The 72,089-nt window shown below is 42.8% G+C and overlaps 2 protein-coding genes across 2 annotated transcripts; one reads left to right on the forward strand and one right to left on the reverse strand.

Annotated features, from left to right (window-relative positions):
- Nucleotides 1-4,766: 4,766 nt before the first annotated feature.
- LOC106568197 (scavenger receptor class F member 2-like) lies at nucleotides 4,767-14,917 on the reverse strand. The gene is made up of 11 exons (XM_014138324.3): nucleotides 14,610-14,917; nucleotides 14,139-14,188; nucleotides 13,895-13,996; nucleotides 12,809-13,328; nucleotides 12,164-12,382; nucleotides 11,566-11,694; nucleotides 11,366-11,469; nucleotides 11,066-11,180; nucleotides 10,821-10,924; nucleotides 10,389-10,535; nucleotides 4,767-7,632 (listed from the first exon to the last, which is right to left on the reverse strand). The coding sequence occupies exons 1-11, from the start codon at nucleotides 14,714-14,716 to the stop codon at nucleotides 6,548-6,550; spliced, it is 2,682 nt and encodes an 893-aa protein (XP_013993799.2). The 5' UTR covers nucleotides 14,717-14,917; the 3' UTR covers nucleotides 4,767-6,547.
- Nucleotides 14,918-15,502: 585 nt separating this feature from the next.
- On the forward strand, nucleotides 15,503-32,719 carry LOC106568196 (proline dehydrogenase 1, mitochondrial-like). The gene is made up of 14 exons (XM_014138323.3): nucleotides 15,503-15,966; nucleotides 16,397-16,605; nucleotides 18,929-18,963; nucleotides 21,297-21,446; nucleotides 21,733-21,797; nucleotides 21,929-22,045; nucleotides 22,614-22,693; nucleotides 22,813-22,894; nucleotides 23,153-23,245; nucleotides 25,418-25,564; nucleotides 30,500-30,675; nucleotides 30,934-31,032; nucleotides 31,428-31,516; nucleotides 31,933-32,719. Exons 1-14 carry the CDS (start codon nucleotides 15,622-15,624, stop codon nucleotides 32,121-32,123), a joined length of 1,878 nt encoding a protein of 625 aa, XP_013993798.1. The 5' UTR covers nucleotides 15,503-15,621; the 3' UTR covers nucleotides 32,124-32,719.
- Nucleotides 32,720-72,089: the final 39,370 nt, after the last annotated feature.

Below are 72,089 nucleotides of genomic sequence, written 5' to 3' on the forward strand. Positions count from 1 at the left end.
TCATAATTTTGCTCCGCCGGGCTGAGCTTCTTAGAGAAGAAGGCACAGGGGCGGAGCTTAGGTGGCGTACCCGAGCGCTGATAGAGCACAGCTCCTATCCCAGCCTCAGACGCGTCCACCTCCACTATGAATTGCAAAGACGGATCCGGATGAGCCAACACAGGAACCGAGGTAAACAGAGCCTTCAGTTTCCTAAAAGCCCTGTCCGCCCCAGTCGACCACTGCAAGCGCACCGGACCCCCCTTCAGCAGTGAGGTAATGGGAGCAGCTACCTGACCAAAACCCCGGATAAACCTCCGGTAGTAATTGGCAAACCCTAAGAATCGCTGCAACTCCTTTACCGTGGTGGGAGTCAGCCAATTACGCACGGATGCAATGCGGTCACTCTCCATCTCCACTCCTGACGTGGATTGGCGATACCCTAAGAAGGAGACGGACTGTTGAAATAACAGGCATTTCTCAGCCTTGACATACAGGTCATGCTCCAACAGGCGACCAAGCACTCTGCGCACCAGGGACACATGCTCGGCGCATGTAGAGGAGTAGATCAGAATGTCATCGATATACACCACTACACCCTGCCCGTGCAGGTCCCTGAAAATCTCATCTACAAAAGACTGGAAGACTGATGGAGCATTCTTCAACCCGTATGGCATGACGAGGTACTCATAATGCCCTGAGGTGGTACTAAATGCTGTCTTCCACTCGTCTCCTCTCGGATACGCACCAGGTTGTACGCACTCCTGAGATCCAGTTTAGTGAAGAAGTGTGCCCCGGTCTGTGGCGATCAGAGGTAGCGGGTAACTGTACCCCACCGTAATTTTATTGAGACCTCGATAATCAATGCACGGGCGCAGACCTCCATCCTTCTTCACAAAAAAAACTTGAGGAGACGGGTGAAAAGGAGGGCTGAATGTACCCCTGACGCAGGGATTCAGAGACATATGTCTCCATAGCCACCGTCTCCGCTTGGGATAGGGGATACACGTGACTCCTGGGAAGTGCAGCGTCTACCATGAGATTTATCGCACAATCCCCCTGTCGATGGGGTGGTAATTGAGTCGCCTTCTTTTTACAGCCAAATCGACATATTCGGGGGGAATGCGCACGGTGGAGACCTGGTCTGGACTTTCCACCGTAGTAGCACCAACGGAAACCCCTACACACCTACCTGAACACTCTCGCGACCACCCCGTGAGAGCCCTCTGTGGCCAAGAAAATGTGGGGTTATGACAAATTAACCAAGGTAGACCCAGCACCACGGGATACGCAGGAGTGTCCATAATTTAAAGACATATTGTTTTCTTGTGACCCCCCTGCATCACCATACTCAAAGGAGCTGTGGCCTTCCTGATTAACCCTGACCCTAATGGTCGACTATCTAAGGTGTGAACGGGGAAAGGCACATCCACGGGTACAATGGGGATCCCTAAACTATGAGCAAATGCTTGATCAATGAAATTCCCAGCCGCGCCTGAATCTACTAGCGCCTTATGCTGGGAACGCGGGAAAAAAATAATAATAATCAGGAAAAGTAACAGACAAACATAAGTGCAACAGAGGGCTCTGTATGAGAATGGTGCCTACTCACCTGGGGTGGCGCCAGAGCGCCCTGCCTGTTACCTCGATTCCCAGAGGAACCTACCCGGCACCGACCAGTGTGACCTCTGCGGCCACAGATGGTGCGCGAGCGGGAACCCCCTCCGGTCTCCCTGTGCACCCCCTCTCCCAGTTCCCTAGGTATAGGAGAGGGAGTGCGGGAGGATGGAACCACCAGACCTCGATCTGGACGTCCGCGAGCAGCCAGCAGGTTGTCCATCCGGATGGACAGATCCACCAGCTGGTCGAAGGTGAGGGTGGTGTCTCTGCAGGCCAGCTCCCGACGGACGTCCTCACGCAGACTACAACGGTAATGGTCGATCAGGGCCCTGTGATTCCATCCCGCACCGGCTGCCAGGGTCCTAAACTCCAGGGCAAAATCCTGGACGCTCCTCGTCAACTGCCTCAGATGGTAGAGGCGCTCACCCACCGCTCTGCCCTCGGGTGGATGGTCAAAGACTGCCTGAAAACGGCAGGTGAACTCCTCATAATGGTCCAACGCCGCATCATCTCCTCCACACACAGCGCTGGCCCACTCCAGGGCTTTCCCGGTGAGGCACGAGACGAGGGCGAAACTCTTCTCACGGTCAGATGGAACTGGGTGGACCGTGGCCAGGAAAAGGTCTAATTGTAGTAGGAAACCCCAGCAGGTGGCAGCACTTCCGTCGTACCCCTGAGGCATGGATAGACGGATGCCACCGAGTTCAGGTTGAGAAGGGGCGCTCAGGATAGACCCCGGTTGCGCTGGTGGAGGCGCTGGAAAATCTCTGTCTCTCCCAGCGGTCCATATTCTGGACAACGCGATCCATAGCGGCGCATAGATGGTGAAGCTTCTCCTCATTCTCCTGGATGCGCTCCTCCACCTCCATGTCCGGGGTACCCTCTCCTGCTGACTTCATATTTTGGCCTGAGATTCTGTCATTGTCGTGTGTGTAGGTGGCAAGGAAGTCAGGCACAGGAGAAACCAATTTGGTATAACTGGAGTAGTTTAATAAATAATAAACTAACATGAACTCCAAAAACCAATGTACATGAAATAACATGGGTAAAAAAAAAACTTAGCTCACCAATACAAAAAATACACAAAAATCAATAACTAGCAAAACAATCTCAGACAAGGAGATGAGGGAAAACAGAGGGTTAAATACACAACATGTAATGAATGGGATTGGAAACAGGTGTGTAGGAAAACAAGACAAAACCAATGGAACATGAAAAATGGATCAGTGATGGCTAGAAGACCGGTGACGTCGATCGCCGAGCACCACCCGAACAAGGAGGGGCATCGACTTCGGAAGAAGTTGTGACAACACTACTGTTCAAAAGTTTGGGGTCACTTAGAAATGTTCTTGTTTTCCATGAAAATATACATGAAATGAGTTGCAAAATGAATAGGAAATATAGTCAAGATGTTGACAAGGTTATAGATAATTTAAATAATAATGATTGTGTCCTTCAAACTTTGCTTTCGTCAAAGAATCCTCCATTTGCAGCAATTACAGCCTTGCAGACCTTTGGCATTCTAGTTGTCAATTTATTGAGGTAATCTGAAGAGATTTCACCCCATGCTTTCTGAAGCAGCTCCCACAAATTGGAGGCTGTGGGCTCGTCGCCACGTCGCGCCCCCGCCAGGGTTGGTCCGGTGACTGTGCTGGGCATTCCATTATAGACAGAATACCAGCTGACTGCTTCTTCCCTAAATAGTTATTGCATAGTTTGGAGCTGTGCTTTGGGTCATTGTCCTGTTGTAGGAGGAAATTGGCTACAATTAAGCGCCGTCCACAGGGTATGGCAAGGCATTGCAAAATGGAGTGATTGGCTTCCTTCTTCAAGATCCCTTTTACCCTGTACAAATCTCCCACTTTACCACTACCAAATCACCCCCAGACCATCACATTGCCTCCACCATGGTTGACAGATGGCGTCAAGCACTCTTCTAGCATCTTTTAATTTTTTCTGTGTCTTTTCGAATGTTCTTCTTTGTGATCCGAACACCTCAAACTTAGATTTGTCTGTCCATAACACTTTTTTTCCAATCTTCCTCTGTCCAGTGTCTGTGTTCTTTTGCCCATCTTAATCTTTTCTTTTTATTAGCTGGTTTGAGATATGGCTTTTTCTTTGCAACTCTGCCTAGAAGGCCAGCACCCGGAGTCGCCTCTTCACTGTTGACGTTAAGACTGGTGTTTTGCGGGTACTATTTAATGAAGCTGCCAGTTGAGGACTTGTGAGGCGTCTGTTTCTCAATCTAGACACTCTAATGTACTTGTCCTCTTTCTTGCTCAGTTCTGTACCGGGGCCTCCCACTCCTCTTTCTATTCTGGTTAGAGACAGTTTGCGCTGTTCTGTGAAGGGAGTAGTACACAGCGTTGTATGAGATCTTCAGTTTCTTGGCAATTTCTCGCATGGAATAGCCTTCATTTCTCAGAACAAGAATAGATTGACGAGTTTCAGAAGAAAGTTCTTTGTTTCTGGCCATTTTGAGCCTGTAATTGAACCCACAAATGCTGATGCTCCAGATACTCAACTACTATAAAGAAGGCCAGTTTTATTGCTTCTTTAATAAGCACACAGTTTTCAGCTGTGCTAACATAATTGCAAAAGGGTTTTCTAATGATCAATTAGCCTTTTAAAATAATAAACTTGGATTAGCTAACACAACGTGCCATTGGAACACAGGAGCGATGGTTGCTGATAATTAGCCTCTGCATGCCTATGTAGATATTCCATTAAAAAATCAGCCTTTTCCAGCTCCAATAGTCATTTAGAACATTAACAATGTCTACACTGTATTTCTGATCAATTTGATGTTATTTTAATGGACAATTCTTTTTGCTTTTATTTTAAAAAGAAGGACATTTCTAAGTGACCACAAACTTTTGAACGGTAGTGTATTTTGATTTGTTTAACACCTTTTTGGTGTGTTATTGTTGTGTGTTATTTCATAGTTTTGATGTCTTCACTATTATTCTACAATGTAGAAAATAGTAAAGATTAGAAAAACCCTTGAATGAGTAGGTGTGTACAAACTTTTGACTGGTACTGTATGTAGTGTGTGTGTGTGTGTGTGTGTGTGTGTGTGTGTGTGTGTAAAAATAGATATAATTTAATTGGATTATATCTACAGCTGTTTCTAAATGATAAAGTTTTTTCATAAATTTACCTCAAAATTGTTTTGATGGAATTACTTTTTATCAAGATTAGTAGCAGCCAGAGGAACTGTTTAAAAAGAATGGAATCAAGAGGGAATAAGCATGATTTCCAGGATCCTACAATCAGGATTTTTTGAAAACCTGGGAATTTGGGGAAAGTTACCAAATTTTTGAAACCCTAGTTACATCATAAAACTCTGATCCTGTCTGTTCATTCTGGGTCGTTGTATGGCTGTGTTTGTTTCCAATCATGAAATTTCATGATGTCTGCATTTTCCATTCCTGTTTCAGCAAACAGTAAATGAAAAGAACATGTTGTAGCTTACACAGAAGGTCCACAATGTCCCATTCATATCACAGTGAGTATAGACTAGACACTTATAAACAGGTAATCATGCCCATAGAAAAGTCCTGCCAATTGCTTGCGGTGTGATATACAGTCCTTTTGGAGCCATGGCCCATATCCAAAGAATATTCATTTATGCTAAATTTCAGAAAAATACAATTATCAATGAATGATCCTATACCGTCTTGGCATTCAAAATACATTAAGACAACAATTTCAACCATATTTAGGTAACAACTTATGTTTGTTACTGTGGTCTAGTTTTCCAATTAGGCCATTCTGACATTTAGGTGTTTTTTCACTCTAGGTTTTCTGCTTTGCTTAACTCCAGCGATGTAATGGCTACCAGATGTTAATGCTTTCATATGGTGTCTCTATGGTAGCCACTGTCTCCCAATAGTATTCTGGGACATGGTTGAGTTGGCAGTTGCTTCTCAATGCTTGGCATTACGTTATAGACCAAGCTCCAGGGAGATGTTTAAACAGGCAGTCAAAACATAATTCTAGTCCTCATCCCACCACTAGGCCCCATACCTTTTCCACAGTAAAACTTCTAGAATTAAATAATGATGCAATAGCGCCTATGCATGCAGCCATGTCTTCATGTCTTGAAAGCATCAATGTGTTCAATATGATCTACCTTTCACAATAAGGCAGCTGGTCATCTGCCAATCTTACTGTGTGACTTATGTTAAATAACTTATTTTCAGGACCTTGTTGCTCTTAAATGGGTCTTTGCTTTGTCTGAGAGTCCTGAGAGCAAATGAGAGATGTTCCTGTCTAAGCAGGTCACAGCATGGATTCAGGATGACCGGCACCAACAGTCTGTAATCAATTAAACACCATATGATCTTCTGTAGCCTTTACAGCTGCATCAAAGTCTACCATTCCCCCCAGAAACTGCACACACAACTGCAGCACATGTGTCAGACAGCCCCAGGGTCCTCAACACAGACCCCAAACTGTTCTACCATCAACACAACACACCTCTTGTTTGTCTGAGGCCCTGATGTGGCTTCACAGTTCTGGGCAGTGGGATCGGCTTTCCAACTTAAAACATTTAGGAGATACAAAATCCAGGTTTTTGGGGTGTTTGGCTTATTCAATATGAACAAATTAGAAAATGTTGGGTACAATAATGACGATTGATCAAGGTAAATAAGTATTCAGACCTCGTAGCACTCACTGTTATACAATACATTGATTTGAGAATAGCTATGGTGAAGGAAAATAAAAAGTTAAAATATAAAGAATACTGCACTATATCATAACATTTCTCAAGATGAAAAACACCCACAGAAGGGAAAATATTCCATCGACATTCGATTTGGTGCTAAACAAAATGAAACAAATGTGTCCCAAAATATATTTCAGACATCTCAACATGTGTGTTGTTTTCTCAGAATTTAAAATCATCAACACTGACCACACTTACTTGCAGCCTGAGGTGGCGTCACTGCAACCTTGGAGTAATAGTCTTTGTTTTTGCGTCTATATTTCCTTCCTTGTTTTTTTTTCGAGGAGGCTTTGTCATTGGGGCCTTCTTTACTGTGGAGTCTCCCTTCTCTGAACTGCTTTCAGAGTGGGTAGAGTCCTGTTTCTCTGGGATTTTGGCTTCTTTAGATGGCGTATCTGGCAGAGGCTTCTGTGAACTAGCGGATGTGGGAAGCAGAGCCTTTGCTCCAGGCTGGGTGCCCGTGGTCTTTTGGGGCGAGGTGGGCTTCTTTCTATGGGCCTGGAGGTGAGACAGGCTCTCCTCACAGCAGCCGGTCTCACTCCTGTTCAGGCTCTGAGTCTTCTCCTTCAGCTGAGCAGCTAAGAGAGAGGCTGCCTCCGAGTGTATGTTCAGTTGGTTAACTTCCCTGTTTAGGGATAAACTGGGGCTGTTCTCTGCGGACTCTCTGGGGATTTCAGGCTTCCGGTCAGCATGGAAGTTGCCCATTTTCCTGAGGACACTCTGCACTGCCCCGTTGATGTGCTCTATCTGCAACATACCTGATCTGTTTTTAGTTGGCTTCTTCTCCCCTTGGAAGCCAGCCCCATCTGTACATGCAGACTCTGCGGCATCGGGAGCTTGCTGCTTGCTGGCTTTCTTCCTGGAACTCATTTTCTCCTCAGCCACAGTCTTTTCCTGACTTATATTATTCTGTTTCGGCCCAGGAGATGCATGGACCCAGGATAGCTTTGGCTTTGTGGAGGGGTCTGGTGGTCGAGGTTTAACCCTCTCAGCAGCTATAGGCTTTCCATTATCTTTGACGGTGTTTGACCCTACACTGTTCTCCTTGCTGGACTGCTGGGGTGGCTGCGGAGCATGGGCCCGGAGGCGGATGCTGCTGGCTGACTCTGTGCCACTGCAGGAGCCCTCATTCTCTGAGGACCTGTGGAGTGGCAGCTCACTGGTGTTAACTGAGACCTGCATAGTCATGTCCATGTTCTCCGGCAATGTGTCTACCTCAGAGATATCATCATAATCAGCCAGTACTCTAGTCTCTGTTGTGTTGATTCTGTTCCCTTTATTTTTGTTCTGTTCTCCAGGTTCTAGAGAGGGAAGAGAGAGAGTTAAAACGACAATCATGTTATTTTCAAATAAATAAACGATAAGCAGAATCAGACTCCCCTTTCAAACCTGAGATGTTGAGGAAATAAATAGTAATGCTCTGGTAAGTGCTGTATTTCCTGTTGATGTTTTAATTGGATGACATGGTAGCAGATTAGTAAGTGTATTTGGGGTAGATCAGCTTTAATAGTGCTGATAGATTGTGGCTTCCATCAATGTAATTGTCTGTATCATTTCCAATCCCCCTTATATATATATTTTGAAATACATATACACACACATACATACATATATACACATATATACACACAGTACCAGTCAAATGTTTGGACACACCTACTCATTGAAGAGTTTTTCTTTATTTGAACTATTTTCTAATATTGTAGAATAATAGTGAAGACATCTCAACTATGAAATAACACATATGGAATCATGTATGAACCCCCAAAAAAGTGTTAAACAAATCAAAATATATTTTATATTTGAGATTCTTCAAAGTAGCCACACCTTGCCTTGATGACAGCTTTGTACACGCTTGGCATTCTCTCAACCAGCTTCATGAGGAATGCTTTTCCAAAGTCTTGAAGGAGTTCCCACATATGCTGAGCACTTGTTGGCTGCTTTTCCTTCACTCTGCGGACCAACTCATCCCAAACCATTGGGTTGAGGTCGGGTGATTGTGGAGGCCAGGTCATCTGATCCAGCACCGTCACTCTCCTTCTTGGTCAAATAGCACTTACACAGCCTGGAGGTGTGTTTTGAGTCACTGTCCTGTTGAAAAACAAATGATAGTCCCACTAAGTGCAAACCAGATGGGATGGTGTCCCACCGCCATGCTGGTGCCTTGAATTCTAAATAAATGTCAAACAGTGTCACCAGCAAAGCACCCCTACACCTCCTCCTCCATGCTTCACGGTGGGAACCCCACATGCAGAGATCATACGTTCACCTACTCTGTGTCTCACAAAGACACGGCGGATGGAACCAAAATGTATTTTGCTCATGTTTCTTGTCCCAAGCAAGTCTCTTCTTCTTATTGGTGTCCTTTAGCAGTGGTTTCTTCGCAGCAATTCAACCATGAATGTCACGCCCTGACCATAGAAAGCCCTCGGGTTCTCTATGGTCTAATAGGTCAGAGCGTGACTAGGGGGGTTTCTAGATAGTATATTTCTATGTTGGTGTATGTGTATGGTTCCCAATTGGAGGCAGCTGATAATCGTTGCCTCTAATTGGGGATTACACTTAGTGTGTTCCTTTTCCCACCTGCGATGTGGGATATTGTATGTGTGCGCCACGTATTTCACATCGTTATATCTTTGTTGTCTTCAGAGGTTTCACTATTATTAAAATGTGGAACTCTACTCACGCTGCGCCTTGGTCCAATTATTTATATGACGATCGTGACAGAATATCCCACCATTACAGGACCAAGCAACGTGCCCAGGAGGTGAAGGAGAGTTGGACATGGGAAGAGATACTGGGTGGATGCGAGACCCTTCCTTGGCGGGAGTCGCCGAGGAGTAAAGGAGGACAGCAACGACGCCGGGGTCCGCGGCCACAAATAGCCCAAGGGCAACCCCAAGTTTTTTTTTTTTGGGGGGGGGGGGGCACAAGGGGCGGTCGGCCGAGCCGAGGAGAGAGCCAGAGACCGTCTGGGAGTCGAAGTAGTTTGAGGAGGGATATCGGAGAGAGATGTTGGCTAGGAGTATGCTGCAGCGCAGGCGTTTTGAGGAGCGTGTCATCAGTCCGGTGCAAACTGTGCCGGCTCCACACACCACGTCTACAGTGTGCCTCCCCAGCCCGGTACGTCCTGTGCCGGCTCCCCGCTCTCGCCCTGAGAGCGTGTCATCAGTCCAGTGCAACCTGTGCCGGCTCCACGCACCAGACTTCCAGTGCGCCTTCCCAGCCCGGTAAGTCCTGTGCCGGCTCCCTGCACTCGTCCACCAGTGCGTGTGTACAGTCCGGAGTCTCCAGTGACGGTCTACAGCCCGGAACCTCCAGTGACGGTTCACAGTCCAGAGCTTCCAGTGACGGTCCACAGTCCGGAGCCTCCAGTGACGGTCCACTGCCCGGAGCCTCCAGTGAAGGTCCACGGCTCGGAGCTTCCTGTGCCAGTGCCATGGCCAGAGCCTTCCACTGTGCCGGTGTCCAGTCCCGCTCCATGGCCGGAGCCTTCCTCTGCGCCGGTGCTCAGTCCAGGCACGGCGTCCAGTCCCGCTCCATGGCCGGAGCCTTCCTCTGCGCCGGTGCTCAGTCCAGGCACGGCGTCCAGTCCCGCTCCATGGCCGGAGCCTTCCTCTGCGCCGGTGCTCAGTCCAGGCACGGCGTCCAGTCCCGCTCCATGGCCTGAGCCTTCCTCTGCGCCGGTGCCCAGTCCATGGCCGGATCCACGGTCTGAGCGGGTGCTACGTCCCGCACCAGAGCCGCCACCGATGCTAGTTGCCCACCCTTTTTTGGTTACTACATGATTCCTACATGATTCTATTTTGTAGTAAAAGTAGTAGTACTACTTGCACAAACTCATTTGCTAGTAGAAAATAGTAAAAATAAAGAAAAACCCTTAAATGAGTAGGTGTGTCCAAACTTTTGACTGGTACTGTATATATTATTATTTTCTCCTAACCCTACCACCACTCCCCTAATTGGAGTAAACTAATGGACAACAACAGAGGGGGTTTTAATGCAGCATGCAGTATCATCCAAGAGTGACAGGGAAGATTTAGTTTGTGACACTGACCGTCAGGGACAGCATAGACATGTCCATCCCCTGTGGTCTCTACGGAAGAGGAGGCTCGGGACGACCCGCAGGTGGTGGGTTGCTCTACAGCGGAGGGGGGCTCGATGAAACTACAGTTGAAAGTATTCTCAGGGTCATGGTGGGACACTGTGGAGAACAGAAACAGAGCTTCTAACCTTTAGAACCTACATTCACTAAAGATTTGAACTTATCTGTTGACAATGATAAGACACTGAGTTCACTGTCACAGCCATTCAGAGAGAAAGCAAAGCAAAATACCAAGGATAAAGGATGCTACTTTTAATATATTGGAATTTGGCTGGTTTATCATCAGTCGTGAGAACCCGGTGAAAACACACATTAACATGGATGTTAAACATTGAACAACAAGTATGACAGAAATGCAAATGAGTTTGTGCAAGTAGTACGTACCATCAACTTTGGGTAGCTTCTGCCGTCTCAGTGGGATGCAAGGAAGCTTAGAGCTGATTCGTGTAAACCCTCCACAGAGTCTTCTTTTGGATTTTTTCTCAGGGCTAAAAGCAAACACCAGACAAACAAAACAAGCAGTAAAGTCTGAGTTTAAATCCAACCAATCTGACAATATCTCATGATGTACTGTTCCCAATACAAACAACAATGAATCTGTGTTTTCATTTTCCATCCACTTGACTTACTCGTTCTGTTTGTTCTGTCTACAGATACAGCAGCAACACAACAAGGAGAGGAGCAGGAGGAGGAGACAGGTGACCAGCACCCCTGCTGCCATCACACCCATCCTCTGGTTAGGCTCTGTTCAAAGAGCAGAGGTCACTAATCTGTCACCATTGCCACAGAATAAACATATTTTCAAAAATAAATATTGTCCCTAAGTGTTTTTATGGCGGATACATACGTTACCAATAAGCTTTCTGGAAAAAGCATAGATGTATATTACTCATCACATAAGATACGTATGTTTTAGGAAAGGTTCTTACGTAGGTTACATGCTCCAGTCACTGTGTTGCAGTTGTTGTCATGGCAGGAACAGATCTGGGCACAGTTAACCCCATACTGACCCTCTGAACAGCTCACATTACAGCTGCATAGGGAAGAAAGGCAAACGACATGGCTGAAAACTTTGTTGGGCAATATGCTCTTTGCATTATTTTTGCATGTTGAAATGTTTTGCACTCACTAGGCACCAGAGAAGCCAGGGTCACAGAGACACTCTCCTGTAGCGAAGTGACACATCCCATTGAAGCAGCTGTTGCAGTTACTGACACAGTTCTCTCCATAGGTTCCATTCAGGCACTTGAGCTCACATCTGTAAAGACAAAAATGGTTGAAAAAACTCAGAGGTGATATAATTCCCTTCTCATAATTTCTCTACAATCATCTACATTTGATTATTCAAATCAAATCAAATGTTATTGGTCACATACACATGGTTAGTAGATGTTATTGCGAGTGTAGCGAAATGCTTGTGCTTCTAGTTCCGACAGTGCAGTAATATCTAACAACTAATCTAACAATTACACAACAACTACCTAATACACACAAATCTAAGTAAATGGATTGAATAACAATACATACATATAAATATATGGATGAGCAATGACAGAGTGGCACACTTGTAGGCAAAGTGCAATAGATGGTATAAAAATACAGTATATACATATGAGATGAGTAATGCAACGAATGTAAACATTATTAATGTGGCATTATTAAAGTGACTAGTGATCTATTTATTAAAGATGTTGAATGTGACAGGAAGCTCATAATCATATTCCTACCGATCACCCATCCAACCAGGGTTGCAGTGGGGACAATAGCCGTCGATGCGGTTGCAGAAGTGTCCATCTTTGCAGGGTGAGCACACGTCCTCGCAGTTTTCACCAAAGAACCCAGGAGCACACATCTGGTCACACCTGGTGCCATTCCAACCACGTTCACATGCAACGCAACGTCCCTCTGCCACCTTGCAGGGCTGTTGGCCTTTACAGTGACCACACCTGGAAGAACAGTAAGACCAAGTCCTCAGTAACATTATAACACAACATGAATAGCATGGACCAACTTAATTCGTAACAGTCATACTCATGCTAAACTAGTGTTTCCAAATGGTTGGTTCCCTTATAGCATCTGCCACAGGCTTTCAGCCAAGGCTAGTTCCTTTGTTGCTAGAAACTGGATTGCGGCTATAGGTATTGGTTTTGGTTGCCAACAGCTTTAGGTGGCCAAAAAACTGTAGGTGGGTCACAGCTCAAAACAGTTTGTCAATCACATTCAATTTGACAGCTTCACCACATGTCTACCACAATAGGCACAGTACAGCAGACTGAACGAGAAAAGAGAAAAGACATGTTTGTCGTATCCAGCTAATTAACCTCTGTGGTTCCAACTAAGTTATCTTTGTCCAACACAGCTGTGTCACAAACCTGTTTCTGCAATTCTGTCCGTAGAACCCAGCTGGACACGGCTCCCTGCAAAACTTCCCTCTAAATCCTGGCCTGCAGGTGCACGATCCATCCGCCTGGTTACAGCGTCCATGGATACACTGGCACATGCGCTCGCAATGAGTACCCCACAAACGCTGTCGACACTTGCAGCGCCCGGTGAGCTGGTCACACGGAGAACCGTTGCAGGCACACTGAGCAGCACAGTTCCTCTCATACCAGCCGGGGTTGCAGTGGCACTGGCCCGTTCCCACATCACACACAGAGTTGATGCTGCAGTGACAGTTGTTGGAGCACTGGGAGCCCCAGAAGCCTGCGTAGCACGTACAAGCGCCTGTCTCCTGGTTGCATTGGCCCTTCTGGCAATCGCAGGCTCTCTCACAGTTTGGCCCCCAGCGATTAGGGTTACAGGTGCAGGCCCCAGTGACATCCTCGCAACTCCCGTTGGGATGGCAGTCACACTTACCCCTACAGTCAGGTCCCCAGAACTGGGACGGACATTCTACAGGGAGGATGAAAGGCAAATATGTGTCAATAATGAGATCATTTGTGTACTAAGTTCTCTCTGGACGTAGGCTATGTAGTTCTGAGTAGTAGGCTACCTGGACTGGCTGTATGTGAAAATGACTAGTGTTAACACATTAACACTACCTTTCACAGGAATTGATGCTTTAAATAAATGTCAAAATTACATTTAAAAGGGGCAATCTGCAGTTGCTACATCCATTTTTGGACTTACAAATTAATGACATGTACCCATTGATTCTTGAAGAATATAACTTATTAATGCCTCAGGAGCTTAGTTCAGCTGTTGTACCCCATCAGAACCCAAAATATAAGCTTGTTTTACTTCAATGTTTGTAAACAGAGTAAATGTAAACAAACATTATATAGCCTCAAAACCAGGTTAAAATGTTACTTTTTGGATTGTCAGTCCATGTATCCATAGCTCTGTCTATGAATTGGAGTGTTCACATTTCTCCAGCCCCATCCCTAAGCTTTTTGTTATTGTTTCAACTACTGATTACCGCTTTAATGATAGCTGTGAGGTAGTAACAGGATACTTACTCGTGTCACAAGTGGCTCCAAAATAACCAGAACGACAGCGGCATTCGTTGGGTCGCACACAAACTTCATTCTCTTTGCAGGTGAAGTTACTCTCACAAATTGCTGAAAGAAAACCATTGGGCGAGTTAGTTCACATTAAATGGTTATGCTTTTAGAAATGAAAGAGGAAATGGTTGTGAAGTCTACTCCCAATGATCTGATTCAGGTTTGTTAATTCCTATAAAAGAGGCGTTCAACTACTCACGTATTAAGCACTCATCTCCTTGCTGTGCGAAGCCACTACAGCATTGGAGCCTGTCGGATATGGGAGGGAGAAACAAGTTATCTGTATTTGATTCATATAACCTAACGTCATTTAACTATTTCTATCCAAACTAATATTATGATCACATTGCAATCATGACAGATAGTCTAATAAATCTAAATATTAAACATGATCCTAATCACGTTGAGATGCAAATCGGACACAGCATTCAAAGTGCAGGGAATTACTGGCACAAAGAAAAAATGAGGCATTTGACCAAATAAGCAGTGATCTGAGGAAGGTTACAGTATCTGTGTGTAGAAAGGGCTTGAGTATTCAGAAAATCTCAAACTATATCTAAAAAAAATGTGAAGCATGTTTATCTACCGTCACTGACTTGAATCAGGCCGCTGTAATAGTTTTGTCCATCAATGTCAAGCCTAAAACTTATTTAACATAATAATCACTTACCCAGCTTCGCATACATTTCTACCTCTGGGATTTAGTTCTTGGCTGTAAATTCCCCAAAATATGAAATTTAGAAGCACAATTACAAAGACATTTCTCGTTGTTTCCATGTCGTGACGAACACCATCCCTCCAATGGCTTTCCCGTGGAAATATGTCTGACTTTCTTCCAAAAAGCACTGAAACGTTTTTTCTATGTTGTCCAAAAAGTTACCCATCCAGAGGGTGGCGGTATGCTCTAGTAAATGAAGTAGCCTACCGGTAGGCTGTTAGCCCAAAGTCTGTGCTTCAATGACAATTTGCAAATTCGGTATGAAGAAGTAATGGGAAAAAGTTGTAAACCTCTCTGGGACCTCCCCAATGCAACTACATCACCAACTCCCCACCCTCCAGTAAAACAGACTACCATATGAAAACCTGGGAAGTTACAGAGTAGATTCAGTACTTAGTCAATGGCTCTCTCTGTTGTTGAAAATAGGAAGTAGCACATTCTCACAGTACACATACACTATGTCTATGGTCGGATTCATGACAACTAGTTCCGCATTTCTTTCCGCCTTGTCGGCATATGTATTGACTTGGGTGAAATGTTATCTCAAACAAAAACCTTTATGACAGAATGGTTGCACAAATCTGGCTCCCAGGCAGTATTGAATTGTAGGATAAATAAACCCATTGATTGCTGTACTTTCTTTCAGGCAGGCGATACCATTAAGTCAAACACACTAGCACACCTTGCCAACAATTGTTTACACAACAACGGTGGGAACTGGGGAGGGGGCAAGGGGAAACGGGTTTTACTGAAGTGGGCTTTCCTCACGACGCGGGGTTCCTGCCAGATGCGTCAGAGTAGGCGTGCCTACTAAAATACGTAACTTGGGTTATAAACGCTGTGCAGCAACTAATTCTGGCTTTCAGTCTAGCCAGGAACGAGAAGTGGTGGATCCACGCGCCCTTAAACGCAATAAAACTAGTTTTAACTAATTTAAAAATTAAAGTAAATAACATTTAAAAAAATGTTCAATAAAGTAGTACCAGCTCTAGTCAAGTCAAGTTCCGACAAGATCAAGAGAATATGCTTGTCTCAGGGGAGATTTCGCTCCACGGTCGCATCCACGCAAGGTGATGAGGTTGAAGGAGGGAAAGAGAAGCAAGTTGATGAGTGCACTGTGGTGAAAGCTGTTCAAGCGGACATCATCATCCAATCAAAAAATACCACCGATGCTCAAACACAGAAGATCGAAATCGACTTTGACAATACTCATGAAGCTTACAAAAGCAAAGATAACATTGAGCTGCTTAGAAGTCTGTTGGTCTTCAAGCTTTGCACATTCGACTTCCTCGTTGACAAGAACAAGATGGTAGGGACATTATTTTGATGAGATTGTTTTTGCTACATTCCTTTGATTCGTTTTTACAGGTGTGGTTAGTAGGCTAACTGTCATATATCAGATAACGTAATGGACATTTCTGACTATCAAAAGGGCTATTATTCAACATACTTGCAGAAGAACAGCTTACATTAATTTCACAGCCTAACATTTCCAGGTGCACAAGTAGTTTAGGCCTATTATCATTAGCCTGGCTGACTGTCTGCACAGCCGCTGTGACTGAGGCAGGTGTTAACAAAACTATCTTATCATACCATTTGTATTGAATCTTGTGACTGAAATGAAAGTCGAAGGTGGTGGTTTTCGTAGATCAGCTCCTGGGTAGAACAAATTATAAGGAACACTACTCTAACTGGCGAGTTTTGGGTCTAACTCAGTTGTTTATTTGCTCTGTCCATAGTTGATGGACCTTAGCAAGAAGGTATTTGGCCAGTGGTTGTTTGAGAGGCTGATGAAGATGACGTTCTATGGACAGTTTGTGGCCGGGGAGGACCACAACTCAATCAAGCCTCTGATCCATAAGAACCAGGCCTTTGGCGTGGGGTCAGTCCTGGATTACAGTGTGGAGGAGGACCTGACCCAGGAGGAGGCAGAGAAGAAGGAGATGGAGTAAGTCGTCTCTGCCATCCTAGTCTGCTGTAGTAGTCTGTATCTCATTAGTCACAACCCCAGCTACAGTAACTCTAATAGAGGATATAGCACTCTTTCAGTATCCACACACTACAAATACAAGCTTTCACATTTTATAGATTCATAACTTATTATGAATCATTGATTATTTGTAGCAATGTGATATAGCGTGAGATGCCTATACTTTTACCTCAGTAGTCACAATGTAAACATTTTCTGCAATTGACCTATGGCAAAAGGCTACAGTCAAAATAATACTAGGTGATCCAATACTATTGGGGAACAAGTCATATGGTCAGTTCCATATGTTGCACTTTTCTCAGATTGTAGGCTCTGCTCTCCCTGTTATGTCTGTATCTCCCCTATCAAACACACTCTCTCCCTCTAAAACACACAGGCCTACTTATGTTTCATATTCATAAAAACCTGTGTTTACAACTTCTCAGCATAAAACATGCCCATCCCATTTTTCATGGTCTCAAATGGATTGTAAACAATGCATCACTTTCAGCATCTGACATTTCCCAGCACTACCTGGCCACAATTGGTTAGTTTAGACATACCCCTCGAGGCTCTCTCCTGATTTGATAGCTGAAGAAGCATGTTTATTCCAGTCCCTTTGAGAATGCAGTCACATGCGGTGGATTGTGACAAGCCAGCCCTGTTGTTACTTGATGCACCCTTTCAAAAGAGGCCCAGGGCGTGTTATGTTTTCATGTGTTTTGAGAAACAGCCTTCCCTTGTTTGGTTAGGGATTTTCTTATAGCCTGACTATGCACACATTCAAGCTGAACTAATAGGCTGAATAATGAAGAGGGTGGGGTGGTAGATGGGAATGATAGTGAAAAGGTTAGTGACACCATTAAAGACCAACTTGCTAACAGTCTGACCCTACCTCATTTCTGTGGAACTCTCCACACCAGGAGATGAGACTAATTAGGACTTTTGGAGCCAGCCTACATTGGTGGAGTAACACACAACATCCTCTTCTCTCTTGTTAATAATTGGATGTACCAGAGAGGAAGAGGACTCATTGTGAATTAATCATTGTGAGAGTGTACCAGAGTTGAAATCAACCTTTTATTTTTTAATCAAGGTTGGCAAAGTACATGCTTTAAATGAGTTTCTGAATTCTATTACTTTCATACTTCTAGACTCAACTAACTGATGTTAAAACTTTCTTGCAAATTGTGCAGTTAGCCTGTGCAAATATGTTCCCCTTGATAACATTAAGCCATGGCAATCACTGAAACAACCAACAGCACGGAAAGATGCCAGCAGCATACCACCCTGTATCTCACTGCTAGCTTGCCTCTGAAGTTAAGCAGGGTTCATCATGGTCAGTCCCTGGATGGGAGACCAAATGCTGCTTGAGGTGGTGTTGTAGGGCCAGCAGAAGGCACTCTTTTCGCTGGTCTAAAAAAATATGCCATTTCCCCAGGGCTGTGATTTGGGACATTGCCCGGTGTAAGGTTCTGTCTTAAACAGGTGCCCTGGCTCTCTGTGGTCACTGAAGATCCCATTGCGCTTGTCGTGAGTGTATGGGGTGTTAGCCCCGGTGTCCTTCCCAATCTGGCCCTCCAACCATCATGGCCAGCTAATCATCCCCAGCTTTTAATTGGCTCATTCATCCCCCCTCCTCTCCAATGTAACTATTTCCCTGGTTGTTGCTGTGAATGAGAATGTGTTCTCAGTCAACGTAACTGGTAAAATAAGGGTAATAAAAAAAAAATACAGAAATGCGCTAATGAGAGATCAATTTCCTTCATGTTATTCAAGCTTCTGTATTAGGTTCGGTTCTGGAATGGATCTTTCTGGATTAACCTAGGCTACTGTATGTGGGATGCACTGAGGTTTTGAAACAGTCAACAGTCTCAGTGATCAGAAGTCCACGACGGCACAAGAGATCAACTAGCAGGACATCTGCACTTCTACATAATGTTAACACCCTCCCCCCAATCCCGCTGTCGTGCGTACTATATATATATATATATATATATATATATATATATATATATATATATATAGTACAGTCAACATACTGGCACACACTCTGTGGTTGTGAAACGCTGAGCTGGAACTGATTTTAACAGCTTCTGGGGGGGCTGCTGCCACAAATTGTGATAATCTTTAGTGCATGACCTTGATTTATGAAATGATGAGTCATAATCCAGTTCATTACTGGGACCCCATCTACTTACTTCAACATTATTTCCAATGTCTTATTTGGTACTAAACACCTGAACACTTGATATAAGTATCTCTCAATTGTTATGTTATTTCGATGTTTCCTCTCTTTCAGTGCCTGTGTGTCTGAAGCTGAGAAAGAAAGTCCAGGTGTGTATTTGTTGACTGAAACGGATTAACAATTCAAAATGAGTTTTCAGTTTGATTTACAATTAATTTATTTGGTTATGATTGTGAGTTTTGTTGTAATTGATTGGTTATTTATGCACTTCATAATTTATTGCAGTGCCAGCTACAGAATTCTTTGTAACGCAGGAGCATGACCACAGTAATGTTACATCAGTAATGAAACATTTATGTAAAGTATCAGGCCATCTGGTTGGTGGAGGTGGGGGGCGGAACCCCTTTCATACGGGGCACATAACCGTGCGTGTGGAAGCAGTGGGGGCGCATTGCCAAAATATCTGTCGGTTCAGCAATGTTCCTGAATGCTAACTTTCTGGGTCTATGCCAGCGGTCATTTAAGGGTTAATATAGAGCTCTTACATGATGTTTGTTACGTGAGACTGCATGGTTGAGGGAGCAGGTTCGATCTGGATTTAGTCTGGAGGGGTTAATGAGGGCAAGTATGTAGGGTTGGTTGGTATCCAGATTTTCATACTCATACTGTTTTTGTACCATACTGGGGTATACAGTATTACTTAATGTGCTCACCAGGGGTGCGTGCGTGTGCGTGCGTGTGCCTGCGCCAGTCAAAGGTTTGGAAACACCTACTCATTCCAGGGCTTTTCTTTATTTGTACTGTTTTCTACATTGTAGAATAATAGTGAGGACAACAAAACTATGAAATAACACACATGGAATCATGTACTAACCAAAAAAGTGTTAAACAAATGAAAATATATTTTATATTTGAGGTTCTTCAAAGTAGCCACTCTTTGCCTTGATGACAGCTTTGCACACTCTTGGCATTCTCTCAACCAGCTTCATAAGGTAGTCACCTGGAATGCATTTCAATTAACAGGTGAGCCTTGTTAAAAGTTAATTTGTGGAATTTCTTTCCTTAATGCATTTGAGCCAATCAATTGTGTTGTGACAAGGTAGGGGTAGTATACAGAATATAGCCCTATTTGGTAAAATACCAAATCCATATTATGCAAGAACAGCTCAAATAAGCAAAGAGAAACGACAGTCCATCATTACTTTAAGACATGAAGGTCAGTCAATCTGGAAAATTTCAAGAACTTTGAAAGTTTCTTCAAGTACAGTCGCAAAAACCATCAAGCGTTAGGATGAAACTGCCGCTTATGAGGACCGCCACAGGAAAGGAAGACCCAGAGTTACCTCTGCTGCAGAGGATAAGTTCATTAGAGTTAACTGCACCTCAGATTGCAGCCCAAATAAATGCTTCACAGAGTTCAAGTAACAGACACATCTCAACATCAACTGTTCAGAGGAGACTGCGTGAATCAGGCCTTCATGGTCGAGTTGCTGCAAAGAAACCACTACTAAAGGACACCAATATGAAGAAGAGACTTGCTTGGGACAAGAAACATGAGCAATGGACATTAGGCTGGTGGAAATCTGTCCTTTGGTCTGATTAGTCCGAATTTTAGATTTTTGGTTCCAAACGCTGTGTCTTTGTGAGACACAGTGGGTGAACGGATGATCTCCGCATATGTGGTTCCCACCGTGAAGGATGGAGGTGTGATGGTGCTTCGCTGGTGTCACTGTCTGTGGTTTATTTAGAATTCAAGGCGCACTTAACCTGCATGGCTACCACAGCATTCTGCAGCGATATGCCATCCCATCTGGTTTGGGACTATCATTTGTTTTTCAACAGGACAATGACCCAACACACCTCCAGGCTGTGTAAGAGCTATTTGACCAAGAAGGAGTGTGATGGATTGCTGCATCAGATGACCTGGCCTCCACAATCACCTGACCTCAACCCAATTGAGATGGTTTGGGAATGCCAAGAGTGTGCAATGCTGTCATCAAGGCAAAGGGTGGCTACGTAAACAAATAGAAAAATCCCCAAAATATTTATAACACTTTTTTGGTTACTACATGATTCCATATGTGTTATTTCTTAGTTGATGTCTTCGCTATTATTCTACAATGTAGAAAATAGTTAAAATTAAGAAAAACCCTTGAGTGAGCAGGTGTGTCCAAACTTTATATGTGTATATATATATATATTGGTCTGCAGATGTGTTGTCTTACCAAGAGGCGCATGCCTGTGTAATATATTTGGTACACGTAGAAGTATTCTGCTGTCACAATTGTTCATTTTATGAAAAACAGATCTCCAGGTATCTATGCCAATTTAGATCTAGATTGTTTAGGTGATGGTGGTGAGGGTCATTCCTTTGGGAAGGCTTCTCTTGTCTTTCCCTCCCAGTGTTCTGTGTGGGTATACTCGAGTCTAGAGGATAGTCTTGTTACATTAGACAACGTCTCATGTTGTTTTCTGACTTTAGGTGTTGATCACCGTGAGAAGAAGTACAAGGCCCACCGTCAGTTTGGGGACCGTCGTGGGGGCGTGGTCAGTGCCAGGACATACTTCTATGCTGATGAGGCCAAGTGTGACAACCAGATGGAGACCTTCCTCAACTGCATAAAAGCCTCAGGTGAGAACACAATCAAATGCAGTGAGTTCAATGAATTACGTTTGTCCCCCCAATTTTTTTTTGGAGATGTTATATTATTGTAATGAAACAGGCAGGGGCCTGTAAACTTGAAACCCGAAGTCCGGCACGCTATCGACTGTGCCGCAAAAGCATGCTCAAGCGGCAGAGTCGATTTCCGCGCTTATAAACCCAGGGTCGTCACATTATGCTTGATATGGTTATTATGATACATTTATCAATTGTGTTATTGCTGCACTAAATGTTATGTTGTATCTCTGACTCTCAGGGGGGGCCTCTGTAGATGGATTTTCTGCCATTAAGATGACTGCCCTGGGCCGCCCACAGTTCCTGGTGAGTTAGACACCCTCTGTCTGTTAGACTCTCTCTTTTAGCCCTTGATTTAACATTGGTAGTGATCGTGACAGAGTGCAGCTTTTTTAGATTGTTTGTTGGTGTTATGACCGGTTTCCTCCCCTCTCCAGCTCCAGTTCTCAGAGGTGCTGGTGAAATGGAGGAGGTTCTTCAACCTGCTGGCAGCACAGCAGGGGAAGTCTGGCATGGATGCACTGGAGCAGAAACTGGAACTGGAACAGCTGAAGGTGCGTGTCACCTAGAGCAACACTCAATGTGGAGATGTGACCGAGTTCAAGCAGTTTCCCAGCTAAAAATCACCCAAACCGGCTCTCTGCTACTAAGAAGACTCCCTAGATCTAACATATTTCATATCTGTGAGAGCCTTATGGTTCCTTTAAGAAAAAAACACCTGTGAAAACACCATACCAAAATGATGAAACATTTATTAATTGTTTTTCCTCATACTAATTTCCTTGATCTATCTATAATGTTTCATCATTAATAGTTATTGATATTCATTAAAAAAAATCCTATTTTGGTCTTTTATTAGGATCCCCATTTATCTGTTGCGCAAGCAGCAGCTACTCTTCCTGGGGTTCACACAAAACATGAACCATGACATAATACAGAATATTAAAAGACAAAAACAGCTCAAGGACAGAACTACATATTGTACATTTTTAATGCTGTTAGGTGCTGTTAGGTGTTGCTTTATCTATTTTTTTCAACCAGGTTTGCTGTTCATTTGAGCATATGATATGGGAGTTCCATCAATAATGGCTCTATATAATACTGTACTTCTGTTTGCTACAGGAGAGTTTGACTAAGCTGGGGGTTGGAAATAAAGATGACATTGAGAACTGGTTTACTGGAGAGAAACTGGGCTCATCAGGGTAAGAGGCTGAACCTGGAATGCATCATGAGCACACAAACAATCAACTATTCAATAGATAGGATGTGCGTACAGGACTGGATTTGACTTTGAATATGTCATTTACATCATGTCCCCCAGAACGATAGACCTTCTGGACTGGAACAGCTTGATTAATGACAGAACATCGATCTCAAACCTGCTTGTCATTCCCAATGTTGAGGTGAGCTAGCCACATATTACACATGCACACGCACACACATAAATTGACATATCCTTGTAATATTTAACATACAGGTATAGTACTGTAGGATATCTACCTGAATGTGTTTGTACACAGAAACTCATGAAGTGCATTATGTACCTGCACAAATCCATCCATCCATGCAGTGTACATACAGTATATGCATACATACATAAATGCATTTTGTAGTTTAGGTCAGGGTTGACTCTAAATGAAATGTGTCTTCTGATTTTCTAGACTGGTCAGCTGGAGCCTCTGTTGAGGAAGTTCACTGTTGAAGAGGAGAAACAGATGAAGAGGATGCTGCAGAGAGTGGATGTTCTGGCCAAGGTAGGGGATATTTCGAGTGCAACATAGGCACTGTTAACTAGCATGGCTTTAAAATTTAACAACAGTATATTAACCCAGCTATTCACATATTCATTTTTATTTAAAAAAATAATTTCACCTTTATTTAACCAGGTAGGCCAGTTGAGAACAAGTTCTCATTTACAACTGCAACCTGGCCAAGATAAAGCAAAGCAAAGTGACAAAAAACAACAACACAGAGTTACACGTGGGATAAACAAAAGTACAGTCAATAACACAATAGAAAAATCTATATACAGTGTGTGCAAATGGAGTAAGGAGGTAAGGCAATAAATAGGCCATAGTAGCGAAGTAATTACAATTTAGCAAATTAACACTGGAGTGATAGATGTGCAGATGATGATGTGCAAGTAGAAATACTGGTGTGCAAAATTAGCAAAAATAAATAAAAACAATATGGTGATGAGGTAGGTGGTTGGATGTGCTATTTACAGATGGGCTGTGTACAGCTGCAGCGATTGGTAAGCTGCTCAGATAGCTGATGCTTAAAGTTAGTGAGTGAGATATGTCTCCAACTTCAGCGATTTTTGCAATTCGTTCCAGTCATTGGCAGCAGAGAACTGGAAGGAAAGGCGGCCAGAGGAAGTGTTGGCTTTGGGGATGACCAATACCTGCTGGAGCTCGTGCTATGGGTGGGTGTTGCTATGGTGACCAGTGAGCTGAGATAAGGCGGCGCTTTATCTAGCAAAGACTTATAGATGACCTGGAGCCAGTGGTTTGGCGACGAATATGTAGCGAGGGCCAGCCGACGAGAACATACAGGTCGTAGTGGTAGGTGGTATATGGGGCTTTGGTGACAAAACGGATGGCACTGTGATAGCCTGCATCCAGTTTGCTGAGTAGAGTGTTGGAGGCAATTTTGTAAATGACATCTCCGAAGTCGAGGATCGGTAAAATAGTCATTTTTACGAGGGTATGTTTGGCAGCATGAGTGAAGGAGGCTTTGTTGCGAAATAGGAAGTCGATTCTAGATTTTATTTTGGATTGGAGATGCTTAATGTGCTTCTTCTTGAGCCACTCCTTTGTTGCCTTGGCCGTGTGTTTTGGGTCATTGTCATGCTGGAATACCCATCTACGACCCATTTTCAATGCCCTGGCTGAGGGAAGGAGGTTCTCACCCAAGATTTGCAATTTGAGTCCTAAGTCAATGGATACTGTAATGGCATTCAATAGAAAACTACAAAAATTAAAGAATCCCATTTCCTGGATGGATTTTTCTCAGGTTTTCGCCTGCCATATCAGTTCTGTTATACTCACAGACATTATTTGAAGTGTTTTCTATCCAAATCTACCAATTATTTGCATATCCTAGCTTCTGGGCCTGAGTAGCAGGCAGATTACTTTGGGCATGCTTTTCATCCAGCGATGAAAATAGTGCCCCCTACCCTAATGAAGTTAATGTGTCCGGAAGGAGAGTTTACAGTCTAGCCAGACCCCTAGGTATTTGTCGTTGTCCACATATTCACATATTCATATTCTAATTGAATCATGGGATGTAGTATATATCAGATTTTGCAAGAATCTTCTCTTACTCTCAGCCCTGCCTCAGTGAGCAGGCCATATGGGAGTTTATTGGAAATGAACCTTTTGGCAATAGTTTTGTTTGTTCTTATTACAAATGTTCTCATTTACTACAGCAGTGTGTCATCATTTTTTGGGAAAGGTTGTGTTTGAATTGAAGTTGCACTGCTCCAACAGGACCAAGAGTCTACTATGACGTGTTGAATCCAAAGTCTAGTTGCTCTTAAGTGAGTCTCTATAGATACAAGTAATACCTTGGTCCCTTGAGATTGCATTAGCATGGGTGGACTACATGGCAACACAAGATTGCCAAAGACCTCAACATGCTATGACTGTGATATGTGTTGTCTCACCTAGCTATCTTAAGATGAATGCAGTAATTGTAAGTTGCTCTGGAAAGCACAGTCTGCTAAATGACTAAAATGTCAAATTTAACATGCTCTTAAATAGAAGACTTAGACTCATACATTTCTATAGCCTAGGTAGGAGCAAGATCACTGAAGGGTTTCAGATGATCAACAACATTTTCTGCTCACTTTTCTGGAGCTGACCGGGTGTTGATGCTAACTGACAAAAGTTAACAAAAAGCTTTTGTCCTTCCCTCTATCCCAGCATGCGGTGGAGAACGGGGTGAGGCTGATGGTGGATGCTGAGCAGACGTACTTCCAGCCGGCCATCAGCAGACTGACCCTGGAGATGCAGAGGATCTTCAACAGAGAGAAGCCCATCATCTTCAACACCTACCAGTGCTATCTTAAGGTGAGGCCAACCGTATTATCTTCCAAGAAAACTCTCCTCGGTTATCGTCACAGCCGTGTATATCCCCCCCGCAAGCGGATACCAAGACAGCCATCAAGGAACTTCACTGGACGTTATGCAAACTTGAAATCATATATCCTGAGGCTGCATTTATTGTAGCTGGGGATTTTAACAAAGCTAATCTGAGAACAAGGCTACCTAAATTCTATCAGCATATTGATTGCAGGGTAGCCTCAGACAATAACATTGACGTATACGCTGTATAGGAGATGTTGTACCCACTGTGACTATAAAAACCTTCCCTAACCAGAAACCGTGGATTGATGGCAGCATTCGCGCAAAACTGAAAGCACGTATCACTGCATTTAATCATGGCAATGTGACTGGAAACATGACCCAATACAAAGTGTAGTTATCCCCTCCGTAAGGTGATCAAACAAGCAAAGCGTCAGTATAGAGACAAAGTGGAGCCGCAATTCAACGGCTCAAACACAAGACGTATGTGGCAGGGTTGACGGACAATCAGTCAAACCAGCCCCATCGTTGACATCGAAGTCTTGATCCCAGACAAATTAAACAACTTCTTTGCGCGCTTTGAGGACAATACGGTGCCACCGACACGGCCGTGGCCGACGTGAGTAAAACATTTAAACGTGTTAACCCTCACAGGGCTGCCGGTCCAGACCGCATCCCTAGCCGTGTCCTCAGAGCATGCGCTGACCAGCTGGCTGGTGTGTTTACGGACATATTCAATCAATCCCTATCCCAGTCTGCTGTCCCCACATGCTTCATTACATTTACATTTTTACATTTTAGTCATTTAGCAGACGCTCTTATCCAGAGCGACTTACATTAGTGAATGCATACATTTCATAGAATTATTTTCCTGTGCTGGCCCCCCGTGGGAATCGAACCCACAACCCCTGGCATTGCAAACACCATGCTCTACCAACTGAGCTACAGGGAAGGCTTCAAGATGGCCACCATTGTTCCTGTTCCCAAGAAAGCTACGGTAACTGAACTAAATGACTATTGCCCCGTAGCACTCACTTCTGTCATCATGAAGTGCTTTGAGAGACTAGTCAAGGATCATATCACCTCCACCCTACCTGACTCCCTAGACCCACTCCAATTTGCTTACCGCCCCAATATGTCCACAGACGATGCAATCGCCATCACACTGCACACTGCTCTATCCCATCTAGACAAGAGGAATACCTATGTAAGAATGCTGTTCATTGAATACAGCTCAGCATTCAGTACCTCCAAACTCATCATTAAGCTTGAGACCCTGGGTCTCGACCCTGCTCTGTGCAACTGGGTCCTGGACTTCCTGACGGGACGCCCCCAGGTGGTGAAGGTGATCCACAACACTGGGGCCCCACAGGGGTGCATGCTCAGCCCCCTCCTGTACTCCCTGTTCACCCATGACTGCGTAGCCATGCACATCTCCAACTCAATGATCAAGTTTGCAGACGACACTACAGTGGTAGGCTTGATTACCAACAATGACAAGACAGCCTACTGGGAGAAGGTGAGGGCCCTCGGAGTGTGGTGTCAGGAGAATAACCTCTCACTCAATGTCAGCAACACAAAAGTCATGATCGTGGACTTCAGGAAACAGCAAAGGGAGCACCCCCATATCCACGTCGACAGGACAGCTGTCCCGGCGTGAAGGTGGAAAGTTAAGTTCCTCGGTGTACATATCACCGACAAAATTAAATCGTCCATGCACACAGACAGTGTGGTGAAGAAGGCGCAATAGCGCAAATGCACTGCCCACAACCGCAGGGCTCTCCAAATGGTGGCGCGGTCTGCACAATGCATCACTGGGGGCAAATTCCTTCCCTCCAGGACACCTACAACATCCGATGTCACAGGAAGGCAAAAAAGATCATAAAAGACAATAACCAGAGAGGCGGCTGCCTACCTACAGACTTGATATCATTGGCCACTTTAATAAATGGAACACTACCGTAATTTCCTGACTATTAAGCGCACCTGAATATAAGCCGCACCCACTGAATTAAAACATTTTTTTTTATTTTGAACATAAATAAGCCGCACATGTCTATAAGCCGCAGGTGCCTACCGGTACATTGAAACAAATGAAATTTACACAGGCTTTAACGAAACACGGCTTGTAACAAAAATAAATAGGCTTTAACGAAACACGGCTTGTAACAAAAATAAAAAATTAGCAGTAAGCTTTAGTTGTCTTTTTGCACTGAGTCAATTCCTCACGCTGCTGTTTCCAATGTCTTATCATCGACTCATTAAGACCAAGCTCCCGTGCAGCAGCTCTATTTCCTTTTCCAACAGCCTGATCAATTGCCTTCAACTTGAAAGCTGCATCATATGCATTTATCCGTGTCTTTGCCATGATGAGGGTGACAAAATGACTACCGTAATCAGAATGATGGGAAGTTTGAGAGCGCTCGATTTAATCTAAACAGTAAACAAAAAAGTTGTTTGACCTTAACCCGTTCAGGAATTTCATTGGTCTTATGAAAGCTTCATGCCGCCAAAAAACTGAGCACATCACAGAACAAACTGAGCACGTCACAGAATGTGTTTTTTTGGAATAAAAAAATTGAAAGCGGGAAAAATCCATATATTAGCCGCGTCATTGTTTAAGCCGCGATGTTCAAAGCGTGGGAAAAAAGTTGCGGCTTATAGTCCGGAATTTACGGTAGTCACTTAATAATGCCACTTTAAGAATGTTTTCATATCTCACATTACTCATCTCATATGTGTATACTGTATCCTTCCCTATCTATTGCATCTTAGTCGCTCTGTCACTGCTCATCCATATATTTTATACTTATATATTCTCATTCCTTTACTAGATTGTGTGTATTAGGTTTTGTTGTGGAATTGTTAGATATTACCTGTTAGATACTGCTGCACTGTCGGATCTACAGTGGGGGAAAAAAGTATTTGATCCCCTGCTGATTTTGTACGTTTGCCCACTGACAAAGAAATTATCAGTCTATAATTTTAATGGTAGGTTTATTTGAACAGTGAGAGACAGAATAACAGCAAAAATATTGAGAAAAACGCATGTCAAAAATGTTATAAATTAATTAGCATTTTAATGAGGGAAATAAGTATTTGACCCCCTCTCAATCAGAAAGATTTCTGGCTCCCAGGTGTCTTTTATACAGGTAACGAGCTGAGATTAGGAGCACACTCTTAAAGGGTGTGCTCCTAACCGCAGCTTGTTACCTGTATAAAAGACACCTGTCCACAGAAGCAATCAATCAATCAGATTCCAAACTCTCCACCATGGCCAAGACCAAAGAGCTCTTCAAGGGTGTCAGGGACAAGATTGTAGACCTACACAAGGCTGGAATGGGCTACAAGACCATCACCAAGCAGCTTGGTGAGAAGGTGACAACAGTTGGTGCGATTATTCGCAAATGGAAGAAACACAAAAGAACTGTCAATATCCCTCGGCCTGGGGCTCCATGCAAGATCTCACCTCGTGGAGTTGCAATGAGCATGAGAACGTTGAGGATTCAGCCCAGAACTACACGGGAGGATCTTGTCAGTGATCTCAAGGCAGCTGGGACCATAGTCACCAAGAAAACAATTGGTAACACACTACGCCATGAAGGACTGAAATCCTGCAGCGCCCGCATGGTCCCCCTGCTCAAGAATACATATACATGCCCGTCTGAAGTTTGCCAATGAACATCTGAATGATTCAGAGGACAACTGGTGAAAATGTTGTGGTCAGATGAGACCGAAATGGAGCTCTTTGGCATCAACTCAACTCGCCGTGTTTGGAGGAGGAGGAATGCTGCCTATGACCCCAAGAACACCATCTCCACTGTCAAACATGGAGGTGGAAACATTATGCTTTGGGGGTGTTTTTCTGCTAAGGGGACAGGACAACTTCACCGCATCATTTGACGGGGCCATGTACTGTCAAATCTTGGGTGAGAACCTCCTTCCCTCAGCCAGGGCATTGAAAATGGGTTGTGGATGGGTATTCCAGCATGACAATGACCCAAAACACACGGCCAAGGCAACAAAGGAGTGGCTCAAGAAGAAGCACATTAAGGTTTTGGAGTGGCCTAGCCAGTCTCCAGACCTTAATCCCATAGACAATCTGTGGAGGGAGCTGAAGGTTCGAGTTGCCAAACGTCAGCCTCGAAACCTTAATGACTTGGAGAAGATCTGCAAAGAGGAGTGGGACAAAATCCCTCCTGAGATGTGTGCAAACTTGGTGGACAACTACAAGAAACGTCTGACCTCTGTGATTGCCAACAAGGGTTTTGCCACCAAGTACTAAGTCATGTTTTGCAGAGGGGTCAAATACTTATTTCCCTCATTAAAATGCAAATCAATTTATAACATTTTTGACAAGCGTTTTTCTGGATTTTTGTTGTTGTTATTCTGTCTCTCACTGTTCATATAAACCTACCATTAAAATTATAGACTGATCATTTCTTTGTAAGTGGGCAAACGTACAAAATCAGCAGGGGATCAAATACTTTTTTCCCCCACTGTAGAAGTATAAGCATTTCGCTACACTCGCAATAACATCTGCTAACCATGTGTATGTGACCAATAAAATGTGATTTGATTTGTGTGTAGAGCTTGGGACTTGTTATTGGGACTACATGTACTATCTCATATATGTTTGTAGGGAGGATCCCTGTTATGTATAGACTTGTCATATGCTTAGAGTGAAACAGGTTTTGTAAGCCTCCCATATTTGACTCATAAAAGCCCAACCTAGTTTATAAACCTTCCATAGCCATGTTTGTTTTTTGACATAAACCTGAAATGAAACTATTTAAACACGATTGTGTTACTTATCTACCCTTTGTACAGGTGTTATGGACAGCCTGGTTCATAAATGTCAAGATTTGTGGTGTTAACCACAGCGTTATATAATTGTGTTACCCTTTACTACCTGTAAAGGAAGCCTATGACAATGTGTCTGTGGACGTGGAGCTGTCCCGGCGTGAAGGTTGGTACTTTGGGGCCAAGCTGGTCCGCGGGGCCTACATGTACCAGGAGAGGAGCAGGGCGGAGGAGATCGGCTACGAAGACCCCATTAACCCAGACTACGAGGCCACCAACCGAATGTACCACAAGTAAGACCCCCTTCTGTGCTTTGGGGTGTAGTTTCCCCTAGGTACAGATCTAGGATCAGCTTCCCCGACCCCCAATCCATTCGTGTGGAAAATACAAAACTGACCTAAGATCATCTTCACCCTACCCCCATTGGTGTAATGCGTGACTTTAGAAAATTGGTATTTACATAGTTGAATTTGGATGCATTATGTGATGAAGTTATCATATCAGCTGAATGGAATAGCCAAAGTTCCTTGTCTTTCCTTGATTCTCCAAAGATGTTTAGAGTTTGTGTTGGAAGAGATCGACCACAACAGGAAGGCTAATGTCATGGTGGCGTCACACAACGAGGACACTGTGAAATTCACTCTGGAGAAGTAAGACCAGCCTCTGGGCTTTATTCAAATCAAGAGGTGGTTAGACTAGTTACTAGACTTTTTCTACAGACATTTTGCACCACAAAGCACCAAACCAGTAGTAAAACCACTTCACAGAAACCAAATGTATTCTATCAATGGGCATGTAGCAAGTGGTTAAGAGCGTTCGGCCAGTAACCGAAAGGTCACTGGTTCGAATCCCCGAGTCGACTAGGTAAAAAATCTTTCTGTACCCTTGAGCAAGGCACTTAACCCTAATTGCTCCTGTAAGTCGCTCTGGATAAGATTGTCTGCTAAATGACTAAAACGTAAATGCATACATCAGTGATGTTTATTTTTGCACAGTGTTATGTTTTTTTAAATATTTACATTCCGTCTGTGTTGTGTCTCTGCAGGATGAACCAGATGGGTCTGTCACCCACTGAGAACAAGGTCTATTTTGGACAGCTGCTCGGAATGTGTGACCAGATCAGCTTCCCACTAGGTACTGTAATCTCAACACCTTCAGAACTGTAGATAGGTGTTGCATAATAATAATAATGGGTTTATTGGAGTTCAAGATTTATTGATTGTCATTTTGGTCAGAAATCTTGTGCGAAACAAACAACAACCTCAGGGTCTCACTCCGTCATCAGTCACCTGATACCATACCATAGCTATCTTTAGTGTGTAGATCAATAGGGGTTCACACAGTTCTTACACATTTTGTTATTATATAATTTAGCTTTTTATTTATTTAGAAAATTAGTTTAGAGACTAACTTTTAGACAAAAATACCTTCCATACCTGTACATGTAATTAGGTTCCAATGTTTTTCTGTGCTTGTGTCAAACACATTGCCAGTGGTTGTTGCTTCTCCAGTCACATAACATCTCCCACTCTCTCTGTGTCTGAGAACAGGCCAGGCTGGATTCCCAGTGTACAAATACGTCCCCTACGGCCCAGTCAACGAGGTCATCCCCTACCTGTCTCGCCGTGCCCTGGAGAACAGGGGCTTCATGAAGGGATCCCAGAGGGAGCGCAGCCTGCTGTGGAAGGAACTCAAACGCAGGCTGCTCAATGGACAGATCCTCTACAAGCCTGTGTACTAACTGAGCTGACTGACTGTCTGGCACACCAGCACTCTGCCCCTGTAATACATTCCAATGTCTTAACCAAACCTGCCCTGCGCACAATGGGGTGAATACTAACTTCCACTTAAGTTGAATTTTCACTTAGTCATGCTCTGATGTCAATGGGAGCCTAAAGTGAAACATTGACTGAAGTGGACGTTAGCATTCACCCCCATGGCTTTAGAATGTACTGTAGGTAGGCTTGTCTAGAACTAAGATACTCTCCTAATACCAAAAGGCCCTCTGACTGGCTCTGCCTTTTGATCTATTGCTGCCAAAGGTGTCCTTATTTTATATAAGAATATCTTATCCACTGTGGTTTAGCAGCTTATTCAGTGGCTTATTGGCCATTTTTAAAGTTGAGCTTTATTCTTAAGCTAGCATGGAAACTGTTTGATTTGTTAACACTGCTTATAGAGTCATATCAATATAACTAGTTGTCGTCAGGATTTTTCTGAATTTATTATGGCTCCTATTTAATGTGTCCAGTGTCTTTGTTCCCTCCATGTTCAGGAACGGTATGTTTTGTAAAGATTTAGTTATTTATCATTTCATTAAACTGCTTTGAAACCCTTGTTTGTTAGCATGTAATGTTTAAAGTTGTCCTTTATATCTATGTTTTACTGAACAGTGGATGATTGGCCATTTGTAAACACTTTGTACAGGGTTCTAGCTTTGCTGATTTTAAAACCAATATTTTCATTATTTAAATAGAAATATATAAAACTGATGTACACAAGGTCGTACAGGAGGATGATATTACTGTCTTATTTTACAAATCATGTCAACGAGAAAAGCACTGTGTATGTCAGTTTTATTCTTGAGCTATGCAATGTGTGTTGCTGATAATTAGTTAAAGTTTATCAAAATGTTATTTTTATGAAAATAGCCCTTTTTTTGTTAAGGGGGTGGATCAGCTTTAATATTGCAGGTTGTGGCTTCCATCATTGTAAATGTCTGCATCATTTCCAATCCACGATATATTTTCTTGTAAATTGATAGAGTACCAATCAAAAGTTTGATACACGTTTTTCTTAATTTTTACAATTTTCTACATTGTAGAATAATAGTGGAGACATCAAAACTATGAAATAACACATTGAATCATATAGTAACCAAAAAATGGTTTATATTTTAGGTTCTTCAACATAGCCATCCTTTGCTTTGATGACAGCTTTGCACACTCTTGGCATTCTCTCAACCAGCTTCAGCTGGAAAGCTTTTCCAACTGTCTTGAAGGAGTTCCCACATATGCTGAACACTTGCTGGCTGCTTTTCCTTCACTCTGCGGTCCAACTCATCCAAACCATCTCCATTTGGGTTGAGGTTGGGTGATTGTGGAGGCCAGGTCATCTGATCCAGCACTCCATCACTCTCCTTACACAGCCTGGAGGTATGTTGGCTCATTGTCCTGTTGAAAAACAAATGATAGTCCCACTAAGTGCAAACCAGATGGGATGGCGTATCGCTGCAGAATGCTGTGGTAGCCATGCTGGTTAAGTCTGCCTTGAATTCTAAATAAATCACTGACAGTGTCACCAGCAAAGCACCATCACACCTCCTCCTCCATGCTTCACAGTGGGAACCACACATGCAGAGATCAAACGTTCATCTACTCTGCATCTCATAAAGACAGCGGTTGGAACCAAAATTCTCAAATTTGGTCTCATCAGACCAGAGTTAACTGGGTTTTCCTTTCCTGTGGCGGTCCTCATGAGAGCCAGTTTCATTATAGCACTTGATAGTTACTGCACTTGAAGAAACATTCAAAGTTCTTGAAATGTTCTGTATTGACTGGCCTTCATGTCTTAAAGTAATGATGGACTGTCGTTTCTCGTTGCTTATTTGAGCAAAGACTTCGTCTTTTACCATATGGACTTGGTATTTTACCAAATAGGGCTATCTTCTGTATACCAGCCCTACCTTGTCACAACACAACTTTTTGGCTCAAATGCATTAAGAAGGAAAGAAATTCAACAAATTAACTTTTAACAAGGCACACCTGTTAATTGAAATGCATTCCAGGTGACTACCTCATGAAGCTGTTTGAGAGAATTCCAACAATGTGCAAAGCTGTCAAGGCAAAGGGTGGCAACTTTGAAGAATCTGAAATATAAATATATTTTGATTAGTTTAACACTTTTTTTAGATACTACATGATTCCATATGTGTTATTTCATGGTTTTGATGTCTTTACTATTATTCTGCAATTTAGAAAATAGTAAAAATTATGAAAAACCCGTGAGTGAGTAGGTGTATCCAAACTTTTGACTGGTACTGTATGTAAAATATATATATATTTTAAAATATATTTTCCTTTCTTATTTTCCCCTAACTCTACCACCCCTAAGCTAATTGGGGTAAACCAATGGGCAACATGCTATATACATTTTACGGACACAGTATATTTTACAATAGTTATCTTTTGTTTGTTTTTAGTCCCATCCTTCAGCCCCACTCAACCCCTCCTCTCTATCTCTGAACACCAAGTTTGGATTTCTATTTGCCATATATTTTTCAACTGTGCTGTGATGTTTCACAAAAGTTCTGAACCTTTTTGTTCTCATAGATTCTACATATTGTAAATTATAGATAATCGTTTTTGCTAAGACAATTATACTATTGATCATTTGACAATTACTTTTTAAATCACCTGCTAAGTAGCCCTTTTTAGAAAGGAGAACGTCTAATCTTTTAGGGTATTGATGAGAAATGGACCTCCTGTATTCTCAAATGATAAGTGCTTTGTTAAGTTGTAAATTCAGTAAATTTGTTGCCTCAACTGTCATACAGTTGAAGTCGGAAATTTACATACACCTTAGCCAAATACATCTATACTCAGTTTTTCACAATTCCTGACATTTAATCCTAGTAATAATGCCCTGTTTTAGGTCAGTTAGGATCACCACTTTATTTTAAGAATGTGAAATGTCAGAATAATATTAGAGAGAACAATTTATTTCAGCTTTTATTCCTTTCATCACATTCCCAGTGGGTCAGAAGTTTACATACACTCAATTAGTATTTGGTAGCATTGCCTTTAAATTGTTTAACTTGGGTCAAACATTTCAGGTAGCCTTCCACAATAAGTTGGTTGAATTTTGGCCCATTCCTCCTGACAGAGCTGGTGTAACTGAGTCAGGTTTGTAGGTCTCCTTGCTCGCACACACTTTTTCAGTTCTGCTCACAAATTTTCTGTGGGATTGAGGTCAGGGCATTGTGATGGCCACTCCAATACCTTGACTTTGTTGTCCTTAAGCCATTTTGCCATTACAGTCATTTAGCAGACACTCTTATCCAGAGCAACTTACAGTAGTGAATTTCATGCATTGTTTTGATAAATTTTTTGTGTACTGGCCCCCTTGTGGGAATCAAACCCACAACTCTGGCGTTGCACACACCATGCTGGCATTGCAAACACCATGCTCTACCAACTGAGCCACAGGGAAGTATGCTTGGGGTCATTGTCCATTTGGAAGACCCATTTGCGACCAAGCTTTAACTTCCTGACTGATGTCTTGAGATGTTGCTTCAATATATCCACATAATTTTCCTGCCTCATGATGCCATCTATTTTGTGACGTACACCAGTCCCTCCTGCAGCAAAGCACCCCCACAACATGATGCTGCCACCCCTGTACTTCATGGTTGGGATGGTGTTCTTCGGCTTGCAAGCCTCCCCCTAATTTCCTCCAAACATAACGATGGTCATTATTGCCAAACAGTTCTATTTTTGTTTCATCAGACCAGAGGACATTTCTCCAAAAAGTATGATCTTTGTCCTATGTGCAGTTGCAAACCGTAGTCTGGCTTTTTTTTATGGCGGTTTTAGAGCAGTGGCGTCTTCCTTGCTGAGTGGCCTTTCAGGTTATGTCGATATAGGACTCGTTTTACTGTGGATATAGATACCTTTGTACCTGTTTCCTCCAGCATCTTCACAAGGTCCTTTGCTGTTGTTGTGGGATTGATTTGCACTTTTCGCACCAAAGTACGTTCATCTCTGTCCAGTGACTGGAACACATTCTGTAATACTTTCACATCGATGTCGCTGAAGCATTACACAGACGTGTCCAACCTGAGGTGTCCAACCTGGTCACCTGGAGTTGAACTGAGAACAGAAATCGACCCTGGCATTTCTACAATATCACACCGGCCCATTTTCTTTCTTGAGGCCCTCACACCGGCCCTCTAGACCAACCGGGCAATTTTTTCCTTGAGACCCCCATTATTAGCCAGATAATGATAATTTTGCACGAAAAAAACAAGTTAGACATGCCCACTGGGCTGAAAATGGACCAGCCCTGGCATGTTGAATGAGGTAACAATGAGTAAGGCCTACACATACACAGATCTTTGTGGTCTTTCCCGCTCATTGTCTTCTGTTGATGAGCATGTGCCCATGCAGCCACTTATTGGAGATTGTTATGTAAGTTTGGAAGTTAAAATAAGTCTGCTTATGTGTGTAACTGGTTACTGGAACCAATTACTTCCTGTCTGGCCCTAGTTATATGTTAGCCCATTCCACAAAAATGTCCAGTCCATCAGGAACATTGATTTATTTGGGATTTATTTACGATGTTCTGGCCAGTCAATAGCTATGCCATTTCAAAGCAATCTGTAGACAGTGTTAGCCATGTGACTGTAAAATGATGATGCCTCTTCTAAAAAAATGATTGAGTAAGCGGCCATGGCCAACATTTTGGTTAGTTTCAATTGTGAATTAGGTCCACAAGAATCATCCTTTCATGATTTAAATAACATCTGACATTTCATTTGTGTTGCTCTCTAGAGCTAGTCTTGACTAGAGACCTTGTTATCTCTCTATTCCAGACGTGATTCTAGCCTTCAGACATCTCCTTGACAACAAAGCCATGACAACAAACAGGGCAATCACGATCTGTCTCTGCCAATCAAACACAGACAGCAGCAGCTGGTAGAGACAGTACACAGAGCCATTATTTCACTGCTGTGCAGCATTACTAAATGTTCCATGGCATTCTAATGTACCCCAACCATCGTACCACACATGCACCTGCACAGCTTTGTCATAATAGCTTCAGTGTGGTGCATGGGGGCATAACAATTCAAATCAGGTCCAGTTAGATATCATCATGGAGCGACCTTTAATGTGTAAGTTGTCCTTTGTAAGTCATCACACTCAGTCACCCATGGAGAAGTGATTGCATGCACCAGTGGTTCAAGTAATTTCTCTATACTAAATCTATATTCGGTGAAGATTAGGAGTTGGTGGATTTCTGGGGACAACTGATGAAGACAGAATGAGGATGTCTGACAGGGCCGTCTGAGAGTGATGTATGTGGGCTGAAATGGGTTTCAGTATTTATTACACAACATTGTAGTGTACAGTGTATCATGTATGTCAGCGTGGAACATGTTCTCTAGCTTTGTAGTTAACATGATGGTGCACAGTGTGAGAGCAGCTATAATAGAAATCAAGCATACAAAACACGCATACATGCACGCATGCACACAGACAGTTCTATGGCAGATTACAAAGAGACTCACAGATGGCTGTGAGAAAAAAAGTGTTATGCAGAGAGAGGAGTGTTGGAACACTTTTTTATTGTATTCTCCTCTGACAAACTTTCTCTAACTACAGCAGATTACTGGCAGACAGTATTCACAATCCCTTCATAATGAGCATATTCTTTATTGAAGTCCAACTATAGGTGAATTGTGATGATGTAAATCATGACAAGTCCTGACTTTTTTTGGAACATTGCCGGTAGTCCATGTGCACAATGGTAAAGTGTTATGCAACCACAAGATGTCAGTCAAGTCAAACCCAGCAGCTTGCAAAGAGAGAGAGAGAGAGAGAGCAGTGTAATGTAATGTGAGCCAATCTGAGCTCTGCTCCCTGAGACATGTGACTGACAGGATATGACTGACAAGATCAAATCAAATTTTATTGGTCACATACACATGGTTAGCAGATGTATATGCGAGTGTAGAGAAATGCTTGGGTTAACTGCCTTGTTCAGGGGCAGAACGACAGATTTGTACCTTGTCAGCTTAGGGATTTGATCTTGCAACCTTTTGGTTACTAGTCCAACGCGCTAACCACTAGGCTACCCTGCCGCCCCAGGATCTTAAGCTTAATGATGAGTTTCGAGGGTACTATGGTGTTGAATGCTGAGCTGTATTCAATGAACAGCATTCTTACATAGGTATTCCTCTTGTCAAGATGGGATAGGGCAGTGTGCAGTGTCATGGCGATTGCATCGTCTGTGGACCTATTGGGGCGGTAAGCAAATTGGAGTAGGTCTAGGGTATCAGGTAGGGTGGAGGTGATCTGATCCTTGACTAGTCTCTCAAAGCAATTCATGATGACAGAAGTGAGTGCTACGGGGCGATAGTCATTTAGCTTTCTTGGGAACTGGAACAAAGGTGGCCATATTGAAGCATGTGGGGACAGCAGACTGGAATAGGGATTGATTGAATATGTCTGTAAACACACCAGCCAGCTGGTCTGAGTGTGCTCTAAAGACGTGGCTAGGGATGCGGTCTGGGCCGGCAGCCTTGCGAGGGTTAACAAGTTTAAATGTTTTACTCACGTCGGCCACGGAGAAGGAGAGCCCACAGTCTTTGTTAGCAGGCCGTATCGGTGGCACTGTATTGTCCTCAAAGCGCGCAAAGAAGTTGTTTAATTTGTCTGGGATCAAGACGTCAATGTCCGCAACGGGGCTGGTTTTCTTTTGGTAATCCATGATTGTCTGTCGACCCTGCCACATACGTCTCGTGTTTGAGCCATTGAATTGCGACTCTACTTTGTCTCTATACTGCTTGTTTGATTGTCTTGCGGAGGGAATAATTACACTGTTTGTTTATAGTCATGTTTCCAGTCGCCTTGCCATGATTAAATGCGATGGTTCGCGCTTTCAGTTTTACGCGAATGCTGCCATCAGTCCACGATTTCTGGTTAAGGAAGGTTTTAGTAGTCACAGTGGGTACAACATCTCCAATGCACTTCCTAATAAACTCACTCACCGAGTCAGCGTATACGTCGATGTTATTGTCTGAGGCTACCTGGAACATATCCCAGTCCACATGATCGAAGCAATCTTGAAGCATGGAATCCGATTGGTCAGACCTGCGTTGGATAGACTTAAGCACGGGCGCTTCCTGATTGAGTTTCTGCCAATAGGAGGGGAGCAACAAGATGGAGTCATGGTCAGATTTTCCGAATGGAGGGCGGGGGAGGGCCTTGTATGCATCATGGAAGTTAGAGTAGCAGTGGTCCAGTGTTTTGCTCGAGCGGGTACTACAATCAATGTGCTAGTAGAATTTAGTTAGCCTGGTTCTCAAATTAGCTTTGTTAAAATCCCCAACAACAATAAATGCAGCCTCAGGATATATGGTTTCCAGTGAAGTTCTTTCAGGGCCGTCGAGGTATCTGCTTGGGGGGGATATATGTGACTATAATCGTAGAGAATTCTCTTGGGAGTTAACCTCTTACATCTAGACGTTCCGCTAGCGGAACACCTGCTCCAATATCCAATGATAGGCGTGGCGCGAATTACAAATTCCTCAAAAAACCCAAAACTTCAATTTTTCAAACATATGACCATTTTACACCATTTTAAAGACAAGACTCTCCTTTATCTAACCACACTGTCCGGTTTCAAAAAGGCTTTACAGCGAAAGGAAAACATTAGATTATGTCAGCAGAGTACCCAGCCAGAAATAATCAGACACCCATTTTTCAAGCTAGCATAGAATGTCACATAAACCCAAATCACAGCTAAATGCAGCACTAACCTTTGATGATCTTCATCAGATGAAGGACATTATGTTATACAATACATGCATGTTTTGTTCAATCAAGTTCATATTTATATCCAAAAACCAGCTTTTTACATTAGCATGTGACGTTCAGAACTAGCAAACTTCCGGTGAATTTACTAAATTACTCATGATAAACGTTGACAAAATACATAACAATTATTTTAAGAATTATAGATACAGAACTCCTTTGTGCAATCGAGGTGTCCGATTTTAAAATAGCTTTTCGGTGAAAGCACATTTTGCAATATTCTGAGAAGATAGCCCAGCCATCACGGCTAGCTATTTAGACACCCACCAAGTTTAGCCCTGACCAAACTCCGATTTACTATTAGAAAAGTTTGATTACCTTTGGTGTTCTTCGTCAGAATGCACTCCCAGGACTGCTACTTCAATAACAAATGTTGGTTTGGTTCAAAATAATCCATAGTTATATCCAAATAGCGGCGTTTTGTTCGTGCGTTCAAGACACTATCCAAGGGTGACGAAGGGTTACGCGCCCGACGCGTTTCGTGACAAACAAATTCTAAATATTCCATTACCGTACTTCGAAGCATGTCAACCGCTGTTTAAAATAAATTTGTGCCATTTTTCTCGTAAAAAAGCGATAATATTCCGACCGGGAGTGGTGGTTTTCGTTCAAAGATAGAGAAAGTAAACATGGAGTTGACTCGTGCACGAGCCTGAGTCTCATAGTACTGTGACCGGCCACTATCCAAACGCGCTAATGTTTTTCAGTCAGGGCCTGCAAAGCCACGATTCAGCTTTTTGCCGCCTTCTGAGAGCCCATGGGAGCCGTAGGAAGTGTCACGTAACAGCAGAGATCCCCTGTTTTGGATAGAGATAATCAAGAAGGCCAAGAAATGGTCAGACAGGGTACTTCCTGTACAGAATCTTCTCAGGTTTTGGCCTGCCAAATGAGTTCTGTTATACCCACAGACACCATTCAAACAGTTTTAGAAACTTTGGAGTGTTTTCTATCCAAAGCTAATAATTATATGCATATTCTAGTTTCTGGGCAGGAGTAATAATCAGATTAAATCGGGTCCGTTTTTTATCCGGCCGTGAAAATACTGCCCCCTATCCATAACAGGTTAATGCGGTCGGCATCTGATTGTAAGGAATTCTAGGTAAGGTGAACAAAAGGACTTGAGTTCCTGTATGTTGTTATGATTACACCATGAGTCATTAATCATGAGGCATACACCCCCCGCCCTTCTTCTTACCAGAGAGATGTTTGTTTCTGTCAGAAACAGAGAATGTTACAATCTCTGATGTCTCTCTGGAAGGCAACTCGTGCCCTAATTTCGTCCACCTTGTTGTCTAGAGACTGGACATTGGCGAGTAATATACTCAAAAGCGGTGGATGGTGTGCTTGCCTTCTAAGTCTGTCCAGGAGGCCACTCCGTCTGCCTCCCCTGCGGCGACGATGTTGTTTTGGGTCGGCCTCTGGGATTAGATCCAATGTCCAGGTTGGAGATCTGAACAAAGGATCCGCTTTGAGAAAGTCATATTCCTGGTCGTAGTGTTGGTAAGTTGACATCACTCTTATATCCAATAGTTCTTCCTGGCTGTTTCTGGGCTAACAATGTAAGAAATAATACATGAAAAAACAAATTACTGCATAGTTTCCTAAGGACTTGAAGCGAGGCAACCATCTCTGTTGGCGCCATCTTGCATTATTGTGTGACTGACAAGATGTGGAAGTGTCCTGAACAGCAACAACTGGCTTCAGTCAATCCAGGGGATAATGTTTAGGGTAGCATGATGACACAGAGTGTGTGGGTGTATGTTTGTATGTGTGTGTGTTATCGTGTCATGTGTGTGTGTGCATGAGTGTGTGCATGAGTGTGTGTGTGTGTGTGTGTGTGTGTGTGTGTGTGTGTGTGTGTGTGTGTGTGTGTGTGTGTGTGTGTGTGTGTGTGTGTGTGTGTGTGTGTGTGTGTGTGTGTGTGTGTGTGTGTGTGTGTGCTTGTGAAACGCTGTACACCTCATAAACACTACAGGCAGAGCTCTCATTTCAGTCCCATCGTGATCCCAATGGCGAATAGCATTATACCCGCTATAAGTTTCCCATGGCCGGAGCACAGTGGGAAAATGTGATACTTTAATTAATCTAAATTGTATGAAATGGATTCTGATACTGAGCAGGTCATGGAAACAGCTGTCCCTGAATAATAGTACTGGACTGGCCTTTGCGAACACTGGAAAAGAAGGCTTTGAAACCTCATAACAGTCCTAGTTGCACCCCCCTTTGCCCTCAGAATAGCCTCAATTCATCGGGGCATGGACTCTACAAGGTGTTGAAAGCGTTCCGCATGGATGCTGGCCCATGTTGACTCCAATTCTTCCCTCAGTTGTGTCAAGTTGGCTGGATGTCCTTTGGGTGGTGGACCATTCTTAATATACACAGGAAACTGTTGAGCATCAAAGACCCAGCAACATTGTAGTTCTTGACACAAACCGGTGCGCCTGGCACCTACTACTTTACCCCGTTCAAAGGCACTTAAAAATGTTGTCTTGCCCATTCACCCTCTGAATGGCACATGTACACAATCCATGTCTCAAGGCTTAAAAATCATTATTTAACCTGTCTCCTCCCCTTCATCTAGACTGATTGAAGTTGGTTTAACAAGTGACATCAATAAGGGATCATAGCTTTCACCTGGATTCACCTGGTCAATCTATGTAATGGAAAGGGCAGGTATTCTTAAAGTTTTGTATACTCAGTGTATGTCTGATGACACAGTTTAACTGTCTGGAGGGGGATAATTGACTCCTCAGATAATTGCCTGTTGAATTATGTATTTTGGCACCATGAGGCATTCATAGGGCCCAGCTACATTTCCAAACCTTCTACAGTTAGAGGGAACATTAAAGAGAGAAATTAACTCCTTTACAGCTATACTTTATGACCTATTTGGTGCTACTGTATGGCTCAGCCTAATGGTGCTATGGCTCTGCCTAATGGTGCTATGGCTCAGCCTAATGGTGCTATGGCTCAACGTAATTGCTCTGCAATGGGGTGGAGAATTGCTTTAGTATTGCCTTGTTTGGCTCCAAACAAAGCAATTTACAAGTGATAATTATTCACACAATTTATCTCATTAAGTTAAGGAAAGGCGTGCAGAGAATGTGAAATTTGTGCGATGCATTCAACGTCTTTAACATATTTTATTTATTTATACCCAAGACTTGTTCCAACACCTTCCTGTTGCTTGCTGATTGTTTGGAAGTGGGACCACAGCTAGCTGCACCAGCTCTCTGTGTGAAGCTTGTTCTAAGTTGCACTTCCTGGCTGATTCTGATTCTGTAGGAGATGGAGAGTGGAGTTTAATTCCACATCACTTCTCCAATTAATCTACAGAGGCTTTAATTAGCCTGTCTATCTCATGACAGATGTAGGTGTGCAGTGCTCTTGAACTTGGCTCTGTAGCTAAGTGTCTTAACTCAGACTGGGCTCATTTGTTTTCAGCAGGAAAGCTGAAAGCTGTGTCGTGTCTCTGAGCTCTGTTATGTCCGGATCAAGATCAACTTAAATATGCAGTTGTTGAACTTGAATTTAGCAGTCACTCACTTCCTGGTTTGAGTTAAATAGGGAGTGGGTGTGTCAGTAAGGGCAGAAGCATAGAGATAGAGGACTTCAGTGCCAAAAGCCTATTTTAGCAGGGCAGTGCCATTGAGGACTTTCAACATTTTGAAGTAGATAACTAGGTGGGACTTCCTATGGGTTAGGGAAGGATCACATAATTGCATCCAGGTCAACAGGAGGGATCAGCCAATTCATTATACTCGTGAGCAAATAATCCATAACTGAATTTTCATTCAATGTGTTTTTCTGTACATTTACCTTAAGCCATCCCTTTAAATACGGTGCAATTTTGTGCCCTCAGAAAGTATTCACACTCCTTGACTTTTTCCACATTTTGTTTTGTTACAGCCTGAATTTAAAATGGATTAAAGTGAGATTTTTTTGTCACTGGCCTACTTTGATAATGGCAGAGTTGGAATTATGTTTTTCAAAATTCCACCCAAAAACTATCTTTTGGTATTTGTTTCATAAGTCGATTGTTGACATACTCCCAAAATGTTTTGCTTGTCAGCCACAGTAGTGGGTAAAATCACCGGGGAAGCCAATCCAGAAAAAAAACACATTACATCCTATGTGTTGTGATAATAGCATTGTTTGCGCTATAACCTGTTAGTTCATATGTCTTGACACTGTGATATATAGGCCTAAGGCCAAGACAATAAGTGGACACAGTGGCAGAATAAATTCAACCACACATTTGTTTCATTACAAAACCGGATAGGAACATCTGTCCGGTGAAGTCCACAAAACATATTGCATGTAACACAGTTACATTACTGCCTCCACTATTCCAGCACCTTTTCAACTTCAACATTTCAACATCATCTAATCACCTATGCTTAGTCTAATACAGTGATAACTAAAAGATGCCAAACACGATTTTGTCTACCTATGATGTGGCTGTCCATGGTGCTGATGTATTGTGTGTGTGTGTGTGTGTGTGTGTGTGTGTGTGTGTGTGTGTGTGTGTGTGTGTGTGTGTGTGTGTGTGTGTGTGTGTGTGTGTGTGTGTGTGTGTGTGTGTATATAGTGTGTGTGTATAGTGTGTGTATAGTGTGTGTATAGTGTGTGTATAGTGTGTGTATAGTGTGTGTGTGTGCAAGCTTGCAAGTAAAAATATGTTGACTCAACCTACTTGTAGAGAAACGCCATTGCCATCCTCCTCCTTCATGTTGCCTAAACAGTCTATGACTATGTCATACAGTACACACGTTTAGTTTTTGTTGTCCAAGGCAACCTGGCTAAAATACTTGCTTGCTAGCCTAACTTCCGACGACAGGCCAGCTAATTAACATTAGCATACTACATCTAGCTACATGTTGAACTTCCATCCTCTCAGGCCAGGGTCACAATATATGAGTATATGGTTGGATGAAAATCGCCGTTATAATTACTGGCCAGTATGGAGAATTAAGTAAAACCACAAGTTAGCTAGTTAACCACCAGAGGACACTGGTTAGATCTTATCTGTCGAAAATATTTCAGTTTGTCTCTGTAGATGGTTTGTCCTCTGACAAATCAACTGTACATTTTGATGTTCCTCAAGGCTCCGTTTTAGGACCACTATTGTTTTTACTATATATTTTACCTCTTGGTGATGTCATTCAGAAACATAATGTTATCTTTCACTGCTATGAGGATGACACAAAGCTATACATTTCGTGGAAACATGGTGAAACCCCAAAATTGCCCTTCCAGGAAGCCTGTGTTTCAGACATAAGGAAGTGGATGGCGGCAAATGTTCTACTTTTAAACTTGGACAAAACAGAGATGCTAGTTCTAGGTCCCAAGAAACAAGAGATCTTCTGTTGAATCTGACAATTAATCTTGATGGTTGTACAGTCGTTTCAAATAAAACTGTGAAGGACCTCGGCGTTACTCTGGACCCTGATTTCTCTTTTGACGAACATATCAAGACTGTTTCAAGGACAGCTTTTTTCTATCTACATAACATTGCAAAAATCTGAAACTTTGTGTCCAAAAATTATGCAAAAAAACGCATCCATGCTTTTGTCACTTCTAGGTTAGACTACTGCAATGCTCTACTTTCTGGCTACCCAGATAAAGCAACACATAAACTTCAGTTAGTGCTAAACACAGCTGCTAGAATCTTGACTGGAACCAAACATTTTTATCATATTACTCCAGTGCTAGCCTCTGGTTTCCTATAAAGGCTAGGGCTGATTTCAAGCTTTTACTGCTAACCTACAAAGCATGACATGGGCTTGCTCCTACCTATCTTTCCGATTTGGTCCTGCCGTACATACCTACATGTACGGTACGGTCACAAGACGCAGGCCTCCTTACTGTCCCTAGAATTTCTAAGCAAACAGCTGGAGGCAGGGCTTTCCCCTATAGAGCTCCATTTTTATGGAATGGTCTGCCTATCCATGTGAGAGACGCAGACTCGGTCTCGACCTTAAAGTCTTTATTGAAGACTCATCACTTTAGTAGGTCCTATGTTTGAGTGTAGTCTGGCCCAGGAGTGTGAAGGTGAACGGAAAGGCACTGGAGCAACGAACCACCCTTACTGTCTCTGCCTGGATGGTTCCCCTCTCTCCACGGGGATTCTCTGCCTCTAAACCTATTACAGGGGCTGAGTCACTGGCTTACCGGTGCTCTTCCATGCCGTCCCTAGGAGGGGTGCACCACTTGAGTGGGTTGAGTCACTGACATGATCTTCCTGTCCGGGTTGGCACCCCCCTTGGTTTCGTGTCGTGGGGGAGATCTTCGTGGGCTATACTCGGCCTTGTCTCAGGATAGTAAGTTGGTGGTTGAAGATATCCCTCTAGGGGTGTGGGGCTGTGCTTTGGCAAAGTGGGTGGGGTTATACCCTGCCTGTTTGGCCCTGCCCGGGGGTATCGTCGGACGGGGACACAGTGTCTCCCGACCCCTCCTGTCTCAGCCTCCAGTATTTATGCTGCAATAGTTTATGTGTCGGGGGGCTAGGGTCAGTCTGTTATATCTGGAGTATTTCTCCTGTCTTATCCGGTGTCCTGTGTCAATTTAAGTATCTCTCTCTCTCTCTCTCTCTCTCTCTCTCTCTCTCTCTCTCTCTCTCTCTCTCTCTCTCTCTCTCTCTCTTCTCTCTCTCTCTCTCTCTCTCTCTCTGAGGACCTGAGCCTTAGGATCATGCCTCAGAGCTACCTGGCCTGATGACTCTTTGCTGTCCCCAGTCCACCTGGCCGTGCTGCTGCTCCAGTTTCAACTGTTCTGCCTGCGGCTATGGAACCCTGACCTATTCAATGGACGTGCTACCTTGTCCCGGACCTGCTGTTTTCAACTCTCTAGAGGCAGCAGGAGTGGTAGAGATACTCTGAATGATTGGCTATGAAAAGCCAACTGACATTTACTCCTGGTGCTGATCTGTTGCACCCTCTACAACCACTGGGATTTATTTTTATTTGACCCTGCTGGTCATCTATGAACATTTGAACATCTTGGACATGTTCTGTTATAATCTCTACCCGGCACAACCAGAAGAGGACTGGCCATCCCTCATAGACGGGTTCCTCTCTAGGTTTCTTCCTGGGTTCTGGCCTTTCTATAGAGTTTTTCGTAGCCACCATGCTTCTACGCTTGCATTGCTTGCTGTTTGGGGTTTTAGGCTGGGTTTTTGTACAGCACTTTGTGACATCAGCTTTATAAATACATTTGATTGAAATTTGATTAACACAACACAATGAGATTCGTTTTCTTCTGTCAATAATGACGTTTGGCTTGTGATGTGATTGGTCTGAAGCCACATCCAAACTCGCTTCCCTTGACACTTTTTTTAGGTAGGCCAGGACCATTACCCGATTAAATTCACAACGTTTATATTTTTGTTCAGTATAATTTGGCTTAACAGCCAATGTGTATTATTTAAAATTACTATTAAAATAGTAGTCACTTATAGGAATGGATAATTGTTTACAAGTTGCTAGCTATACTATAAAGCCATCTTCTGTTGTTTGGTAACTTCCTGTGTGACGTGTCCATCTCGCAACATAGCCTTCAACCCCAAGGGAGCGTTGCGTTTCCACTTTGCTGTGGACCTGCCCATTGAAATGCATGACATCTGGTGCAACGTAATGGAGTACTTATGGGCTTCTGAGTGGCGCAGCGGTTTAAGGCATTGCATCTCAGTGCTAGAGGCATCACTACATGCCCTGGTTTGATTCCAGGCTGTATCGCAACCGGCTGTGATTGGGAGTCCCGTAGGGCGGAGCACAATCAGCTCAGTGTTGTTAGGGTTTGACCGGGGTAGGCCGTCATTGTAAAAAAAAAAAATCTTAACTGACTTGCCTATTTAAATAAAGGTTAAATTAAAAAAATGGGAAATATGAATGAGGCTTTAGCCTGGCTGTTGTGACCCACGTGGATCACAGCGCAGGGAGAGCTGTGACAGACAGTTATGAAAGGAAGATTCTGTAAATGCAGTAGGCTGTACGCTGAGGGGTTTGAGAGCTTTCCTTGTTAGCATCTGAAAATCCAACTGTTGTAATGGAAGGGGGTGACGCTTGGGGGCTGTGTGTGGCTATACATGTCAGTGTTTGAGTGAGAAAGGAGAGCCAACCAGTAAAAGCACAGCCCCCGTTCATTATTGATGCATTGTTGCGACAACATCAAAAAGTAATTCCAGATTCTGAAGTCAGGAGGACTTAGAGAGGAAGGTGCTAAGCAGACTAGTATTCAATAGGAACCAAACAAAACCAAATGGAATCAAAAAGAACAAAATTACATTTGTGCAATATAAACCCTTGTTTTTGTAGCAAAACGCAACTGTTTGCTACGGTTTGGACTAATAATAACACCCCAGGTTGGGGTCCAAAATGTTTAGCAACTAGGAAACTGCTTGTAGACTGAACAAAAATATAAACACAACATGTAAAGTTTTGGTCCCATGTTTCATGACCTGAAATAAAAGATCCAAGAAATGTTCCATTCTCACAAAAGCTTATTTCTCTCACATTGTGTGAACAAATTTGTTTACATCCCTGTTAGTGAGCCTTTCTCCTTTGCCAACATCCATCCACCTGACAAATGTGGAATATCAAGAAGCTGATTAAACAGCATGATCATTACACAGGCGCACGTTGTCCTGGGGACAATAAAAGGCCACTCTAAAATGTGCAGTTTTGTCACACAACACAGTGGCACAGATGTCTCAAGTTTTGAGGGAGCGTGCAATTGGCATACTGACTGCAGGAATGTCCACCAGATCTGTTGCAAGAGAAATTTCTCTACCAAAAACCACATCCAACGTTGTTTTCAAGAATTTGACAATACGTCCAACCGGCCTCACAACCGCAGCCACGTGTATGGCGTTGTGTAGGCGAGCAGTTTGCGGGGGGGGGGGACAGTAACCAGGCCTCTCTCCCACAGAGAGGAGAGAGGAAGCTGCTGGATGGTCACCCTTCATATCCTGCTGTAAATATCTAGAGGAAAAGTTTCCATCCTATACATTGTGTAGACAATGTGACAAATTACAAATTATGATAGTATTTTTGTTAAGATAGGAATGTGATTTTAGTTTTCTAAGATATTTGTTTTGAGAATACTTTGCACATTAAGTAGCCACGCCCCGAGTGAGGGGAGAGAGCTTGTCAGTGTGATGGAACCACCCTTTTTGACCAGAGTGCTTAAAAGGACTGGGTAAGAATTAACATATCAGACCAGGAAACGTTAGGCGAGAGCATGTCTTAAACTCTCTTGGGTAGGGGGCAGTATTTTGACGTCCGGATGAAAAGCATGCCCAAAGTAAACTGTCTGTTACTCAGGCCCAGAAGCTAGGATATGCATATAATTGGTAGATGTGGATAGGAAACACTCTAAAGTTTCTAAAATTGTTACAATAATGTCTGTGAGTATAACAGAACTGATATGGCAGGCGAAACCCCGAGGACAAACCACCCCCCCCAAACAAATTCAGCCTACCACTATTTTCAATGGATATCACTTTTATTATAAGGCAAAGTGTCACGACTCCCGCCGAAGTCGGCCCCTCTCCTTGTTCGGGCGGCGTTCGGCGGTCGACGTCACCGGCTTACTAGTTGCCACCGATCAATTTTTCACTGTTTGTTTGGTTTTGTCTTTATTGTGTACACCTGTTTTTGATTTTCCCTAATTATGTTCATTATTTAAACCTCTGCATTTCCTGCTTGTCTTGTCGGTGATTGTTTCCTGTTTTGTGTGGTTGGAGGTGTTTCTCCGCACTATGTATTTTCCTATGAGAAGATTTATTGATTTTTCAAGTAAACACGTTTGTTTACATTGATCCCTGTGTCCTGCGCCTGACTCCTCTACTTCTCTAAAAGAAATCCATTACACAAAGTCCGTCCAGATTGCAGTTCCTAGGGCTTCCACTAGATGTCAACAGTCTTTAGAAAGAGTTTCAGGCTGGTTTTTGGAAAAATGAGCCAGAAATTGTAGTTTTTCTAGGTGGCTCCCATTTTGGCTGTTGTGTTTCCAAGTGCATGGAAGAGAGCGCGTTCTTTGGTATTTTTCTCCGGTAAAGACAATAACGATTCTCCGTCTTAAATTCTATTGTTTATTTACGTATTAGGGTACCTAAGGTTTGATTATAAACGTTGTTTGACTTGTTTGGAAAAGTTTATTAGTAACGTTTGGGATTCATTTTGTATGCATTTTGATGGAGGGAAACTGGGTGGATTATTGACTGAAGTGCGCCAGCTAAACTGAGTTTTTATGGATATAAAGAAGGACATTATCGAACAAAAGGACCATTTTTGATGTAACTGGGACCTTTTGGAGTGCCAACAGAAGAAGATCATCAAAGGTAAGGCATTTTTTATATCGCTATTTCTGACTTTCGTGTCGCACCTGCCTGGTTGAAATATGTTTTTCATGTGTTTGTATGCGGGGCGCTGTCCTCAGATAATCGCATGGTGTGCTTTCGCCGTAAAGCCTTTTTGAAATCTGACACAGAGGCTGGATTAACAAGAAATTAAGATTTATTTTGATGTATTACACTTGTGATTTTATGAAAGTTAAATATTTATAATACTGTAGTTTGAATTTCGTGCTCTGCAATTTCACCGGATGTTGGCCCTGCGCATAAGAAGTTAAATGGTTGAAACTTTCAATTTCAACACGAGGTGCAGAAAATAACCTCACCAATGAGACCAGAAAAGTGTGGAGCGTTAGCTACATGTAGGAAATGGTTGAAACGTTGAACCAACACGAGGTGAAGAAGTAAAACTCATGTTCCTTTAGACTAGAAAGACGTGAGACCATGGTCCACCCGTTGAAATGGTTAGAAACTCTGAAACTCTCAACACGAGGTGAAGAAAATTTACTTACCAGACCAGGACCCCGCCAGTCTGCAACTGTGCATGTAAAGTGAGTTTGGAACTTTGACTATTTACCCGAGGAAGAAAGGAGAAAATCCTCACAGACAATCACGAGTACAGCTAAGTAGCTGCTCTGAGGAGACAGCCCTTTGGAGACCGGACAACTAAGAAGAAGGACATTGTAACCTCTGGTGGACAATCAGAGCGTGTACAAGTGACCCACAGTAAAGGCCAACAAAACCCCCTTTCAAGAAGGTTTGGTTTCAGCAGAGATAGATGACGAAAGAGGGCATTCAAACTCATAAATACATTAATTTATTACTCCCAACGGGTGGTGGTTCGTGTGCAAAGTAAATGGTTACTGTGAGCGTAGTTTCCAAATATATGATAAGTGTCTCTTTCCCTTTGTCTCTCTCTCCCCCCTCTAATGTTATGTTTTAACAAACCGTCATATCTTGTCAGTTCACTAGGGACTTTTGTCCCATTGAAGTGTGTATGTGTATTCTGTGTTATTATTTAGTTAGTTAGTAAATAAATGATTAAACCAATTTGTGTAGTACTGAATAATCAGCAAGACTGGGGTTCTTGCGGATCCAAAAGGTTACAACTGTTCAGAATGAGACCGATATGAGGTAATGATTAATAAGTGACTGTTATCGATATATAACTTATATTTCTACAGTTTAATTCGGGAGATGGTAACTCGTTAAACAACTTCTTGCGTGGTGCCCCAAATTCCTAATGGGTTTATTGTTACATGATTAATTTAATCGGGTAACAATTAAACATAGTTAGTGGATTAAATAAATAACAGTCATCAGATTAATGAAAGTCAAGTCACAACACAAGTTTGTGAACAGAGTGCCCCATGGTGGCGGTGGGGTTATGGTATGGACAGGCGTAAGTTATGGACAACGAACACAATAGCATTTTATCAATGGCAATGTGTATGCACAGAGATACCGTGACAAGATACTGAGGCCCATTGTCGTGCCATTTATCCACCGCTATCACCTCATGTTTCAGCATGATAATGCACAGCCCCATGTCACAAGGATCTGTACACAGTTCTTGGAAGTTGAAAATGTCCCAGTTCTTCCATGGCCTCATCAGACATATCACCCATTGAGCATGTTTGGGATGCTCTGGATCAACATGTACGACAGCGTGTTCCAGTTCCTGCTAATATCCAGCAGCTTCGCACAGCCATCGAAGATGAGTTTGACAACATTCTACAGGGCTTAGTCAACAGCCTGATCAACTCTATGGGAAGGAGATGTGTTGTGCTGCATGATGCAAATGGTGGTGACACCAGATACTGACTGGTTTTCTGATCTACGCACCTTCCTTTTTTTAAGGTATCTGTGATAAACAGATGCATATCTATATTCCCAGTCATGTTAAATCAATACATTAGGGCCTACTGAATTGATTTCAATTGACTGATTTCCTTATATGAACTGTAACTCAGTAAAATCTTTGAAATTGTTGCATGTCGCATTTATTTTTGTTCGGTATAGTTTAAAAGCCTAGTTTTCTTGCTCCATACAAGTGAGAACTTTCTTAAATGCTGGTAAGGGAAATTGTGTTGATCATCAAGATACATTTCCTTTGTGTGGACAATTGACTTACAATAACTAAAGTGTGGAAGGCTATTTCTAAGTCCTCCTTATATATATATATATATATATATATTTTTTTTTGTAATTGTTAGGTGATTTTTTTTCCTTACGGATTATTACACAGATTTACAACTGAAATGCAAAATTCAAGCCTTATTTTATTTATCGCGGCTTGAATAATTGGATCTTATTTTGAGATTTAGGGACTGAACTGAGCATGTACATTCATTGGAGGACATATAGATTGCTGCTTAACTAAAACATGATATTGATTTGGCATTTTCAGTTGTGGTTCAGAGATTTAGCCTATAATTTGATTTGGGAGATTTTTGGTTTGATTCTGTATGCCAGCTGATTTGTTTGTGAATACACATAATTGAATACACATCATTCCTCTCTGTATTGCAGTGTGACATTGTGTACACCCATTTATCACAAACATCTATAAAGCTCTATTACATACTTAATGTGCATCATTATAGCAAGATGATCAATGCAATCGCAGATTACATTTATTTTTACACTAAAGTGGAGAGAAAATAGGGGACAAAATCTTTATTGGCGTAACCAGATACAAAGCACACTGCTAATCCTCCTTCTGTAGGAAGACTGATCACAGCCTTTGTCCTGGTGTCAGGAAGAGCCAATCGATGGATGGGAGTAGGTTAGGTCTGTGTCTGTATGAAAGAGAGCCACATGCACTCACAGCGTTTCCTCATCAGAGGGACATGTTATGTGGGGGGCAGAAGGCTGCCTGGAAGGAGGGACATCGAGCGCCATTCTCCCCAGACTCATTATTTGTCCTGTGTTTTCCCATAGCAGTTTAGACAATACATTTTCTTGGCTGGAAAAGGCAGACGATGAATTAGAAAGTTTAACATAGGCAGTATCCTGTAGATCAAATAAAATAAAATTGTATTGACACTTTGCCTGTTTGATGGTTCGTCTGAGGGTACAGCGGGATTTCTTATAAGCGTCCGGATTAGTGTCCTTGAAAGTGGCAGCTCTAGCCTTTAGCTTGGTGGGATGCTGCCTGTAATCCATGGCTTCAGGTTGCGATATGTATGTACGGTCAGTGTGGGGACGATGTTGTCGATGCACTTATTGATGAAGCCGGTGACTGAGGTGGTATACTCAATGCCATTGGATGAATCCCGGAACATATTCCAGTCTGTGCTAGCAAAACAGTCCTGCAGCGTAGCATCCACGTCATCTGACCACTTCCGTATTGAGAGAGTCACTGGTACTTCCTGCTTTAGTTTTTGCTTGTAAGCAGGAATCAGGAGGATAGAATTATGGCCAGATTTTCCAAACGGATGGTGAGGGAGAGCTTTGTATGCATCTCTGTGTGCGGAGTAAAGGTGGTCCAGAGTTTCTTTTCCCTTTGGTTGCACATGTGACATGCTGGTAGAAATTAGATAAAACGGATTTAAGTTTGCCTGCATGAAAGTCCCTGGCCACAGGAAGCGCCGCTTCTGGATGAGCATTTTCTAATTTTCTTATGGCCTTATATAGCTCATTGAGTGCGGTCTTAGTGCCAGCATCAGTTTGTGGTGGTAAATAGACAGTCTTTCGAAAAATATAGATAGTGTGGTCTACAGCTTATCATGAGGTACTCTACCTCAGGTGAGCAATACCTCGAGAATTCCCTAATTTTAGACATCGCGCACCAGCTCTTATTGACAAATAGACACACACCAACACCCCTTGTCTACCGGACATACAGTGAGGGAAAAAAGTATTTGATCCCCTGCTGATTTTGTACGTTTGCACACCGACAAAGAAATGATCAGTCTATAACTTTAATGGTAGGTTTATTTGAACAGTGAGAGACAGAATAACAACAAAAAAATCCAGAAAAACGCATGTCAAAAATGTTATAAAATGATTTGTATTTTAATGAGGGAAATAAGTATTTGACCCCTCTGCAAAACATGACTTAGTACTTGGTGGCAAAACCCTTTTTGTCAATCACAGAGGTCAGACGTTTCTTGTAGTTGGCCACCAGGTTTGCACACATCTCAGGAGGGATTTTGTCCCACTCCTCTTTGCAGATCTTCTCCAAGTCATTAAGGTTTCGAGGCTGACGTTTGGCAACTCGAACCTTCAGCTCCCTCCACAGATTTTATATGGGATTAAGGTCTGGAGACTGGCTAGGCCACTCCAGGACCTTAACCTGTGCTTCTTCTTGAGCCACTCCTTTGTTGCCTTGGCCGTGTGTTTTGGGTCATTGTCATGCTGGAATACCCATCCACAACCCATTTTCAATGCCCTGGCTGAGGGAAGGAGGTTCTCACCCAAGATTTGACAGTACATGGCCGCGTCCATCGTCCCTTTGATGCGGTGAAGTTGTCCTGTCCCCTTAGCAGAAAAACACCCCCAAAGAATAATGTTTCCACCTCCATGTTTGACGGTGGGATGGTGTTCTTGGGGTCATAGGCAGCATTCCTTCTCCTCCAAACACGGCGAGTTGAGTTGATGCCAAAGAGCTCCATTTTGGTCTCATCTGACCACAACACTTTCACCAGTTGTCCTCTGAATCATTCAGATGTTCATTGGCAAACTTCAGACGGGCATGTATACATGCTTTCTTGAGCAGGGGGACCTAGCGGGCGCTGCAGGATTTCAGTCCTTCACGGCATAGTGTGTTACCAATTGTTTTCTTGGTGACTATGGTCCCAGCTGCCTTGAGATCATTGACAAGATCCTCCCGTGTAGTTCTGGGCTGATTCCTCACCGTTCTCATGATCATTGCAACTCCACGAGGTGAGATCTTGCATGGAGCCCCAGGCCGAGGGAGATTGACAGTTATTTTGTGTTTCTTCCATTTGCAAATAATTGCACCAAATGTTGTCACCTTATCACCAAGCTGCTTGGCGATGGTCTTGTAGCTCATTCCAGCCTTGTGTAGGTCTACAATCTTGTCCCTGACATCCTTGGAGAGCTCTTTGGTCTTGGCCATGGTGGAGAGTTTGGAATCTGATTGATTGATTGCTTCTGTGGATAGGTGTCTTTTTTACAGGTAACAAGCTGCGGTTAGGAGCACTCCCTTTAAGAGTGTGCTCTTAATCTCAGCTCGTTACCTGTATAAAAGACACCTGGGAGCCAGATATCTTTCTGATTGAGAGGGGGTCAAATACTTATTTCCCTCATTAAAATGCAAATCAATTTATAACATTTTTGACATGCATTTTTCTGGATTTTTTTGTTGTTATTCTGTCTCTCACTGTTCAAATGAACTTACCATTAAAATGACTGATCATTTCTTTGTCAGTGGGCAAACGTACAAAATCAGCAGGGGATCAATACTTTTTTCCCTCACTGTAGCTGTTCTTACATTTTAGTCATTTAGCAGACGCTCTTATCCAGAGCGACTTACATTTCATTTCATGCATTTTTTGTACTGGCCCCCCATGGGAATCAAACCCACAACCCTGGCGTTGCACACACAATGCTAGCATTGCAAACACCATGCTCTACCAACTGAGCCACAGGGAAAGCTGTTCTGTCCTGCCGATGCACGGAAATCCAAGCCAAATGCATATTATCCGTGTTGTCGTTCAGCCACGACTCGGTGAAACATAAGATATTACAGTTTTTAATGTCCCGTTGGTAGGATAGTTTAGAACGGAGATCATTCAGTTTATTCTCCAGTGATTGCACATTGACCAATAGAACAGATGGTAGAGGCGGGTTACACACTCGCCAATGAATTTTCACAAGGCACCCCGATCACCGCCCCTGTACCTCTGTCTTTTCTTCACGAGAATGCCAGGGATTTGGGCTTGATCTCGGAGAAACAGTATATAATTCGCGTTGGACTCATTAAAGAAGAAATCTTTGTCCAGTTCAAGGTGCGTAATCACTGTTCTGATATCCAGAAGCTCTTTTCGGTCATAAGAGGCCGTAGCAGCAGCATTATGTACAAAATAAGTTACAAACAATGCGAAAAAAACACACAAAATAGCACAGTTGGTTAGGAGCCCGTAAATCGTCAGCCATCCCCTCCGGCACCATTCTTTAGAATAGCATGATGTTGGCTATAAAATTGCAAATTATTCTCTCTGTCTCATGGCAAAATTGGGGGGGGGGGGGGGGCTCACAAAACGGTGGTACGCCATGATGATATCTTGCACCAAATTAATTACATTGTCCTGAGACTGGATCTATTGGTGCTATCCACCACTGCCCTGTACTCTACTGTAGAGATGGACTGGATCATGAGTCCGTCCCAGGCACCTATTTTATTTGCTCAGCAGAGGAGTTCCGGATAAATCTGTGTACCAGTAAAGAATATAAATACCATACCAGACCAATCAAGAATCATATTCATATAGTCTTCCCTAAATATGGAGAAATACAGTCTCATAAGATAAGGCAAATATCTTAAGGGCAAGAAATTACACGTCAGCATGCCATAGTGAATAGGTATGCCATAAAAAAATAAGATAACTATCTCAACAAAAACATTTCTTGAATAAGACCCTTATTATCTACAGTAGTAGCTGAATAATATTGTGTGAGAATCACAAACCTAAATAAATGAATGCAAATCATCTGTTGGAGCTTTATCTGGAAATAAAATAATCTAATATTTTGAATAGCTCAACGGAGATGGAGATGGTGCATTACTTAGGATACCAATGGAAACACTCCCATGTTTGTATGAGAATAATAGATGCTATTTTACATTTCTTCTATTTACAGAAAATATTTAAATAGCATCTGTCCTTCTCATACTAGGTACCGGAAATTGTGTAGGGTATCTACTGGGAATATTCGCGTTTCTACGGATTGCCAAAATCAGAGAGTTGGTCATGAGGGAGCTGAACCACAGGGAGTATGGCTCTTTGCACATTGTCTTAAACTATCAGAAAAATATAACAGTACCTAACCAGTCTGGAGAACAAATGATCTGTGAAAAATCCTTGAGTTTTGCTAGGTATTTGCTACGTGGGTGATTACCTTTCTCTTCCAATCTCTGGTGCCGTTCTTCACTGATGGCTGAATGCGCTGTCTCAGTGTTTGTTGTGACTACTACACCGACACCAAGTGTTCTGGTGAAGCAGGTTTACCTGTGTCATCATCATCAACCACGAATAGACCACATACCCAGGGATAGTCTAGAGACCAGAGCTGCTATGTATGGCTCTGGTCTAAACCAGTTTCATGACTGATATTTGAGCTTGCACATGCAAGTGACTAGATAAAGCATAGTTCTCAGTTTCTCTCTAAAAACATTAACTTTAGTTGCAAAGACAGATTAGAATAGAACTTTTGATATCTGTATTTTTGACAGTAACATTAAAGTGAAGGAAGGATTCATAGGAGAGAATATTTATACTAATTAGGCAAAATGTCGAGATGAAGAATAAGGAGTTGATATTCTTTGACAGTTCCCTCTGATGATCACAACATGAAAGCCAGTAGATTTTGTGCATGACACAAGACATTTTTGCAACAATTGTTTACAGACAGATTATTTTACTTATAATTCACTGTATCACAATTCCAGTGGGTCAGAAGTTTACATACACTAAATTGACTGTGCTTTAAACAGCTTGAAAAATTCCAGAAAATTATGTCATGGCTTTAGAAGCTTCTGATAGGCTAATTGACATCATTTGAGTCAATTGGAGGTGTACCTGTGGATGTATTTCAAGGCCTACCTTGAAACTCAGTGCCTCTTTGATTGATATCATGGGAAAATCTAAAGAAATCAGCCAAGACCTCAGAAAAAAAATGTAGACCTCCACAAGTCTGGTTCATCCTTGGGAGCAATTTCCAAACGCCTGAAGGTACCACATTCATCTGTACAAACAATAGTACGCAAGTATAAACACCATGGGACCACGCAGCCGTCATACCGCTCAGGAAGGAGACGCATTCTGTCTCCTAGAGATGAATGTTCTTTGGTGCGAAAAGTGCAAATCAATCCCAGAACAACAGCAAAGGACCTGGTGAAGATGCTGGAGGAAACAGGTACAAAAGCATATTTTGCCACAGTAAAACAAGTCTTATATCGACATAACCTGAAAGGCAGCTCAGCAAGGAAGACGCCACTGCTCCAAAACTGCCATAAAAAAGCCAGACTACGGTTTGCAACTGCACATGGGGACAAAGATCATACTTTTTAGAGAAATGTCCTCTGGTCTGATGAAACAAAAATAGAACTGTTTGGCCATAATGACCACCGTTATGTTTGGAGGAGAAAGGGGAGGGGTGGCTTGCAAGCCGAAGAACACCATTCGAACCGTGAAGCACGGGGGTGGCAGCATCATGTTGTGGGGGTGCTTTGCTGCAGGATGGACTGGTGCACTTCCCAAAATTGATGGCATCATGAGGAAGAAAAATTATGTGGATATATTGAAGCAACATCTCAAGACATCAGTCAGGAAGTTTAAGCTTGGTTGCAAATGGGTCTTCCAAATGGACAATGACCCCAAGCAAACTTCCAAAGTTGTGGCAAAATGGCTTAAGGACAACAAAGTCAAGGTATTGGAGTGGCCATCACAAAGCCCTGACCTCAATCCCATAGAAATTCGTGGGCGGAACTGACAAAGTGTGTGCGAGCAAGGAGGCCTACAAACCTGACTCAGTTACACCAGCTCTGTCAGGAGGAATGGGTCAAAATTCCCCCAACTTATTGTGGGAAGCTTGTGGAAGGCTTCCCGAAACATTTGACCCAAGTTAAAACATTTAAAGGCAATGCTACCAAATACTAATTGAGTGTATGTAAACTTCTGACCCATTGGGAATGTGATGAAAGAAATAAAAGCTGAAATAAATCATTCTCTCTACTATTATTCTGACATTTCATATTCTTGAAATAAAGTGGTGATCCTAACTGACCTAAGACAGGGAATTTTTACTAAGATTAAATGTCAGGAATTGTGTAAAACTGAGTTAAATGTACTTGGCGAAGGTGTATGTAACTTCCGACTTCAACTGTTGCTCCTCCCACCAGCCTCCTCTGTAATACACTCTATTGGCACATTTCCATACAGGATTTAAAGGCTCAGACTTTTCTGTTTGCATCTACGTGGGCCGGCACCTGTGTCTCACTGGCCATGGTCCGGCGGACCGGTTCTCACTTTGGGCCAAAGCCATGTCACCGGTACTTTTCAGCTTTCATTTAAATAACATTGGTTAGCTGTAAACTTTAACACCTGTTGATTCTCCTCACTGACAGCCCTAGCATTAGAAACACAACTTCCCTAGTACAGCATAAGGGTCTATGCCCTAGTGTAACACTGGTGTTACCAGTCGAAAGTAGCATATGAGTGTATGTATCCAACATTCCATGCCCTGGAATTCTTACCAGACCAGCAGTTAGGGTGTGAACTGTGAAGGTGGCAATGAGCCGCCTTTCCTACAACAGAACAGACAGGGAAATAATGCCCTGCGTGATGATGAACACCACTCAGTAAACCCGTCAGAGCCGTTCTGAAGAGAAGAGGAAGCATGCAGCAATTACATTTGGATTAAGCAGATTAATGTGTATCAAGGCCCTCCGGGACACACATCAATTTGCCAAGCAGGAGAAGGCTTTAGAGCATGAGCAGAAGGGATGCAATGATTTTAGCATGTCTAACCGCCTGGAATTGGAGGAGGGATTAGATGAATATCAATTACAGCTGGGATCAAATGTTTGTGTTGTGTGAAGATACTCACCAGCCAAGCTGCTACTGAGACAGACACTGACTGCTGAGAGAACACTGACACACTATTTAGAGGTGTGCAACTACTAAAATGGCCTGACAGTGGATTTGGTATTACAAAGGCTCTTTGCCAGACAGTTAGTGGTTTACTGGAGAGGTACCTACTCCATTGATATTTCTGAACGTGTCATTGTCACTGTTAAAGGGATAATCCACCCCAAAACACTAATTCCTATGATTAAGAGTGTTAAACAGTGTTAAATAACACAAATATGCGAAAACAATATTTTTTGGTGGACAAATATTTAATTTTGTTGTTATAATTTTTATTTATTTATTTATTTTTATTTCACCTTTATTTAACCAGGTAGGCAAGTTGAGAACAAGTTCTCATTTACAATTGCGACCTGGCCAAGATAAAGCAAAGCAGTTCGACAACATACAAAAACACAGAGTTACACATGGAGTAAAACAACATACAATCAATGATGCAGTAAAAAAAAAAAAAAAAAAAAAAAAATTATAATAATAATAATAAGGTTGGTAGTAATCTCTCATGGACAGATTCTCGTGGACAGATGAAACAACGAGAATCTATCAAGGCTCACATATAATTATGTGATTACGAGCAGCAGCAGTTCGTGGTTTGGGGTTTTTATCATTGATTATTTGCACGAATCAGGATTGGGCAAAGGCAGTGCTTAAACTGGTGCAGTGATTTCAAGCCTGTGTGCGGATGATATACAGTTTCCACAAGATTCCACAGCCACAAAGTCAACATTTACTGATTCAGAAAAATGTATGAAAGCTAAAATGTGCTCATTATAAACATTGGTGAAATTAACGGAAGGTAGGAGTTTGGCAGAGAGAATCTGTTTGCGAGGGAGGAAACTTCGCTTCTTTTCTTTGCAAAAAGGTAATCGCAATTGTTAATGCCATACCCCCCAGAAGTAAAACAGGAAATGACATACTTTCGCGAGAGAATTTTACTAACCGAGACTAGGTTGGTAGCAACGTGAAAATCGTTGTGGAAATCTGTTGCAGCTCAAGTTGACTACAAAACCCACAATGCAATGCTCTCTTGGGGCTGGCTAGATCAATCACATATCAGCATGTGAAGTAGCTAGCTAGCTGTACAATTGCCTAAACAAACTGCACTGTCAATTTAGGAGTCTATTTCACTAATTCATCTTGCAGTTCCTCTCTGCCCAGAGCAAGTGCAGAGTATGTTGCTATGGCAACAACAGCCTTTCCCACGTTTCCCACAGATACGCAGGGACCATTGCGAGATGGTACTTGAAGGATACATTTTGTTGAATGATTTGGTACACTGTTTAGATTGAGCACATCTTAGCTAAATACACTGAGTGTACAAAACACCAGGAACACATTCTTAATATTGAGTTGCACCCCCTTTTGCCCTCTAAACAGCCTCAGTTCTCTACAAGGTGTCAAAAGCGTTCCACAGGGATGCTGGCCCATGTTGACTTCAATGTTTCCCACAGTGATGTCAAGTTTGGCTGGATGTCCTTTGGTTGCTGGACCATTCTTGATACACACGGGAAACTGTTGAGCTTGAAAAACCCAGCAGTGTTGCAGTTCTCGCTTCACCATCTGGCAGTCCGACGGACAAATCTGGGTTTGTTGGATGCCAGGAGAACGCTACCTGCCTCAATGCATAGTGCTAACTGTAAAGTTTGGTGTAGGAGGAATAATGGTCTTGGGCTGTTTTTCATGGTTCGAGTTAGGCCCCTTAGTTCTAGTGAAGACAAATCTTAACGCTACAGCATACAATAACATTCTATACGATTCTGTGCTTTCAACTTTGTGGCAACAGTTTGGTGAATGTCCATTCCTGTTTCAGCATGACAATGCCCCTGTGCACAAAGCGAGGTTCACACAGAAATGGTTAGTCGAGATCTGGCCTGCACAGAGCCCTGACCTCAACCCAATCGGACACCTTTGGGTGAATTGGAACGCCGATTGCGAGCCAGGCCTAATTGCCCAAAATCAGTGCCCGACCTCACTAATGCGCTTGTGGCTGAATGGAAGCAAGTCCCTGCAGCAATGTTCCAACATCTAGTGGAAAGATTTCCCAGAAGAGTGGAGGGTATTATAGCAGCAAATGGGGGACCAACTCTATATTAATGCACATGATTTTTGAATGAGATGTTTGATGAGCAGGTGTCCCCATAATTTTGGTAATGTAGTGTAGCTATGTGTAACGGCTGTCGTGAGAGAGAGTAGACCAAGGTGCAGCGGAGTTAGTGTTCATCATTGAATATTTAATAGACGAAAGAACACTATACAAAAATAAGAAAACCGACAGCCAAACAGTCCTGTCAGGTGCAAAACACTGACAGAAACAATTACCCACAAAACCCCAAAGGAAAAACAGGCACTTATGTGTGACTCCCAATCAGCAACAACACTCTACAGCTGTGCCTGATTGGAAGCCACACGGCCAAAATCAACAAAACAAACCAACATAGAAAAAGAGCATAGAACGCCCACCCAATGTAACACCCTGGCCTAACCAAAATAAAGAACAAAAACCCCTCTCTATGGCTAGGGCGTTACACTATGATGCATTCCTAAATGATTTCCTGATTTCACAGACAGACCCCTTAGAAGTTAAATCATAGGGAGAATTTTACTCACTAATAGAACATAGGCTTTCACCAAATTGTCAGGAATATTATGATTTTGATTGCTGGGGATGGATTATTCCATTAATATAATTTTTTAGGATCATGATGTACGTACATATGAATTATTGAATTATGTAGATGACCAGGTGCCCTTCAGTCTTAATGATTTAATTATGATGATTTATTTTAATTATACATTTTTATGTTGATTATGGCTTTTAGACCAGTGATGATGTAATGTATACTAACTTGGAACTGCACTTGCACTTTTGTAAAGTTTATTTAATGATCTCGAGTATGATGTGCTCCTGATTGATGCGCCCTCACGTCACACGTCACGGGTCATTTTGAATATAGAATAACTCCCTGTGTGTTTATGCTAGAGATTTACCGTAACTTGCAGTGAGTGCAGCTCAATCTCCTCCTTCCGTCGATATAAAACTTGCGCATATTACATAATATCTGTTTTTATTTACTGAAGCCTTAGACAAATTTTCAAATAAAGTTTTTCTAATTCGAATTTCTAATTGGAATTTTTGTACAGAATGTTTTTTCTTCCGGTTTAATATTGGACAATTCTGCTGAAAAAGCCTTCCCTATACACAGGCAACACTGAACCATGCATGAGAGCACCAGTAGGATTCGATCTTAGTCCTGTAATGACCCTTTGCCCAACAGATACACAGATGACGCAATCGCTTTTGCACTGCACACTGCCTTCATCCACCTGGACAAAAGGAATACCTATGTAATAATGGTGCTCATTGACTACAGCTCAGCACCATAGTCCTCTCCATGCTCATCCCCAAGCCCTGGGACTGAACACCTCCTTCTACAACTGGATCCTGGACTTCCTGACGGGCCGCCCCAAACGGTGAGGGTAGGCAACAACACATCCGCCACGGTGACCATCAACAGAGGGGCTCCTCAGGGGTGTGGACTTAGTCCCCTCCTGTGCTCCCTGTTCACCCACAACTGCATGGCTGCACACAACTCCAACCCCATCATCAAGTTTGCTGACGACACGACGGCGGTAGGACTGATCACAGACGATGATGAGGCAACTTATAGGGAGGAGGTAAGAGGCCTGGTGGTGCCAGTACAACTACCTGTCCCTCAATGTCAGTGAGACAAAGGAGCTGATTGTGGACTACAGGAAACGGAGTGTCGAGCATGTCCCCATCCACATCGATGGGGCTGTAGTGGAGAAGGTCGAGAACTTCAAGTTCCTTGGTGTCCACATAACAAAGGAATTAACATAGTCCACACACAACCACACAATTGTGAAGAGGGCATGACAGCGCCTCTTCCCCCTCAGCAAGCTGATTTGGTATGGGCACTCAGATCCTCAAAAAGTTCTACAGCTGCACCCTTGAAAGCATCTTGACTGGCTGCATAACCGCTTGGTATGGCAACTGCAAAGCACCCGACCGCAAGGCACTACAAAGGGTGGTGAGTATGTCCCAGTACATTATTGGGGCCGAGCTCCCTGCCATCCAGGACCTCTATATCAGGTGCTGTCAGTGGAAGTCCCAAAATCTTTTTCAAAGACTCCAGCCACATGCCATAGACTGCTCTGTCTGCTATCGGATGGCAAACGGTACCGATGCACTAAGTCCGGAACCAACAGGACTCTGAACAGCTTCTACCTCCAAGCCATAAGACCGCTAAACAAGACTGCTAAATAGATAATCAAATGGCTACCCGGACTACCTGCATTGACCCTTTTTTGCGCTAACTCTTTTACACTTTCTCTACACATACACTGGACTCTACCCACAAACGCACACATACAGTGCGTTCGCCGAGTATTCAGACCCCTTGACTTTTTCCATATTTTGTTATGCTACAGCCTTTTCTGAAATGGATTAAATAAAATGAAAATATTAAAAAATAAAAAATGTTATAAAAAAATAAAAGTACTCAGACCCTTTGCTATGAGACTAATAATTGAGCTCAGGTGCATCCTGCTTCCATTGATCATCCTTGAGATGTTTCTACAACTTGATTGGTGTCCCCTTGTGGTAAATTCAATTGATTGGACATGATTTGGAAAGGCACACACCTGTCTATATTAGGTCCCACAGTTGACAGTGCATGTCAGAGCAAAAACAAAGCCACGAGGTTGAAGGAATTGTCCGTAGACCTCCGAGACAGGATTGTGTCGAGGCACAGATCTGGGGAAGGGTACCAAAAAATTTCTGCAGCATTGAAGGGCCCCAAGAACAATGTGCCTCCATCATTCTTAAATGGAAGAAGTTTGGAACAACCAAGACTCTTCCTAGAGCTGGCCACCCGGCCAAACTGAGCAATCGGGGGAGAAAGGCCTTGGTAAGGGAGGTGACCAAGAACCCGATGGTCACTCTGACAGAGCTCCAGAGTTCCTCTGTGGAGATGGGAGAACCTTCCAGAAGGACAACCGTCTCTCCAGCACTCTACCAATAAGGCCTTTATGGTAGAGTGGCCAGTTGGAAGCCACTCCTCAGTAAAATGCACATGACAGTCCGCTTGGAGTTTGCCAAAAGGCACCTAAAGGACTCAGACAATGAGAAACAAGATTCTCTGGTCTGATGTAACCAAGATTGAACTCTTTGGCCTGAATGCCAAGCGTCACGTCTGGAGGAAACCTGGCACCATCCCTATGGTGAAGCATGGGGGTGGCAGCATCATGCTGTGGGGATGTTTTGCAGCAGCAGGGACTGGAAGACTAGTCAGGATCGAGGAAAAGATGAACGGAGAAAAGTACAGAGATATCCTTGATGAAAACCTGCTCCAGAGCGCTCAGGACCTCAGACTGGGGCAAAGGTTCACCTTCCAACTGGACAACGGCTCTAAGCACACAGCCAAGACAACGCATGAGTGGCTTCGGGACAAGTCTCTGAATGTCTTTGAGTGGCCCAGTCAAAGCCCGGACTTGAACCCAATTGAACATCTCTGGAGAGACCTGAAAATAGCTGTGCAGTGACTCTCCCCATCTAACCTAAAAGACTTTGAGAGGATCTGCAGAGAAGAACGAGAGGAACTCCCCAAATACAGGTGTGCTAAGCTTGTAGAGTCATACCCAAGAAGATTGTAATCACTGGCAAAGGTGCTTCATCAACATACTGAGTAAAGGGTCTGAATACTTATGTAAATGTGCTACTTCAGTAGTTTTTTTATACATTTGCAAACATTTCTAAACACTGTTTTTTGCTTTGACATTACGGGGTATTGTGTGTAGATTGATGAGGGAAAAAAACATATTTTATCAATTTTGAATAAGGCTGTAACGTAACAAAATGTGGAAAAAGTCAATGGGTCTGAATACTTTCCAAATGGACAGTACTTACACTGACACCTCAACACACACAACACACACGTACACACACACTACATACGCCCACACACATAACATGCGCACACATGCATACTTTCACACTCACCACATACACTTCTGCTACTGTCTATTATCTATTCTGCTGCCTAGTCAATTTAACCCTACCTATATGTATATAGCTACATCAATTTACCTCTACCCCTGCACATCAATTCGGCACTGGTACTCCCTATACAGTGGGGGAAAAAAGTATTTGATCCCCTGCTGATTTTGTATGTTTGCCCACTGACAAAGAAAGGATCAGTGTATAATTTTAATGGTCGGTTTATTTGAACAGTGAGAGACAGAATAACAACAAAAATATCCAGAAAAACGCATGTCAGAAATGTTATAAATTGATTTGCATTTTAATGAGGGAAATAAGTATTTGACCCCCTCTCAATCAGAAAGATTTCTGGCTCCCAGGCTCCCAGGTGAGATTAGGAGCACACTCTTAAAGGGACTGCTCCTAACCGCAGCTTGTTACCTGTAAAAAAGACACCTGTCCACAGAAGCAATCAATCAATCAGATTCCAAACTCTCCACCATGGCCAAGACCAAAGAGCTCTCCAAGGATGTCAGGGACAAGATTGTAGACCTACACAAGGCTGGAATGGGCTACAAGACCATCACCAAGCAGCTTGGTGAGAAGGTGACAACATTTGGTGCGATTATTCGCAAATGGAAGAAACACAAAAGAACTGTCAATCTCCCTCGGCCTGGGGCTCCATGCAAGATTTCACCTCGTGGAGTTGCAATGATCATGAGAACGGTGAGGAATCAGCCCAGAACTACACGGGAGGATCTTGTCAATGATCTCAAGGCAGCTGGGACCATAGTCACCAAGAAAACAATTGGTAACACACTACGCCGTGAAGGACTGAAATCCTGCAGCACCCGCAAGGTCCCCCGCTCAAGAATACATATACATGCCTATCTGAAGTTTGCCAATGTAACACTTTGGGCTTCGTGGGTGTGGAGTCAGGTGCAGGAAGCAGGAAAATGTTTGGTACAATATGTAATTTAAGAAGTAATGAAAACCGAGGAAATATGTCCAAACACAACAGAGCGAAACAATAACCCCGAAGTCCAAAATACATGTACCACAAAACATACAAAGTGACGACACGTAACAAGCCCGCACACAGAACAGGTGGAGAGGCGGGTTTAAATAATAAAACCAATTACTAATGGGAAACAGGTGTAACTCATAAAGACATAACTAACAGAAAAACAAAAAAGGGATTGATGGGAGCTAGTAGGCCGGTGACGACGACCGCCGAGCGCCACCCGAACAGGGAGAGGAACCGCCCTTGGCAGTAGTCGTGACAGCCAATGAACACCTGAATGACTCAGAGGACAACTGGTGAAAGTGTTGTGGTCAGATGAGACCAAAATGGAGCTCTTTGACATCAACTCAACTCGCCGTGTTTGGAGGAGGAGGAATGCTGCCTATGACCCCAAGAACACCATCTCCACCGTCAAACATGGAGGTGGAAACATTATTCTTTGGGGGTGTTTTTCTGCTAAGGGGACAGGACAACTTCACCGCATCAAAGGGACGATGGACGGGGCCATGTACCGTTAAATCTTGGGTGAGAACCTCCATCCCTCAGCCAGGGCATTGAAAATGGTTTGTGGATGGGTATTCCAGCATGACAATGATCCAAAACACACGGCCAAGGCAACAAAGGAGTGGCTCAAGAATAAGCACATTAAGGTCCTGGAGTGGCCTAGCCAGTCTCCAGACCTTAATCCCATAGAAAATCTGTGGAGGGAGCTGAAGGTTCGAGTTGCCTCGTCAGCCTCGAAACCTTAAAACTGTTGGGGATAGGGGGCAGTATTTGCACGGCCGGATAAAAAGCATACCCGATTTAATCTGGTTACTACTCCTGCCCAGTAACTAGAATATGCATATAATTTGGATAGAAAACACCCTAAAGTTTCTAAAACTGTTTGAATGGTGTCTGTGAGTATAACAGAACTCATTTGGCAGGCCAAAACCTGATAAGATTCCAAACAGGAAGCGCTCTCTCTGACCATTTCATGGCCTTATTGATCATCTCTAACAAAAACAGGGGATCTCTGGCATGACGTGACATTTCCTAACGCTCCCATAGGCTCTCAGAAGGCGCCAGAAAGCTGAATCGTGGCTTTGCAGCCCATGGCTGAAAAACAGTAGCGCATTTTGTAAGTGGCCGATCTGAGGACAATGGGACGGGGCGCGCGTGCCCGAGTCGACTCAATGTTTACTTTCTCTCTCTTTGAACGAAAACCCCCACTCCCGGTCGGAATATTATTGCTTTTTTACGAGAAAAATGGCATAAAAATGTATTTTAAACAGCGGTTGACATGCTTCGAAGTACGGTAATGGAATATTTAGAATTTTTTTGTCACGAAATGCGTCGTGCTCGTGACCCTTATTTACACTTCGGATAGTGTCTTGAAATCACGAACAAAACTCTGCTATTTGGATATAACTATGGATTATTTTGAACCAAACCAACATTTGTTATTGAAGTAGAAGTCCTGGGAGTGCATTCTGACGAAGAACAGCAAAGGTAATAACATTTTTCTTATAGTAAATCTGACTTTGGTGAGTGCTAAACTTGCTGGGTGTCTAAATAGCTAAATAGCTGTGATGCCGGGCTATCTACTCAGAATATTGTAAAATGTGCTTTCACCGAAAAGCTATTTTAAAATCGGACATAGCGAGTGCATATAGGAGTTCTGTATCTATAATTCTTAAAATAATTGTTATGTTTTTTGTGAACGTTTATCGTGAGTAATTTAGTAAATTCATCCGGAAGTGTTCGGTGGGAATGCTAGTCACATGCTAGTCACATGCTAATGTAAAAAGCTGGTTTTTGATATAAATATGAACTTGATTGAACAAAACATGCATGTATTGTATAACATAATGTCCTAGGTGTGTCATCTGATGAAGTCATCAAAGGTTAGTGCTGCATTTAGCTGTGGTTTGGGTTTATGTGACATTATATGCTAGCTTGAAAAATGGGTGTCTGATTATTTCTGGCTGGGTACTCTGCTGACATAATCTAATGTTTTGCTTTCATTGTAAAGCCTTATTGAAATCAGACAGTGTGGTTAGATTAACGAGAGTCTTGTCTTTAAAATGGTGTAAAATAGTCATATGTTTGAGAAATTGAAGTAATAGCATTTCTAAGGTATTTGAATATCGCGCCACGGGATTACACTGGCTGTTGAGTAGGTGGGACGCAAGCGTCCCACCTAGCCCATAGAGGTTAATGACTTGGAGAAGATCTGCAAAGAGGAGTGGGACAAAATCCCTCCTGAGATGTGTGCAAACCTGGTGGCCAACTACAAGAAACGTCTGACCTCTGTGATTGCCAACAAGGGTTTTGCCACCAAGTACTAAGTCATGTTTTGCAGAGGGGTCAAATACTTATTTCCCTCATTAAAATGCAAATCATTTTTGACATGCGTTTTTCTGGATTTTTTTGTTGTTATTCTGTCTCTCACTGTTCAAATAAACCTACTATTAAAATTATAGACTGATAATTTCTTTGTCAGTGGGCAAACGTAGAAAATCAGCAGGGGATCAAATACTTTTTCCCCCACTGTATATACGTAATTTATTATTCGTTATAGTTATTCGTTGTTCACTGTGTCACCATTTTATTTTTATTTGTATTATCTTTATCTTTAATTCTGTATTGTTGGAAAATGACCCGTAAGTAAGCATTTCCCTGTTAGTCTACACCTGTTTACGAAGCATGTGTCAAATAACATTTGATTTGATGTGTTATGATATTCCCCGGTTATGTATATTAGCAACAGGGGCTGAGCCTTGACTTCTGCCCTGTGGAATGGCCTTGTTTACAGATCACTGGTCTCCATTTCACACACACACACACAGAGACAGAGAGACAGAGAGACAGAGAGACAGAGAGACAGAGAGACAGAGAGACAGAGAGACAGAGAGACAGAGAGACAGAGAGACAGAGAGAGAGAGAGAGAGAGAGAGAGAGAGAGAGAGAGAGAGAGAGAGAGAGAGAGAGAGAGAGAGAGAGAGAGAGAGAGAGAGAGAGAGAGAGAGAGAGAGAGAGAGAGAGAGAGAGAGAGAGAGAGAGAGAGAGAGAGAGAGAGAGAGAGAGAGAGAGAGAGAGAGAGAGAGAGAGAGAGAGAGAGAGAGAGAGAGAGAGAGAGATTTAACACTGAGAACCAAGGTGTGAACAGCTCCAGATTGCACAACATTTGTCAGACCTTTGAGACTGCTTTTTTCACAAAACGACAACAGGATTTGTTACATTATTAGGGCCATTCAGACTGCAGTCACCTCTATATTAGACAAGATATAGGATGACACATAATATGGTGGTGTTGGAGTGTAGGTGCCTGAGGCACAGATTGGAGAAAGTACTCTACTGCGTGTTTGGCCTTCTCCCTTCTTCACCTGTCGTTACAGATCTGCTTGCTTCTCACCCAGCTAAGGTGGGTGTGAATTCTGAGGAATGTCAGATTGTTGGTGAGATGTGACTTCTTCAGCCCCCCCCCCCCCCCCCCCTTCCAAGAGCAACCCGGGCAAGAGCAAGCTGTTTGAGTAGGTAGACAAGACTTGACTGAAAATCCCATCTGCAGGAGATCTATGAAAATAATGATCCAGAAGCATTTCCCTCTCTTTCCTCCCATTAATTTTCTAAATACTGTACCAACAGAGAAGAAACCTGATGATGTAATTGGTCATCAGAAGTCAGCTAAGCACCCAGAGAGAGCCCTCTCCAGGACAAGGTAATGGCTTTTTTGCCTCCGTTCTTTCTGCTCTTTCTAGTAACCACTGAGACAGTAATCATGCTGTTAAAATATATGATTTCTGTTTTTTTACCTGGGATATATACACTTTCAAATACATGTAATACACGATACTGTAGAAATGGAAGAGATGAATCATAAGTCTTTGTATCAATATACAGTACAGTATTATATATGGTAATGTAATGTGCTGGAGAGACTCAGTCTTGGTCTTGTCATTGTCTTGAACGTTTAAAAGAGACGCTGTCAGAGAACACCATACCTTTCCAATTTATCTGAATGTAGGAAAGGTCGGTCAACAAATATAGACAAAGCACCTTGACGAAGGTGACGTACTGTGAGAAAGGTGCCCACTAGGCCACACGTCAATGTCACTTCTATGTCAGGGTTGAGAAATAGCTGAACTTTACTTTACCTTCACTGTTCTAGCCCTTGTTGAAATGTGGAAATTTGCCCATTTTGAGTGGCAATAAGCATAAAATGTTATATTTTGCTTTGTGGTGTGAACTTGTTCAGTATTAGAGGATAATTCACAAGGGCAATGACATCTACAAGGGTAATTGTGTTGAACCATTGCTTTATAAATGTGGATATGTGAGGTTGATGCATCACTCTGGGTTTCCTTTTTTCATTACTTTTTCAGTTGAAATAGAAATGCACTCCTGTGCTATACTTAAATCATTATCATCGTGCTGGTGATAGTGAAACCTAACTTTACATTTCATTTATAACCCTGCACTTTAAGCATTGCTTTTCAAGCATAATCCTGTACATTGAGCATTACTTTTCAATCATAACCCTGTACTTTGAGCATTACTTCTCAATCATTACACTCTAATTTTTGTTTGGATGACTTATATTTTGTACTGCTGAATAGCAGGAACAGATTATTATTAATGCTGAAAGGTCCTCCTATTCTTGTGTTCATTCGTATTGTCCATTGGAGGCAGAAAGGGTCTGTTACCATTCACCTAATGAATGAGTTTGAAACTTGAGCTATGTTTTGTTCAATAAGGGGCATCAATCCTGCAGGAGGAAATGTTAGCTTATTGAAAAAGTATCACCGGTAATAAGATGACAAATACGTTTTCAGTCATTTTGCTAAATGTTTTGTTTCTGTGTGTCTCCTGCATAGATGTCTGACGCTAATGCCAAACTGGTGAAAAGAGCAG

The sequence above is a fragment of the Salmo salar genome, chromosome 13 (assembly GCF_965601325.2).
Source record: "Salmo salar chromosome 13, fSalSal1, whole genome shotgun sequence".
NCBI lineage: Eukaryota > Metazoa > Chordata > Actinopteri > Salmoniformes > Salmonidae > Salmo > Salmo salar.

Bases quoted from the DNA above. Each gene is read 5' to 3' on its own strand.
- LOC106568197 (XM_014138324.3), bottom strand. From the start codon at position 14,716: ATGGAAACAACGAGAAATGTCTTTGTAATTGTGCTTCTAAATTTCATA. The intron at 13,329-13,894 runs GTAAGTATCCTG...TCCTCCCTGTAG, and splicing joins TGGAGCCACTTGTGACACGA to AATGTCCGTCCCAGTTCTGG. The intron at 10,536-10,820 runs GTACGTACTACT...TGTTCTCCACAG, and splicing joins GAAGCTACCCAAAGTTGATG to TGTCCCACCATGACCCTGAG.
- LOC106568196 (XM_014138323.3), top strand. From the start codon at position 15,622: ATGTTCAATAAAGTAGTACCAGCTCTAGTCAAGTCAAGTTCCGACAAG. The intron at 15,967-16,396 runs GTAGGGACATTA...CTCTGTCCATAG, and splicing joins TCGTTGACAAGAACAAGATG to TTGATGGACCTTAGCAAGAA. The intron at 23,246-25,417 runs GTAGGGGATATT...CCTCTATCCCAG, and splicing joins GAGTGGATGTTCTGGCCAAG to CATGCGGTGGAGAACGGGGT.